Source organism: Scyliorhinus torazame, chromosome 18, assembly GCF_047496885.1.
Source record: "Scyliorhinus torazame isolate Kashiwa2021f chromosome 18, sScyTor2.1, whole genome shotgun sequence".
Classification (NCBI taxonomy): Eukaryota; Metazoa; Chordata; class Chondrichthyes; order Carcharhiniformes; family Scyliorhinidae; genus Scyliorhinus; species Scyliorhinus torazame.
The window spans coordinates 19,704,255-19,775,849 of record NC_092724.1 but is presented as its reverse complement, the minus strand read 5'-3'; the positions used below and the strand labels follow the sequence as shown (position 1 = coordinate 19,775,849).

Here is a 71,595-nt window from a genome sequence, read left to right as displayed (position 1 = left end):
AAACAATCATCTTGCCAGCATTGCTCACATCCCAGGAATATAGATATTAACCAAAATGAATTGGTAGTAATGCACGCTTTGGAGGGAAAGTTATAATTCTGGAGTTATATCCTGTTCTGCTTATTTGTGCGATTGAGGGCACAACCAGTGTTTGAAACAAAAATGGATAGTGAATATGTTGATACATGATCTCTAAAAGCCTTTAAAAGTTGGTCACATGAAGAATATTTAATTGAGCTCACAAACTGAGTGACTCCCAGCCAGAATGAGAGACACTAGGTTCTCTCCAATTCAGAAAGCATTTGCAGACATTGCTGGGTGAAGAGGATTTAAACTTAACAATCCGCTTTATTTGTGCACATTTCTTCAATCTAGTCGTGTTGGTCTGAAGCTGTCCCCTCTCCACTGTCCTCGATCAGGTATAGGGCGTCACTGACCGTAAAACAATCTGTTGAATGGATTTCTTTATGGGCCAGTGTACAGCATTGTCTTTCCTTTGAGTCAGAACGTTGTAGGTTCCAGCTACTCTAGAGAGGGGAGCGTGTAGTCCAGGCCGACACTTCAGTGCAGCACTGTTGGAGGTGCGGTGTTTTGGATAAGATGAGATTCTAGAGTATAGGAAGGAGGCCAGTCGGGGGATGGGGTGGGTGGGGGGGGGGGGGGGGGGAGGTGAGGTTGTGCAGAGATTCTAACACGAGGATTCAGAATTTTAAATTTGCAATATTGTAGAGTGAGGAGGTGCCAGTGCAGGTTAGTGAGGACAGGGGTGATGGGTGAGTGGGACTTCACAAGTTGCGATACGGGTAGAGTTTTGGATGAGCTGTAGGTTTACGGAGGTGAGACTCCAAGGAAGAGAGCCTGGAGGTGACCAAAAACAAATTAAAGTTAATGCAGTGAAGGGCATAGAGTTAAGGTAATTGCGGATCGCGATGAGGATTGTCAGACGATACAGCAGGATGTAGATCGTTTGGAGATTTGGGCAGAGAGATGGCAGGTGGAGTTTAATCCGGACAAATGTGAGGTAATGCATTTTGGAAGGTCTAATACGGGTAAGGAATATACAGTGAATGGTAGAACCCTCAAGAGTATTGACAGTCAGAGAGATCTAGATGTACAGGTCCACAGGCCACTGAAAGGGGCAACACAGGTGGAGAAGGTAGTCAAGAAGGCATATGGCATGCTTGCCTTCATCGGCCGGGGCATTCAGTATAAGAATTGGCAAGTCATGTTGCAGCTGTATAGAACCTTAGTTAGGCCACACTTGGAGTATAGTGTTCAATTCTGGTCACCACATTACCAGAAGGATGTGGAGGCTTTGGAGAGGCAGCAGAAGAGATTTACCAGGATGTTGCCTAGTATCGAGGGCATTAGCTATGAGGAGAGGTTGAATAAACTTGGTTTGTTCTCACTGGAACGACAGAGGTTGAGGGGCGACCTGATAGAGGTCTACAAAATTATGAGGGGCATAGACAGAGTGGATTGTCAGAGGCTTTTTCCCAGGGTAGAGGGGTCAATTACTAGGGGGCATAGGTTTAAGGTGCGAGGGGCAAGGTTTAGAGGAGATGTACGAGGCAAGTTTTTTTACATAGAGAGTAGTGGGTGCCTGGAACTCACTGCTGGAGGAGGTGGTGGAAGCAGGGACGATAGTGACGTTTAAGGGGCGTCTTGACAAATACATGAATAGAGGGATACGGAAATGTAGAAGATTTTAGTTTTGACGGGCAGCATGGTTGGCGCAGGCTTGGAGGGCCGAAGGGCCTGTTCCTGTGCTGAACTTTTCTTTGTTGACAAACGTGCCAAAGGTGAAATGAGAAATATTTTTCTGCAGCAGGTATTGTGATCTGGACTTTGCTCCCTGAAAGGGGTGTGGAGGCAGATTCAGTGGTAACTTTCAAAAAGAAAATTGGATTGATGCCTGAAGGGGAGAAAATTTCAGGGTTGTGGGGAAAGAGCAGGAGAGTGGGACTAATTGGATAAGTCGTTCAAAGACCCATCATGACAGACCAAATGACGTCTTCCTACGCTGTCAGATTCTGTGAGGTTGTCAGCAGCAGATGGGAAAACCAATGGGGAAAGAATATATTTGCCATAGAGGAAGTGCAATGAATGCGTGATGACCCGAGGCAATGGTACCCCCACTAAAAATCTTGAACACTCTGACCTTGCCCGCAATTCTCTTTATGTTGCTATGAGATCACATTCCCTGGGGTGGCATGGTGCCACGGTGGTTAGCACTGCTGCCTCATGGCGCTGAGGATCCGGGATCGATCTCGGCCTCGGGTCACTGTCTGTGTGGAGTTTGCACATTCTCCCAGACTCCTGCCCTGTCATTGCCGTGTAGAGGGCATCACGGGCTGGATAACACTGTTCTAAGCTCTAGAGAATGCAGACCCAGTTTGCTCACTCTCTCCTCATAGGACAACATTCATTGCACTTCCTCTATGGCAAATATATTCTTCTTTAGGTAAGGAGTCCAAAACTACACACAATTGTCAGGTGCAGTCTCACCAACGCTTGATACAACCGCAGCAATATGTCTTCAGTCCTGTAGGTTAGATCGTTCAGGAGTGATGCCAGGAAGGACTTCTTCAAATAAAGGCTAATGGAAATACTTGAAATGCTGCTGACGCTGGGGTCAATTGAAAATTTCAAAACTGGCAATTGGACCAGAGAGGTTGCAGGCTGAATCTGGGAACTTCCCAATGGAGACAGTTCAACTGGTGGCTGCCCTAAAGGAAATGTGGTCTCATTTTTAAAAAACAATTTACAGGTACAATTCTTTTTACAATTATGGGGCAGTTTAGCGTGCCCAATCCACCTAGCCTGCACATCTTTGGGTTGTGGGGGAGTGATTGGGTGTGGGGAGTGACTGACTGGATGTGGGGGGAGTGACTGACTGGGTGTGGGGGGAGTGACTGACTGGATGTGGGGGAAGTGTTTGACTGGGTGTGGGGGAGTGACTGACCGGGTGTGGGGCAGTGACTGAGCGGGTGTGGGGGCAGTGACTGACTGGGTGTGGGGGGAGTGACTGACTGGGTGTGGGGGGAGTGACTGACTGGGTGTGGGGGGAGTGACTGACTGGGTGTGGCGGAGTGACTGACTGGGTGTGGGGCAGTGACTGACTGGGTGTGGGAGGAGTGACTGACCGGGTGTGGGGGAGTGACTGACCGGGTGTGGGGGGAGTGACTGACTGGGTGTGGGAGGAGTGACTGACCGGGTGTGGGGGAGTGACTGACCGGGTGTGGGGGGAGTGACTGACTGGGTGTGGGGGGAGTGACTGACTGGGTGTGGGGGGAGTGACTGACTGGGTGTGGCGGAGTGACTGACCGGGTGTGGGGGGAGTGACTGACTGGGTGTGGGAGGAGTGACTGACTGGGTGTGGGAGGAGTGACTGACCGGGTGTGGGGGAGTGACTGACCGGGTGTGGGGGGAGTGACTGACTGGGTGTGGGAGGAGTGACTGACCGGGTGTGGGGGAGTGACTGACCGGGTGTGGGGGGAGTGACTGACCGGGTGTGGGGGAGTGACTGACCGGGTGTGGGGGAGTGACTGACCGGGTGTGGGGGAGTGACTGACCGGGTGTGGGGGAGTGACTGACCGGGTGTGGGGGGAGTGACTGACTGGGTGTGGGAGGAGTGACTGACTGGGTGTGGCGGAGTGACTGACCGGGTGTGGGGGGAGTGACTGACTGGGTGTGGGAGGAGTGACTGACTGGGTGTGGGAGGAGTGACTGACCGGGTGTGGGGGAGTGACTGACCGGGTGTGGGGGGAGTGACTGACTGGGTGTGGGAGGAGTGACTGACCGGGTGTGGGGGAGTGACTGACCGGGTGTGGGGGGAGTGACTGACCGGGTGTGGGGGAGTGACTGACCGGGTGTGGGGGAGTGACTGACCGGGTGTGGGGGAGTGACTGACCGGGTGTGGGGGAGTGACTGACCGGGTGTGGGGGAGTGACTGACCGGGTGTGGGGGAGTGACTGACCGGGTGTGGCGGAGTGACTGACCGGGTGTGGGGGAGTGACTGACCGGGTGTGGCGGAGTGACTGACTAGGTGTGGGGGGGTGACTGACTGGGTGTGGGGGGAGTGACTGACCGGGTGTGGGGGAGTGACTGACTGGGTGTGGCGGAGTGACTGACCGGGTGTGGCGGAGTGACTGACTGGGGGTGGGGGAGTGACTGACCGGGTGTGGCGGAGTGACTGACTGGGGGTGGGGGAGTGACTGACTGGGTGTGGCGGAGTGACTGACCGGGTGTGGCGGAGTGACTGACTGGGTGTGGGGGAGTGACTAACCGGGTGTGGGGGAGTGACTAACTGGGTGTGGCGGAGTGACTGACCGGGTGTGGCGGAGTGACTGACTGGGGGTGGGGGAGTGACTGACTGGGTGTGGGGGGAGTGACTGACTGGGTGTGGGGGGAGTGACTGACTGGGTGTGTGGGGAGTGACTGACTGGGTGTGTGGGGAGTGACTGACCGGGTGTGGCGGAGTGACTGACTGGGTGTGGGGGAGTGACTAACCGGGTGTGGGGGAGTGACTGACCGGGTGTGGGGGAGTGACTGACTGGGTGTGGGGGGAGTGACTGACTGGGTGTGGCGGAGTGACTGACTGGGGGTGGGGGAGTGACTGACTGGGTGTGGGGGGAGTGACTGACTGGGTGTGGGGGGAGTGACTGACTGGGTGTGGGGGGAGTGACTGACCGGGTGTGGGGGGAGTGACTGACTGGGTGTGGGGGGAGTGACTGACTGGGTGTGGGGGGAGTGACTGACTGGGGGTGGGGGAGTGACTGACTGGGTGTGGGGGGAGTGACTGACTGGGTGTGGGGGGAGTGACTGACTGGGTGTGGCGGAGTGACTGACTGGGTGTGGCGGAGTGACTGACCGGGTGTGGGGGAGTGACTGGGTGTGGGGGAGTGACTAACCGGGTGTGGGGGAGTGACTGACTGGGTGTGGGGGGAGTGACTGACCGGGTGTGGCGGAGTGACTGACCGGGTGTGGGGGAGTGACTAACCGGGTGTGGGGGAGTGACTGACTGGGTGTGGCGGAGTGACTGACCGGGTGTGGGGGAGTGACTGACTGGGGGTGGGGGAGTGACTGACTGGGTGTGGGGGAGTGACTAACCGGGGGTGGGGGAGTGACTGACTGGGTGTGGGGGAGTGACTGACTGGGTGTGGGGGAGTGACTAACCGGGTGTGGGGGAGTGACTGACTGGGGGTGGGGGAGTGACTAACCGGGTGTGGCGGAGTGACTGACCGGGTGTGGGGGAGTGACTGACCGGGTGTGGGGGAGTGACTAACCGGGTGTGGGGGAGTGACTGACCGGGTGTGGGGGAGTGACTAACCGGGTGTGGCGGAGTGACTGACCGGGTGTGGGGGAGTGACTGACCGGGTGTGGGGGGAGTGCTGACCGGGTGTGGGGGGGAGTGACTTACTGGGTGTGGGGGGGGGTGACTGACTGGGTGTGGTGGGAGTGACTGACCGGGTGTGGGGGAGTGACTGACCGGGTGTGGGGGGAGTGACTGACCGGGTGTGGGGGAGTGACTGACTGGGTGCGGGGGGGGAGTGACTGGGGGTGGGGGGAGTGACTGACTGGGTGCGGGGGGGGAGTGACTGGGGGTGGGGGGAGTGACTGACTGGGGGTGGAGGGGAGTGACTGACTGGGTGCGGGGGGGGGAGTGACTGACTGGGTGCGGGGGGGGAGTGACTGGGTGTGGGGGGAGTGACTGACTGGGTGCGGGGGGGGGTTGACTGGGTGTGGGGGGAGTGACTGACTGGCTGTGGGGGGAGTGACTGACTGGCTGTGGGGGGAGTGACTGTGTGTCAGGGAGTGACTGACCGTGTGTCAGGGAGTGACTGACCGTGTGACAGGGAGTGACTGACCGTGTGTGGCGGTGTGACTGACCGTGTGTGGCGGAGTGACTGACCGTGTGTGGCGGAGTGACTAACTGGGTGTGGGGGGAGTGACAGACCGTGTGTGGCGGAGTGACTGACCCTGTGTGGCGGAGTGACTGACATGGTGTGGGCGAAGTGACTGACAGGGTGTGGGGGGAGTGACTGACCGTGTGTGGCGGAGTGACTGACCGTGTGTGGCGGAGTGACTGACCGTGTGTGGCGGAGTGACTGACCCTGTGTGGCGGAGTGACTGACAGGGTGTGGGCGAAGTGACTGACAGGGTGTGGGCGGAGTGACTGACCCTGTGTGGCGGAGTGACTGACCGTGTGTGGCGGAGTGACTGACCGTGTGTGGCGGAGTGACTGACCCTGTGTGGCGGAGTGACTGACAGGGTGTGGGCGAAGTGACTGACAGGGTGTGGGCGAAGTGACTGACCGGGTGTGGCGGAGTGACTGACCGTGTGTGGCGGAGTGACTGACCGTGTGTGGCGGAGTGACTGACCGTGTGTGGCGGAGTGACTGACCGTGTGTGGCGGAGTGACTGACCGGGTGTGGCGGTGTGACTGACCGGGTGTGGCGGAGTGACTGACCGGGTGTGGCGGAGTGACTGACCGTGTGTGGCGGAGTGACTGACCGTGTGTGGCGGAGTGACTGACCGTGTGTGGCGGAGTGACTGACCGTGTGTGGCGGAGTGACTGACCGTGTGTGGCGGAGTGACTGACCGTGTGTGGCGGAGTGACTGACCGTGTGTGGCGGAGTGACTGACCGTGTGTGGCGGAGTGACTGACCGGGTGTGGCGGAGTGACTGACCGTGTGTGGCGGAGTGACTGACCGTGTGTGGCGGAGTGACTGACCGGGTGTGGTGGAGTGACTGACTGGATGTGGGGCAGTGACTGACCGGGTGTGGGGCAGTGACTGACCGGGTGTGGCGGAGTGACTGACGGGTGTGGCGGAGTGACTGACTGGGTGTGGGGGGAGTGACTGACTGGGTGTGGCGGAGTGACTGACTGGGTGTGGGGGGAGTGACTGACTGGGTGTGGGGGGGAGTGACTGACTGGGTGTGGCGGAGTGACTGACTTGGTGTGGGGGGGAGTGACTGACTGGGTGTGGCGGAGTGACTGACCGGGTGTGGCGGAGTGACTGACCGGGTGTGGCGGAGTGACTGACTGGGTGTGGGGGGAGTGACTGACTGGGTGTGGGGGGGAGTGACTGACTGGGTGTGGCGGAGTGACTGACTGGGTGTGGGGGGAGTGACTGACCGGGTGTGGCGGAGTGACTGACTGGGTGTGGCGGAGTGACTGACCGGGTGTGGCGGAGTGACTGACTGGGTGTGGCGGAGTGACTGACTGGGTGTGGGGGGAGTGACTGACCGGGTGTGGGCGGAGTGACTGACTTGGTGTGGGGGGGAGTGACTGACTGGGTGTGGGGGGAGTGACTGACCGGGTGTGGCGGAGTGACTGACTGGGTGTGGGGGGAGTGACTGACCGGGTGTGGCGGAGTGACTGACTGGGTGTTGCGGAGTGACTGACTGGGTGTGGGGGGAGTGACTGACTGGGTGTGGCGGAGTGACTGACTGGGTGTGGGGGGAGTGACTGACTTGGTGTGGGGGGAGTGACTGACCGGGTGTGGCGGAGTGACTGACTTGGTGTGGGGGGGAGTGACTGACTGGGTGTTGCGGAGTGACTGACTGGGTGTTGCGGAGTGACTGACTGGGTGTGGGGGGAGTGACTGACTTGGTGTGGGGGGAGTGACTGACCGGGTGTGGCGGAGTGACTGACTTGGTGTGGGGGGGAGTGACTGACTGGGTGTGGGGGGAGTGACTGACCGGGTGTGGCGGAGTGACTGACTGGGTGTGGCGGAGTGACTGACCGGGTGTGGCGGAGTGACTGACCGGGTGTGGCGGAGTGACTGACTGGGTGTGGCGGAGTGACTGACTGGGTGTGGCGGAGTGACTGACTGGGTGTGGGGGGAGTGACTGACCGGGTGTGGCGGAGTGACTGACCGGGTGTGGGGGGAGTGACTGACCGGGTGTGGCGGAGTGACTGACTGGCTGTGGGGGGAGTGACTGACTGGGTGTGGGGGGAGTGACTGACTGGGTGTGGCGGAGTGACTGACTGGGTGTGGCGGAGTGACTGACTGGGTGTGGGGGGAGTGACTGACCGGGTGTGGCGGAGTGACTGACCGGGTGTGGGGGGAGTGACTGACCGGGTGTGGCGGAGTGACTGACTGGCTGTGGGGGGAGTGACTGACTGGGTGTGGGGGGAGTGACTGACCGGGTGTGGCGGAGTGACTGACTGGGTGTGGCGGAGTGACTGACCGGGTGTGGCGGAGTGACTGACTGGGTGTGGCGGAGTGACTGACTGGGTGTGGGGGGGGTGACTGACCGGGTGTAGGGGAGTGACTGACCGGGTGTGGGGGGAGTGACTGACCGGGTGTGGCGGAGTGACTGACCGGGTGTGGCGGAGTGACTGACTGGGTGTGGCGGAGTGACTGACTGGGTGTGGGGGAGTGACTGACCGGGTGTGGGGGGAGTGACTGACCGGGTGTGGCGGAGTGACTGGGTGTGGGGCAGTGACTGACCGGGTGTGGCGGAGTGACTGACCGGGTGTGGCGGAGTGACTGGGTGTGGGGCAGTGACTGACCGGGTGTGGCGGAGTGACTGACCGGGTGTGGCGGAGTGACTGACTGGGTGTGGCGGAGTGACTGACTGGGTGTGGGGGAGTGACTGACTGGGTGTGGGCGGAGTGACTGACTGGGTGTGGCGGAGTGACTGACCGGGTGTAGCGGAGTGATTGACCGGGTGTGGCGGAGTGACAGGGGGTGGGGCAGTGACTGACCGGGTGTGGCGGAGTGACTGACCGGGTGTGGCGGAGTGACTGAACGGGTGTGGCGGAGTGGCTGACCGGGTGTAGCGGAGTGATTGACCGGGTGTGGCGGAGTGACGGGGTGGGGCAGTGACTGACCGGGTGTGGCGGAGTGACTGACCGGGTGTGGCGGAGTGACTGACCGGGTGTGGCGGAGTGACTGACCGGGTGTAGCGGAGTGATTGACCGGGTGTGGCGGAGTGACTGGGTGTGGGGCAGTGACTGACCGGGTGTGGCGGAGTGACTGACCGGGTGTGGCGGAGTGACTGACCGGGTGTGGCGGAGTGACTGACTGGATGTGGGGCAGTGACTGACCGGGTGTGGCGGAGTGACTGACCGGGTGTGGCGGAGTGACTGACTGGGTGCGGGGGGAGTGACTGAGCGGGTGTGGGGGGAGTGACTGACTGGGTGTGGGGGGAGTGACTGACTGGGTGTGGGGGAGTGACTGACTGGGTGTGGGGGGAGTGACTGACTGGGTGTGGGGGGAGTGACTGACTGGGTGTGGGGGGAGTGACTGACTGGGTGTGGGGGGAGTGACTGACTGGGTGTGGGCGGAGTGACTGACTGGGTGTGGGCGGAGTGACTGACTGGGTGTGGGCGGAGTGACTGACTGGGTGTGGGCGGAGTGACTGACTGGGTGTGGGCGGAGTGACTGACTGGGTGTGGGGGTGACTGGGTGTGGGCGGAGTGACTGACTGGGTGTGGGCGGAGTGACTGACTGGGTGTGGGCGGAGTGACTGACTGGGTGTGGGCGGAGTGACTGACTGGGTGTGGGCGGAGTGACTGACTGGGTGTGGGCGGAGTGACTGACTGGGTGTGGGGGGAGTGACTGACCGGGTGTGGGGGAGTGACTGACTGGGTGTGGGGGGAGTGACTGACTGGGTGTGGGGGAGTGACTGACTGGGTGTGGGCGGAGTGACTGACTGGGTGTGGGGGGAGTGACTGACCGGGTGTGGCGGAGTGACTGACTGGGTGTGGGCGGAGTGACTGACTGGGTGTGGGGGGAGTGACTGGCCGGGTGTGGGGGGAGTGACTGACTGGGTGTGGGGGTGACTGGGTGTGGGGGGAGTGACTGACCGGGTGTGGCGGAGTGACTGACTGGGTGTGGGCGGAGTGACTGACTGGGTGTGGCGGAGTGACTGACTGGGTGTGGCGGAGTGACTGACTGGGTGTGGCGGAGTGACTGACTGGGTGTGGCGGAGTGACTGACTGGGTGTGGGGGTGACTGGGTGTGGGCGGAGTGACTGACTGGGTGTGGGGGAGTGACTGACTGGGTGTGGGCGGAGTGACTGACCGGGTGTGGGGGGAGTGACTGACTGGGTGTGGGCGGAGTGACTGACCGGGTGTGGCGGAGTGACTGACTGGGTGTGGGCGGAGTGACTGACTGGGTGTGGGGGTGACTGGGTGTGGGCGGAGTGACTGGGTGTGGGCGGAGTGACTGACCGGGTGTGGCGGAGTGACTGACTGGGTGTGGGCGGAGTGACTGACTGGGTGTGGGCGGAGTGACTGACCGGGTGTGGCGGAGTGACTGACTGGGTGTGGGCGGAGTGACTGACCGGGTGTGGCGGAGTGACTGACTGGGTGTGGCGGAGTGACTGACCGGGTGTGGCGGAGTGACTGACTGGGTGTGGGAAGAGTGACTGACTGGGTGTGGGAAGAGTGACTGACTGGGTGTGGGCGGAGTGACTGACCGGGTGTGGGGGGAGTGACTGACTGGGGGTGGGGGAGTGACTGACCGGGTGTGGGGGGAGTGACTGACTGGGTGTGGGAAGAGTGACTGACTGGGTGTGGGCGGAGTGACTGACCGGGTGTGGGGGGAGTGACTGACTGGGTGTGGGAAGAGTGACTGACTGGGTGTGGGCGGAGTGACTGACCGGGTGTGGGCGGAGTGACTGACTGGGTGTGGCGGAGTGACTGACCGGGTGTGGCGGAGTGACTGACTGGGTGTGGCGGAGTGACTGACTGGGTGTGGGGAGTGACTGACTGGGTGTGGGGGGAGTGACTGACTGGGTGTGGCGGAGTGACTAACTGGGTGTGGGGGGAGTGACTGACTGGGTGTGGGCGGAGTGACTGACTGGGTGTGGGAGTGACTGACTGGGTGTGGGCGGAGTGACTGACTGGGTGTGGGCGGAGTGACTGACTGGGTGTGGGCGGAGTGACTGACTGGGTGTGGGCGGAGTGACTGACTGGGTGTGGGCGGAGTGACTGACTGGGTGTGGGGGTGACTGGGTGTGGGCGGAGTGACTGACTGGGTGTGGGCGGAGTGACTGACTGGGTGTGGGCGGAGTGACTGACTGGGTGTGGGCGGAGTGACTGACTGGGTGTGGGCGGAGTGACTGACAGGGTGTGGGCGGAGTGACTGACTGGGTGTGGGGGGAGTGACTGACCGGGTGTGGGGGAGTGACTGACTGGGTGTGGGGGGAGTGACTGACTGGGTGTGGGGGAGTGACTGACTGGGTGTGGGGGCGAGTGACTGACTGGGTGTGGGGGGAGTGACTGACCGGGTGTGGCGGAGTGACTGACTGGGTGTGGGCGGAGTGACTGACTGGGTGTGGGGGGAGTGACTGGCCGGTGTGGGGGGAGTGACTGACTGGGTGTGGGGGTGACTGGGTGTGGGGGGAGTGACTGACCGGTGTGGCGGAGTGACTGACTGGGTGTGGGGCGGAGTGACTGACTGGGTGTGGCGGAGTGACTGACTGGGTGTGGCGGAGTGACTGACTGGGTGTGGCGGAGTGACTGACTGGGGTGTGGCGGAGTGACTGACTGGGTGTGGGGGTGACTGGGTGTGGGCGGAGTGACTGACTGGGTGTGGGGGAGTGACTGACTGGGTGTGGGCGGAGTGACTGACCGGGTGTGGGGGGAGTGACTGACTGGGTGTGGGCGGAGTGACTGACCGGGTGTGCGGAGTGACTGACTGGGTGTGGGCGGAGTGACTGACTGGGTGTGGGGGTGACTGGGTGTGGGCGGAGTGACTGACTGGGTGTGGGGCGGAGTGACTGACCGGGTGTGGCGGAGTGACTGACTGGGTGTGGGCGGAGTGACTGACTGGGTGTGGGCGGAGTGACTGACCGGGTGTGGCGGAGTGACTGACTGGGTGTGGGCGGAGTGACTGACCCGGGTGTGGCGGAGTGACTGACTGGGTGTGGCGGAGTGACTTGACCGGGTTGTGGCGGAGTGACTGACTGGGTGTGGCGGAGTGACTGACTGGTGTGGGAAGAGTGACTGACTGGGTGTGGGCGGAGTGACTGACCGGGTGTGGGGGAGTGACTGACTGGGGGTGGGGGAGTGACTGACCGGGTGTGGGGGGAGTGACTGGACTGGTGGGAAGAGTGACTGACTGGGTGTGGGCGGAGTGACTGACCGGGTGTGGGGGGAGTGACTGACTGGGGGTGTGGAAGAGTGACTGACTGGGTGTGGGCGGAGTGACTGACCGGGTGTGGGGGGGAGTGACTGGGGGTGGGGGAGTGACTGACCGGGTGTGGCGAGTGACTGACTGGGTGTGGGAAGAGTGACTGACTGGGTGTGGGCGGAGTGACTGACCGGTGTGGGGGAGTGACTGACTGGGTGTGGGAAGAGTGACTGACTGGGTGTGGGCGGAGTGACTGACTGGGTGTGGCGGAGTGACTGACCGGGTGTGGCGGAGTGACTGACTGGGTGTGGCGGAGTGACTGACTGGGTGTGGGGAGTGACTGACTGGGTGTGGGGGGGAGTGACTGACTGGGTGTGGCGGAGTGACTAACTGGGTGTGGGGGGAGTGACTGACTGGGTGTGGGCGAGTGACTGACTGGGTGTGGGAGTGACTGACTGGGTGTGGGCGGAGTGACTGACTGGGTGTGGGCGGAGTGACTGACTGGGTGTGGGGGAGTGACTGACTGGGTGTGGGGGGAGTGACTGACTGGTGGGGGGGGTGACTGACTGGGTGTGGGCGGAGTGACTGACTGGGTGTGGGGGAGTGACTGACCGGGTGTGGGGGAGTGACTGACTGGGTGTGGGGGGAGTGACTGACTGGGTGTGGGCGGAGTGACTGACCGGGTGTGGCGGAGTGACTGACCGGGTGTGGCGGAGTGACTGACTGGGGTGTGGGCGGAGTGACTGACCGGGTGTTGGCGGAGTGACTGACTGGGGGTGGGGGAGTGACTGACTGGTGTGGGCGGAGTGACTGACCGGGGTGTGGGGGGAGTGACTGACTGGGTGTGGGAAGAGTGACTGACCGGGTGTGGGGGAGTGACTGACTCGGTGTGGGGGAGTGACTGACTGGGTGTGGGCGGAGTGACTGACTGGGTGTGGGCGGAGTGACTGACCGGGTGTGGCGAGTGACTGACGGGTGTGGCGGAGTGACTGACTGGGTGTGGGCGGAGTGACTGACCGGGTGTGGCGGAGTGACTGACCGGGTGTGGCGGAGTGACTGACTGGGTGTGGGCGGAGGTGACTGACCGGGTGTGGGGGAGTGACTGACTGGGTGTGGAAGAGTGACTGACTGGGTGTGGGGGAGTGACTGACTGGGTGTGGGGGGAGTGACTGACTGGGTGTGGGGGAGTGACTGACCGGGTGTGGCGGAGTGACTGACTGGGTGTGGGAAGAGTGACTGACTGGGTGTGGGGGAGTGACTGACTCGGTGTGGGGGAGTGACTGACTGGGTGTGGGGGAGTGACTGACCGGTGTGGCGGAGTGACTGACTGGGTGTGGGGGAGTGACTGACTGGGTGTGGGGGAGTGACTGACCGGGTGTGGGGGGAGTGACTGACTGGGTGTGGGAAGAGTGACTGACTGGGTGTGGGGGAGTGACTGACTCGGTGTGGGGGAGTGACTGACTCGGTGTGGGGGAGTGACTGACTGGGTGGGGGGGGACTGACTGGGTGTGGGGGAGCTGACTGGGTGGGAGTGACTGACTGGGTGTGGGGGAGTGACTGACTCGTGTGGGGGGAGTGACTGACTCGGTGTGGGGAAGAGTGACTGACTGGGTGTGGGGAGTGACTGACTGGGTGTGGGGGGAGTGACTGACTGGGTGTGGGGGGAGTGACTGACTGGGTGTGGGGGAGTGACTGACTGGGTGTGGGGGAGTGACTGACTGGGTGTGGGGGGAGTGACTGACTGGGGGTGGGGGAGTGACTGACTCGGTGTGGGGAGTGACTGACTGGGTGTGGGGGGAGTGACTGAACTGGGTGTGGGGGAGTGACTGACTCGGTGTGGGGGAGTGACTGACTGGGTGTGGGAAGAGTGACTGACTGGGTGTGGGGGAGTGACTGACTGGGTGTGGCGGACTGACTGACCGGGTGTGGGGGAGTGACTGACTGGGTGTGGGCGGAGTGACTGACTGGGTGTGGGAAGAGTGACTGACTGGGTGTGGGCGGAGTGACTGACTGGGTGTGGGCGAGTGACTGACTGGGTGTGGGAAGAGTGACTGAACTGGGTGTGGGGGGAGTGACTGACTGGGTGTGGGCGGAGTGACTGACTGGGTGTGGGAAGAGTGACTGACTGGGTGTGGCGGACTGACTGACCGGGTGTGGGGGAGTGACTGACTGGGTGTGGCGGACGGACTGACCGGGTGTGGGGAGTGACTGACCGGGTGTGGCGGAGTGACTGACTGGGTGCGGGGGCAGTGACTGACTGGATGTGGGGGGAGTGACTGACTGGGTGTGGGGGGGTGACTGACTGGATGTGGGGGGAGTGACTGACCGGGTGTGGGGGAGTGACTGACCGCGTGTGTGGGGGAGTGACTGACTGGGTGTGGGGGGAGTGACTGACTGGGTGTGGGGGGAGTGACTGACTGGGTGTGTGGCGGAGTGACTGACCGGGTGTGGGGGAGTGACTGACCGGGTGTGGGGGGAGTGACTGACCGGGTTGTGGGGGGAGTGACTGACTGGGTGTGGGGGAGTGACTGACTGGGTGTGGGGGAGTGACTGACTGGGTGTGGGGGAGTGACTGGGTGTGGGGGGAGTGACTGACTGGGTGTGGGGGAGTGACTGACCGGGTGTGGGGGAGTGACTGACTGGGTGTGGGGGAGTGACTGACTGGGTGCGGGGGGGAGTGACTGTCTGGGTGTGGCGGAGTGACTGACTGGGTGTGGGGGGGAGTGACTGACCAGGTGTGGGGGGGAGTGACTGACTGGGTGTGGCGGAGTGACTGACCGTGTGTGGCGGAGTGACTGACCGTGTGTGGCGGAGTGACTGACTGGGTGTGGGGGAGTGACTGACCGTGTGTGGCGGAGTGACTGACCGTGTGTGGCGGAGGTGGACTGACCGTGTGTGGCGGAGTGACTGACCGTGTGTGGCGGAGTGACTGACCGTGTGTGGCGGAGTGACTGACCGTGTGTGGCGGAGTGACTGACCGTGTGTGGCGGAGTGACTGACCGTGTGTGGCGGAGTGACTGACCGTGTGTGGCGGAGTGACTGACCGTGTGTGGCGGAGTGACTGACCGTGTGTGGCGGAGTGACTGACCGTGTGTGGCGGAGTGACTGACCGTGTGTGGCGGAGAGTGACTGGACCGTGTGTGGCGGAGTGACTGACCGGGTGTGGGCGGAGTGGACTGGCCGGGTGTGGGCGGAGTGACTGGCCGGGTGTGGCGGAGTGACTGGCCGGGTGTGGCGGAGTCACTGACTGGGTGTGGCGGAGTGACTGGCCGGGGTGTGGGCGGAGTGACTGGCCGGGTGTGGCGGGAGTGACTGACCGTGTGTGGCGGAGTGACTGACCGTGTGTGGCGGAGTGACTGACCGTGTGTGGCGGAGTGACTGACCGGTGTGTGGCGGAGTGACTGACCGTGTGTGGCGGAGTGACTGACCGTGTGTGGCGAGTGACTGACCGGGTGTGGGCGGAGTGACTGGCCGAGGTGTGGGCGGAGTGACTGGCCGGGTGTGGCGGAGTGACTGGCCGGGTGTGGCGGAGTCACTGACTGGGTGTGGGCGGAGTGACTGGCCGGGGTGTGGGCGGAGTGACTGGCCGGGTGTGGCGGAGTGACTGACCGGGTGTGGGCGGAGTGACTGGCCGGGTGTGGAGAGTGACTGACCGGGTGTGGCGGAGTCACTGACTTGGTGTGGCGAGTGACTGACCGGGTGGTGGGCGGAGTGACTGACCGGGTGTGGGCGAGGTGACTGACCGTGTGTGGCGGAGTGACTGGCCGGGTGTGGCGGAGTGACTGGCCGGGTGTGGGAGAGTCACTGACTAGGTGTGGGGGAGTGACTGGGTGTGGGGGGAGTGACTGAGTGGGTGTGGGGGGAGTGACTGAGTGGGTGTGGCGGAGTGACTGACTGGGTTTGGGGGGAGTGCTGACTGGGTGTGGGGGAGTGACTGAGTGAGTTGGGGGGGGAAGAATCTAATTTTTCTTGCCTCTCTCACCACCATACAGCAACACATACTCCCACCCACATACACTGACCCTCCAATATTCTGGTCATATTGATGGATTACTCTTTTAAAAAATATTTTTATTACAATTTTTTTGTTCCATTATTACAAAATAAATCCGCACTAAACAACAAATACATACAGGTACAATATATGACTAACGATCAAGAATTATCAAGCCCACTAATCCCAACCCTTCAAAGTATAACTAAAAAGAAAGACTAAAAACTGCCCCTAACAACTGATGGTGACTAACTCACTGAAAAAGGAAATGAACGGCTGCTATCTCGGTGCAGAACCCTGCTACCAACCCTCTAATGGTGTACTTCACCTTCTCTAGATATAGGAACTCTAAAGGTCACCCAAGCAGAGTAGGAGATCTCCACCCCGGCAGAACTCCCCCTCCAGGCTATCAACAAGGCAAAGGGGAGGACATCTGCCTTCGCTCCCATCTGCAGCAACGGCGCTTGCTGAAGAAGGAGACCCGGAAACGTCTAAGTTTAGGGCACTACCAGAACATGTGGGTGTGATTTGCCGGCCACCAGAGAACAGAGTTCGCATCTATCCTCCACCCGTGAGAAAAAAACTACTCATCCTCGTCTTGGTCAAATGCGCCCAGTGAACCACTGAGTCAAACGGAGCCTAGCACAGGAAGAGGATAAGTGACCCTGTGAAGAGCCTCACCCCCCCCCCCCCCCCCCCCCCTCCCAATCAAAAACCGGATCCAGCTCGCCCTCCCATTCCTCTTCACCTCATCCAATGGAGCCTGCTCGCCCGACAGGATCTGGCCATAAATGTCCGAAATCCTTCCCTCACCCACCTCGGCCAGAGATAAGATCCTATTCAGGGCGGACGGCGGAACGGCCAAGGGAAGCGAAGAGATCTCCTTGTACAAGAAATCACGCACAGGAAATACCTGAATAAATTAGACCTTGGGAGTTAGAATTTATCCAACAGTTCCTCAAATCTACCCTCCACAAACAGGTTCCCAAACCTCTCCAGACCCTCATTTCCCCATGACCCGAACTTCAAATCTAAACTGGCTGGAGCAAAGAGATGATTCCTACAAATAGGGGCTAACGACGGCATGGAGCCGAGCTTAAAATGTTGTCTAAACTGTCCCCAAATCCTCAGCGTGGAAACCACTATCATAGAATCGTAGACGTTACAGTGCAGAAGGAGGCCATTCGGCTCATCGAGTCTGCACCAGCTCTTGGAACGAGCACCCTACCTAAGCCAACACCTCCACCCTATTCCCATAACCCCACCCAACACTAAGGGCAATTTTGGACACTAAGGTCAATTTAGCATAGCCAATCCACCTAACCTGCACACCCACTCAAATTAAGAAAGCTATCATCTTGTTGATTCTAGCAAAGAACAATTTGGGGAGAAAAATGGGGAGGTACTGAAAAAAAATAAAAACCTCGGTAAGTCATTCCTTTTAATCATCTGAACCCTGCCTGCCAAGGACAGGGAAATATTATCCCTTGTCTGGGTATTGTCTGCATATCAGTCCTAACGCCATTCACCAGACTAGCATAATTTAATTTATGAAGCGAGGCCCAATCGTGGGCCACCTCGATTCCCAGATAACGAAAGCTAGATTTGACAGGGCTAAAAGGCAACAGCCCCGGACCGTCTCCCCTCTCCAGGGATTCACCGGAATGTATTCGCTGTTATCCAAATTCAATTTATACCCCAAGGAGGAGCCAAAACTCCTAAGTAGCTTCATTATCTCATCCATAGCAGAGACTGGGGGCGGGATTCTCTCAGCCCGGGGCTGGGCTGGAGAATCCCCGCGACCGGCGCGGATCGCGCCCCGACGCCAGCACGCGATTCTCCGCAGAGCGGGGCCCGCCGATTCTCGACCCGGGATGGGCCGAGCCGCCATCGTGAAAACGCGAGTCCCGCCGGCGCCATCCACACCTGCTCTCAGCCGGCGGGAACTCGGTGTGGAAGGGTCGGGGGGCGGCCTGTGGGGGGGGGGGGGGGGGGGGGGGGCTTCCAATCGGCAGGCCGGCCTCTCTGCCTTGGGGCCTCGTTTCTTCTGCGCCGGCCCCTGTAGCCCTGCGGCATGTTGTGTCGGGGCCAGCGCATTTAAGGAAGGCACTGCGCAAGCACGCATTGGCACCGGCGCCACTGCGCATGTGCGGATCTCGCGGCACCCAGTTTACGCCGGGATCAGCAGCTGGAGCGGCGTGAACCACTCCAGTGCCGTGCTGGCCCCCTGTAGGGGCCAGAATTAGTCATAGGGTCGGCCCGTTCATGCTGTCGTAAAACGCGACGGCGTTTACGACGGCGTGGACACTCTACCACGGGATTAGAGAATCCCGCGCTAGGTCCGTGATATAAAGAAGCAGATCATCTGCATACAAGGAAACACTATGCTCCCTCCCCGCTTTATCCCCTTTCACTTTGTGGAAAATCTTAACTCCAAAGCCAGAGGTTCTATTGCCAAAACAAACAGAAGCAGAACAGTGGACAACCAAAAGGAGCCTGAGCTCAAGTCGAACACTAGTAGTGGGATCCCTGTAACAACAAACAAATCCATGATATAAACTTTGGCCCAAAACCAAACCGCCCAAGAATCTCAAAAGTTATCCCGACTCGATCCTATCAAACGCCTTTTTGGCATCCATTGAAACAATCGCCCCGGTTCGGGCGTTGGAGAGGTGAAAGGGTGATATTTAATTACCGGCGTATATTGGTTGATAGGTGAAGACCCTTGACAAAACCCATTTGTTCTTCCGAAATCGCCTCTGGAAGGCAGGGCTCCAACCCCATTGACAACACTTTAGCCAACAATTTAGCATCAGCATTCAATAGCAATATAGACTTCACAGCGCCAGGGTCCCAGGTTCGATTTCCCCGCTGGGTCACTGTGCGGAGTCTGCACGTTCTCCCCGTATCTGCGTGGGTTTCCTCCGGGTGCTCCGGTTTCCTCCCACAGTCCAAAGTCGTGCAGGTTAGGTGGATTGGCCATGATAAATTGTCCTCAGTGTCCAAAAAGGTTCGGAGGGGTTATTGGGTTACGGGGAAAGGGTGGAAGTGAGGGCTTAAGTGGGTCGGTGCAGACTTGATGGGCCAAAAGGCCTCCTTCTGCACTGTATGTTCTATGTTCATAGGCTGATACAACCCACAGTCTGTATGGTCCTTATCCTTCTTCAAAATCAGGGAAATAGAGATCAGCTCCAATGTAACCGGCAGTATCCCTTCGGGCTTCGGGACAAGGAATCATTAAACATGTCCAAAAGCACTGGGATCAACTGTCCCGCAAATTTCTTATAAAACTCAATGAGAAATCCATCCGGGCCTGGAACTTTTCCCAACTGAATTTTACCCGACTGCATTAAACCAATACATTTAATAACCTCCTCAGGTCCTGAAGGGGATTCCAACTCCTCCCTTCTTTCCCTCTCCACCATCGGGAAGGACAACACTTCCAAGAACCTCAGCATGGGCGACCTCTCCTGCGGGGCTCTGACCTGTACAGACTTCGATAAAGGGCTTCAAACATGGCATTAACCATAGATGAGGCGGAAACCAACCTGCCACCGAAGTCCCTAACCTGCACAATCTCCTGGGAGACAGCCTGCTGCCTTAGTGTTCATAAAATGTCCCCCTCAAGCATCGCAGTTGGCTCACCGCCTTACCCATTGAGAGTAGCTCACATTGCATTTGCAACCTTTTCCGACTTGCCAGCATCTCCGGTGTAGGGGCAAGCGAATCCACCAGCCACTGCCACACCGCCCACCCAGTCTTTTCCTTGTGTGACTTATCTCGCCCCGAATGACCGCCTTAAGGGCCTCCCACATCATAGAAGGTGAGATAAACTCACTTGTTAAACGTAATGTGCTCCCCAGTGGCGGAGGATGTACGCTCACAAAATCCTTTGCCAATAACGCTGAGTGCAATTCCCACGGCGGGCGGTGAGAAGGAACCAGCTCTGACACCAAATCCACAAAATGCGGGGCATGATCTGAGATAGCAATTGTCGATGCCCTACCCTCTTCACCGCCGGAAGGAGAGACCTACCCACCACAAAAATGTCAATTGAGAGTAAACCTGATGGATATGGGAGAAAAAAAGAAAAGTCCTTATCACTCGGATGCAAAAAACACCACGTATTCCCTGCTCCATAAAAGCCAATAATGACAGAATCAGAGACTTGGGCCTAGATTGGTCTAATCGAGGGTCTAAAACACAATTTATGTTCCCCCCCAAAATTAGCTGCAGTTAATCCAAATCAATTCTGAATTCTCCTCAATATACCTGAACAGGCGCCAGAGTGTGGCGACTAGGGGATTTTCAGAGTAACTTCATTGCAGTGTTATTGTAGCCTACATGTGACAATAATAATACAGATTATAAAGACATGCCCTCCCATATAATACCAAGACCCCATACAAATTACAATTAACTCGCCTCCAGCCCGTGCTTCCTAACGAAAGCATCACCCTTCCCTGGCGCATCAAAATAATACTCTTTCGTATCATAAGTCACTCCAAGGCATGCATGGTATAACACCCCAAATCAAAATTTACTGTTTGGCCTTGGCCTTGTTAAATGCCGCCTGCCTTTTAACCAGCTCCACTCCCACATCTTGATAGAACCCCATGTCATGGCCGTCACATTTGTAGTCTCGGTGACCCTTCGCCCACCTCAGGACACGTTCCTTCTCCTGATAGCTATGGAACCTAACGATGGGAGGGGGTGGGGGGTGGGTGGCATAGTGGTTAGCACTGCTGCCTCACAACGCCAGGGACCCGAGTTCAATCCCAGCCTCGGGTGATTGGCTGTGTGGAGTTTGCACTTTCTCCCCGTGTCTGCGTGGGATTCCTCCGGGTGCTCCGGTTTCCTCCCGCAGTCCAAAGATATGCAGGTTAGGTAAATTGGCCAGGCTAAATTGCTCCTTAGTGTCCAAAGGTTTAGGTGGGGTTACGGGGATAGAGTGGCGGCGTGGGCTTAAGTAAGGTGTTTTTTCCAAGGGCCAGTGCAGACATGATGGGCTGATTGGCCTCCTTCTGCACTGTGAATTCTGTGACTGCCCGAGGTGGCTTGCCAGAACGGGTCTTCGGCCTAAGTGACCAGTGGGCTCGATCCAGCTCGGGACGGGATGTTGATCCACCCTCCCCTACCATTTTCCCAAATATCTTCGATATGTAGTCAGTCGGATTTAGGCCCTCCACACCCTCTGGCAGCCCCAGATTCTAAGGTTCTGTGTTCTGGAGCGATTCTCCAGATGATCCAGCTTGGCATGCAGTGCTTTATAATCACCGGCCAACATTGCCCCCTCAGCCTCCAAGGAGACAATCTGATCGCTCTGCTTCGAGAGAGCCGCCTCCACACCCCGTGCCAAAGGCCTTTGCCATCTCATCCATCTTCGCCAGCGCCGATTGAATGAGAGCCAGGGCCACCTCTATTGAATTGTGGAGGTCCTGCCGATATTTCCTAAATTCCGTCGCCAAGATGCCTGCAAGCCTCTCAGCCGCAAATGGAGTGACCTGAGCCACAGCAGTGGCCTCCGCCATTTCCTCAACAGAAGAGCCTCGAGAGGCTTCCGAATCTCTCGCTGACTCGTTACTGGTTTCTTTGACCTGGACCTTCTGGGCATTGCTCTTGTGTGGGAACCTTATCCTATCGAATGAGTTCAGATTAACCCAAAAGCTGGGTGAAAAGGGTTGGATATAAAGTATCCAGATGGGATCCACCTCGCGTGCGACTTCTCCCTACATGCTGCCACCGGAAGTCGGCTTACTCTTTTAAAAAATATATATATTTATTAAAGTTTTTTAACACAATTTTTCTCCCTTACAAACAATAATCCCCCCCCTCGTAACAAAAAAACGAGAAATCGCGCAGAGCAAGATATATACATGGCAAAATGATATATTTACACAGCTTTGTACACTGGCCCTCTCCCGTACGTGCCAGTTTACCCAACCCTTCATGTTATCTCTTGCTCATCCACCCTCCCAGTACTCTTTTTTTAACTCTACGATATTGCGTTACATTTGTTCAATTGTTTTTTTCCCCTTAAAACCTGAACCTTTTTGAAATTCAGTTTATTGTTGTGGCAAACCACATCTTTCTGAAATGTGTTCATCGGCCTCTTGAGTGAGAAAAATGTGAAACTGTGCACCGCCTCCCCCCCCACACACACACACACCCCACCTTGAGCGAAAAGGTTGGACAAGCCTGGTTTAGAGGAATGAGATCACCTCACTGAGGCATGCAAAATTCTTACAGGGCTCGACAAGGAAGGATGTTTCCTTTGGCTGGGGGGAGTCTAGAACCTGGGGACGGTCTCAGAATAAGAGGTAGGCTATTTAAGACTGAATTTCTACACTTACAGGGTGGTGAATTTTTAGAATTCATTACCTCAGAGGGCTATGGAGGCTAAGTCATTGCGCATGTTCAAGGCAGAGATCAATAGATTTCTAGTTATTAAAGATGTCAAGAAGGCGGCATGGTGGCACAGTGGTTAGCACTGCTGCCTCAAGGCGCCGAGCATCCGGGTTCGATTCTGGCTCTGGGTCACTGTCAGTGTGGCGTTTGCACATTCTCCCCGTGTCTGCGTGAGTCTCACCCCCACAACTCAAAGATGTGCAGGTTTGGTGGATTGGCCACGTAAATTGCCCCTTAATTGGAGACAAATTTGGGTACTCTAAATGTATTTTAAAAAAGGAAAAGAAAGGTGTCAAGGGATGCGGGGATAGTGTGGAAAAATGGCATTGTGTTCAAAAATCTGCAGTGATCCAATTGAATGACAGAGCAGGCTCAAGGGGCTGAATAGCCTACTCCTCCCATTAGCACTGTTGCTTCACAGCGCCAGGATCCTAGGTTCGATTCCCGCTTGGGTCACTGTCTGTGCGGAGTCTGCACGTTCTCCCTGTGTCTGCTTGGGTTTCCTCCGGGTGCTCCGGTTTCCTCCCACAAGTCCCAAAAGACGTGCTTGTTCGGTAATTTGGACATTCTGAATTCTCGGTCCGTGTCCCCGACTAGGCGCCAGAGTGTGGCGACTGGGGCGTTTTCACAGTAACCTCATTGCAGTGTTAATATAAGCCTACTTGTGACAATAATAAAAGATTATTATGATATTATTTCCTATGTTCCTAAAACAACACTCATAATGACCAGCTAATCTGTTCTAATGTGTTGGTTATGTGATAGAAATTGCCCACTTCTTCCTTGTTGTTCTTCAACATCTTGCCGTGTGATTTTTTTTTACCTGAGAGGGCAGTTGGGACCCAAGATAAATGTCTCATCTCAAAGAGGTTACGTCCAATTTAAACTGATTGGCAGAAGAACCAGAGGTGACATGAAAGCAAACTTTTTACACAGCGAGTGGTTAGCATTTGGAATGCACTGATAAATTAGAGTCATCGAGGTTTACAGCACGAAATTTGGCCCAATTTGTCCATGCTGCCCAGTTTTTACCACTAAGCTAGTCCCAATGACCCACATTTGGTCCATTACCCTCTATACCCAGCTTTCCCATATAACTGTTTAAATGATTTTTAAAAGACATAATTGTACCCGCCTCCACTACTGCCTCTGGCAGCTCGTTCCAGTCCCGTCCCCCCCCCCCCCCCTGTGTGAAATAGTGCCCCTCTGGACGCTTTTGTATCTCTCCCCACTTACATTAATCCTATGCCCTCTAGTTTTAGACTCCCCTATCTTTGGGAAAAGATGTTGACTATCTACCTTAAATTATGCCCCTCATTATTTTATAGACCCCATAAGGTCACCCCTAAGTCTCCTACGCTCCAGGGAAAAAAGTCCCAGTCTATCCAGCCTTTCCTTATAACTCAAACCATCAAGACCCGGTAGCATCCTCGTAAATCTTTTCTGCACTCTTGGATGAATACAGATTCAATCATGGCCTTCGAAAGGAAATTGGTTAAATACTTGGAGGAGAAATAATTGCAGGGATATAGGGAAAGAACAGGGAGTGGGAATAACTGGACTGTTCTTCGAATGGCCTCCTTCAGTGTTATATTTCTTTATAGTTTGAAGACTCTGAAGTGGAAGTTGAACATATAACGTTCTATTACAGGTGAGAGTGTAACCTACTGAGCCACATCTGATACAGTGGTCTAATTATTACTCCCCGGTAACCGATTAGCTAATTCAACACAGATGGAGATTGAGGTGAAATCTTGTCTCCTTCTCTCACTCATTCACTCGCTGAAGGAGCCACGGCAGACACATTGAATGGACGCTGTAAGATTTCCCCCCCAACACTTTATTTAAAGGTTTTCAAAGTGAACAGTGGTTCAGCAAATTACATGAGACTGAACAACTGGCTGAATGTAGCACAATATAAAAGTGACCGGTACATCAAGAAACGGGTCACAGGCAAACTACAATGGAACACACCGTGGCAATGTGCAAGAATTGCCCTCCACGCAAAATTGACTGGTCTTGAAAGGAGCCAATCTAGATTTCGAAGAGCGCACATAGGAGATTGGCAGAACATTCCGGAAATGAGAGACTTCAGATACTGGATTACAGAAACTGGGATCGTACTCCTTAAATCAGAGAAGGTTAAGGGGAGATTTAATAGAGGTGTTCAAAACTGTGAGGAGTTTTGCTAAAGTAAATGGGGATAAATTGTTTCCACTGCCAGGAGGGTTGGTGAACAGGGCACAGATTTAAGGTAATTAGCAAATAGGTCAGAGGGGGGCAGCACGGTGGTGCAGTGGTTAGCACTGGGACTACGGTGCTGAGGACCCGGGTTCAATCCCGGCCCTGGATCACTGTCTGTGTGCAGTTTGCACATTCTCCCTGTGTCTGCATGGGTTCCACCCCCACAACCCAAAGATGTGCTGGTTAGGTGGATTGGCCACGCTAAACTGCCCCTGAATTGGAATAAAAAAATAATTGAGTATTCTAAATTTATTTAAAAAAGGTCAGAGGGGAGATGAGGAGAAACGTTTCTATGCAGAGAGCTATGATCAGGAAGGTAGAGGAAGCAGATTCAATAGTAATTTTCCAAAGGGAATTGGATAAATACTTGCCAAGGAAATATTTGCAGGGATATGGAGAGAGAGCAGGAGAATACTGGGACTATTCAATAGTTATTTCCGGCATAGTCCCAACATACCTTCTCTGCTGTAAGGTGTTGTTAAACAGCAAACGTTCTAAGACTCTAGACATCTTATATGTAGCACTGGTGTAATTAAACATGTTGGTTGGAAGAGCACAGGAAATAGGAACAGGAATAGACTGTATAGCCCTTCAAATCCCCTGCATCATTCAATGTGATCATTCTGATATTCAGCCTACACTCCACTTTGCCCTAGGGAGATGCAAGTGCCTCAAGTCCAGCTCCTAACACATGCCAACCTGTGTTCCTTGGAGAGTGTCTTGAAGAGGACTCAAGATTGAAAAGGAAAGGAGCTGGTGTTCTCCAAGGATGCGTTGGTGTTTAACTCTCCACCCCTCCCCCAGTAATCTGACTGGAAATTCTACAGTACTTTAATTAGCACAAGTGCGCAACCATACCCTTGGATATAATATGTGCAGACATTTGTGTTTGTCTCTATGGCTGAATAAGTTAATGAGGATGAGAGAATGAAGCAAAACAGTAAATTATTCTCTACAGGATGAAGGACAGAACAACGGTATTACTGACTTCTGTATAACAACAATGCACAGTACAGTACATTTCTCTAAAGAATGACAAAAAGTAAACTAAAGGTACAAACATAAACATGCAGTAAATAAATTATACAATTATTTACATGTACTGAAGTGTTACTTTAAGTTTAAAATTCAGTTGGATGAGGCGACCAGATTGGGATTACCTCAAAGACTGCCAAAAGAAGTTAAATAAACAGTGTTTCCAGCTGGACAATTTGTTCCTTTTGATTCCTGCAACAGATCATGTTTGTATTTTTTGTTCTGGCACAGTACTATTGTTTCATCTCTGAGACCTGGATGAGATCCAATCTCCTTCTTCTGGCGGAAAAGTCTTGCTAGGACCTAGTTGAATCTAATCCAGACAGATCAGTGATCGCGTCTTACCTAATGCTGTAACCTCCTCCTACCCTCCAACCTTCCAAAATCTCTGCATTCCTCCACTTCTGGTCTCTTGCACAACCCAGATTACCATTGCCCCACTATACCTTCATTAAGACTATACTTTCCTCACTAAACCTCCTTTCAGATAGTTTTTGAAACCTGCCTATGTGTACAAGCTCCTAGTCAACTGCCCTAATATGACCAATTCCCGTACCAGCCTCCCCGAACAGGCGCCGGAATGTGACGACTAGGGGCTTTTCACAGTAACTTCATTGAAGCCTACTTGTGACAATAAGCGATTTTCATACACCCTGGGCGTCATTCTCCGACCCCCCGCCGGGTCGGAGAATGGCCGTTGGCCGCCGTGAATCCCGCCCCCGCCGAAGTCTCCGGTACCGGAGATTGGGCGGGGGCAGGAATCGGGCCGCGCCGGTTGGCGGGACCCCCCGTTCAATTCTCCGGCCCGAATGGGCCGAAGTCCTGCCCAGAAATTGCCTGTCCCGCCGGCGTAAATCAAACCTAGTATTTACCGGCGGGACCAGGCGGCGTGGGCGGGCTCCGGGGTCCTGGGGGGGGGCGCGGGGCGATCTGACCCCGGGGGGTGCCCCCACGGTGGCCTGGCCCGCGATCGGGGCCCACCGCGGGCGGGCCTGTGCCGTGGGGGCACTCTTTCCCTTCCGCCTCCGCTACGGCCTCCACCATGGCGGAGGCGGAAGAGATTCTCCCCACTGCGCATGCGCGGGAAACTTTCAGCTGACGCTCCCGCGCATGCGCCGGGAAACTGTCAGCGGCTGCTGACGCTCCCGCGCATGCGCCGCATTTCCGCGCCAGCTGGCAGGGCAACGAACGCCATTTCCGCCAGCTGGCAGGGCGGAAATCCCTCCGGCGTCTGCTTAGCCCCTCAATGTTGGGGCTAGGCCACCAAAGATGCGGAGCATTCCACACCTTTGGGCCGGCGCGATGCCCGTCTGATTGGCGCCGTCTTTGGCGCCAGTCGGCGGACATCGCGCCGTTGGGGGAGAATTTTGCCCCCTGTGTCTCGGTGTCAAATTTGGTTTGATAACTCTCTGTAAGGCCCCTTGGGATGTTTTACTATGTTAAAGGTGCTATATAAACACCATCATTTTGTCAGTAGGATCTAGTTAATGGCCATACAAGCCACAAATGGTGCAATCACACTCTGTATGTTTAACTTCTGGATGAAACCAAAATTGCTTCTCACCAATGCTAAACTTGGATTGCAAATTGAGTGTGACGCTCCAAAACTGACTCTAAAATTGGCCTCTATATCGACATATGAATGATTAGATCTCCCAGTGCAATTTGGCATTAGCAATGGTTTATTAAAGCTGTTTTGATACTGAAACACTTCAAGTTCTGAAAGTATAGCCAATGCTGAGGCTGGTTATTGGTTTATCAACATAATACTTTGGAAGATGCTGAAATATAGACGTAAGCAGTCAACTTTCATAGGACTACATTGGATATTTTTTTCTTTCTTGTTTCATGGGATGTGGACGTCGCAGGCAAGGCCAGCATTTGTTGCCCATCCCTAATTGCCCTCGATGAGTGGTATTTTTTAAGTCAACCACATTGTGGATCTGGAGTCACATGTAGGCCAGACCTGGTAAGGACAGAAGATTTCCTTCCCTAAAGGGCATTAGCAAACCCAATGGGTTTTTATGACATTTGACAATGGTTTCATGGTCATCATTAGACTTTTAATTCCAGATTATTTATTGAGTTCAAATTTCACCTTCTGCTATGGCGGATTTGAACCCGGGTTCCCAGAGCATTTTCCTGGGTGCCTGGATTACTAATCCTCATATACGGTACAGAAACAGGTCATTTGGCTCAGCCAACCCATATTTGTGTTTATGCTCCACTCAAGCTTCCTCATCTTTTCCCATTTAAATCTATCATCGTATCCCTGACCCTCCTCATATGCATGTCTAGCTTCTCAATATTTGCATTTACAGTACTTCAACCACTCCTTGGGATACCGCGTTCGAGATTCTTACCACTCATTGGGTAAAGAGGCTTATTTTGAATCCGCAATTTGATTTCTTGGTTACATTGAAGGCCTATGGTTATGCACTCGCACATAATTGTTTCAAGTTGAGGCTGATTAAATCTCAGGTCTAAAAAATGCCGCAGCAGAGTGAGGATATGAAACACTTCACAATGAAGACCTAGTGACCTGAATGTAGCGAGACCTTGTAGCAATGTGATGATAATTGTGCCATTCTGGTATTCGAGTTGCTGCTTACAAACATTCATAAATAAATGAAAGAAATTTCATTTATACAGTTTACATCACAATCTCGCGCTGTTCCAAAGCATTTCACAGCCAATTAAGTACTTTTTCCAAAGTGTAGTCACTGTCGTAATGTAGAAAACATGGCAGCCATTTCGTACACAGCAAGCTCCCATTAAAAAAACAATGCGCTAATGACCAGATCATTTGTTCTAGGTATTGGTTGAAGGATAAATATTGGCCAGGAGAACTCCCCAGTCTTTTCTCAAATAGTACTGTGGAAGTTCTTTTTCTACAGCCACCAAAGAGAACTGACAGGCTTCAGATTAACAACTCATCTGAATGATGGCACTTCTGATAGTGCGGCATTCTTTCTACTGCACTGGAGTCGCACCTGAATTATGTGCTAAATCTCTGGAGAGGGACTCGAACCCATGACTTTCTGACTCAGAAGTGGGAGTGAAATGATAATTGAATCATAGAATTTACAGTGCAGAAGGAGGCCATTCGGCCCATCGAGTCTGTACTGGCCCTCGGAAAGAACACCCTACTTAAGCCCACGGCTCCTACCCTATCCCCATAACCTGACCTAGCCTTTTGGACACTAAGGACAATTTAGCATGGCCAATCCACCTAACCTGTACATCTTCGGACTGTGGGAGGCAACTGGAGCACCCGGAACCCACGCAGTCACGGGGAGAAAGTGTAAACCCCTCACAGACAGTCACCCGAGGCCAGAATTGAACCCACGTCCCTGGAGCTGTGAGGAAGCAGTGCTAACCACTGTGCCACCGTGCTGTCCATGAGGTAGGGATTCATTTCAAAAGAGAGTGGTACAAGCACTTGAAGCGGAAAAATGTATCAAAAAAAATCAGCGTGGGGCCAGGAAATGGGATTAAAATAGATAGCTCCAGTCAAAGACTTAATAATAGTTGGCTTCGACAGTGAAAGGGAGGAAACAGGAACTTGCATTTACATAGACCATGTCCCAAAGCACTTCAGAACCAATGAAATGCTTCTGAATGTAATATGGAAAACACTAAATACTATGGCAAAATAGTAATCTCCATTGTAGAACCCCTTGGGAAAATTGGACATAAAACATGTCAAAATTTCATTTGATAATCTTAACCTCAGAGGTAATATTTCTCTTGTTCTTGGCAATTATGACATCCCTGGAATACAACATTAGCTTCCTTTCCTAAGATCTTTCAATTTTGTTGGCCCAACTTGCTGCAATTATCTGGTTGTAGTGTGGCTTACAATGCAGGGTGTTTTTTTTTCATTTAAATTTGCCTGGAAAAACTTAGGGGCAGGGCCAAGTCCCACAGCTGAAGAGCGTAGGAAGAGATATTGACACTAATCAGAGAGGATGAAAAAGTGTGAAGATATGGTGCCTTTCATGATCTCTGGATGTCCTCTCAAGTGCTTTATAGCCAATGAGGTACTTTGAAGATTTGTCACTGTTGTAATGTTGTAGAGAGATTGGATTTTATTTCTGCAAATTAAAAAGAAAGATTCCATATATTTGAACGGAAGAGCCAATTCCAATCTAGACTGCATTAACATTTTCAAGACTGAGCATTCTTTGAAGCCATTGTAGTTTAGTTTTTGTTCACTTTAGAGATATGGACCTCAGTGCTAGCTCTGTGTTATTTGCCCATCCCCAGGTGCCCAAGTCACCCCTACCCATCTCTGTAATTTCCTCCAGCCCTACAACCCTCCAAGATCTCTGCACTCCTCCAACTCTGGCCTCTTGTGCATCCTTGATTTCCATCCCTCCACCAATAGCGGCCATGACTTCAGCTGCCTTAAGCTCTAGAATTGTCTCCGTAAATTTCTTTGCCTCTCTACTCCTTTAAGATGGATGCTCCTGAAAACCTGCATACCTTTCTGGCCAAACTTTCGGTCAGCTGCCCTAATATCTCCTGAAGTGGCTCGCCAACAAATTTTGTTTGCTAGCACACCTGTGAAGCACCTGGGGACATTTTACGATGTTAACGGTGCTACATAAATGCAAGTTGCTATTATCAATTGATACAAAACTGACTAGGCTACTGCAGAAAACAGTTAAGAGTTAACAAAACTGGCATGGAGCTGGAAGCCAGAGAGGCAAGGATGTCAAGCTTCATTCCCTAAAGGGACATTAGTGAATTAGTGGGATTTTACAACAATCTGGCACCTTCATGGTCACTTTACTGATACCAGCATTTTATTCCAACAATTCCATTGTCAGGAGCTAGATTGGAACAGAGGAACTGCTGAACAATAAAAGACCGGGGTCCATCTAGTTCATCTTCTATGAAATGAAAATGAATGAAAATCGCTTATTGTCACAAGCATGCTTCAAATGAAGTTACTGTGAAAAGCCCCTAGTCGCCACATTCCAGCGCCTGTTCGGGGAGGCTGGTACGGGAATTGAATTGTGCTGCTGGCCTGCCTTGGTCTGCTTTCAAAGCCAGCGATTTAGCCCTCCAAATAAAGCACTTACTCCGCACTTCTACCACCCTGGTAGTTGTATGATATGAAGAAAATGGAGTTGTTGACCAATCATTCTCTATCAATGAGTTTACAACAGATCCAGACATGAGGTGAGGGTGGGTTTGGAAACCAAAGGTTCAAACTTTTTGAGGAGTCCCACTTCAATGTTTGAGGGTGCGGTTAAACTGTTAGTTTTGATTCATCGTAAAACAGTTTCCATTCCGCTGCAACAGGAGAGTAATGGTATAACTCAGACACCAGGGGCGGGATTCTCCGTGCCGAAATCGCTCTCGACGCGGTGGAGGGGAGGGGAATGGGGCATCAGACCCGTGATCGGGTCTGACGCCTTCCCGTGATTATCTGCGGACCAGAGAATCGCTTCTAGTCGTGCGCGCACGGTCAACGCGGCGCCAGTCGGGAGCCATTGAAAGAGGCCCCCACGGTGATCCGCCGCCAACAACTGGTTGAGTTTCCGCCAGTGTGGTTCACTCATGGTTCCACCTGGTGGGAGCTCGGAGTGGCGGCTGCGGACCCAGTCCGCGGCCGCACTGGTGGGGGGGGGGGGGGGGGATCCGTCACCGGGGGAGGCCTCCAGGACGACCAGGCTCGTGATCGGGGGCCACCGATTGGCGAGCCCGCGCGACCTGGGAAGGCCTATATTTACAGGGCCGGCCCGCTGTGTGGGTCCGCCATGTTGCACAGGGCCGCTACCACAGGCAGCCGCCACGCGCATGCACAGACCATGCAGCCGGAAGTGTAGAGCCCCGTATCAGCAGCCGGAGGTGCGAGGACTATTCTGGGGCCCTGCTAGCTCCTTTCAAAACGGCAAATCACTCTGGACTTTCTCCAAGAAAGTCCAGAGTGATTTGCGCCCGTTTTCTCATGGGCGTGGGGGCATAGCCCCATTATTGGAGAATCCCGCCCCAGGTTCCAATCCAACTGTTGCTCCTCATTTGAAGAACAAAGCGAGCAGCTACTTGCAATGCAGCTATTGCCCCAGATGTGTTCTGATTAACTGACTTAGCTTCACCCTATGTTACCAACACTTGTTAGATTGCTTAATGTGCTAACTGTGTCGTCAATCCTCCGAACAGCAAGTAGGAATTTCCAACACAAAGGACATGTCTTGTGCAGATTTTGTTTTATACCAGTCTCACTGCTCCCATAAAAAGGAGTTAAGCTAAATTGAATTATTTCCTAAACTGAACACCCCGCAGTTTAACAATTGCATCTTGTAAAGTACAGAAAGGTTACTTCGTTTCTCCAAAAATATTTGCTTCTCGCCCCTCTCCCACCCACGTCCGCTCATGCTTTGCTGTGGGACTGGAGTCTCATACAGGTCCAGGCCAGATAAGGAGAGCTGGCTTCCTTCCCCCAAAGGATTTTTGTGAACAGGTTGGATTTTTAAAACATTGTAACAGCTTGATGGTCAGTTTTTTCTTTCCAAGAGTTTTTTAAAAAACGGAATTCAAATTCTCAAACCACCATGGTCTTAACTCCTGTGCCCGAATCACTAGCCCAATAAAATAACTGCTACACTACCAGATCTTTCACTAATGCACCCTCTACTCTATCCAACTTGCTTCCATTTACCGCAACGTTGCATACTGGAATGTCCTTTGTCTTTGGCACTACCGTACCATAATATCACAGTAAATGGAAGCAAGTTACAACACATCGATGTATCAAACTATCTAGGAAGCATAGTAACATCTGATGTCCAAAGCAGTACTGAAATCCAAAAAAGGATCGGACAAGCCAAAAGTGTTCTGACAAAATTAAGCAACATTCTAAGAAACATCAGCTTGAGTCTGAAAAGGAGAATGTGTGTTCTAAAATGTTATGCCTGGTCAGTGATGGCGAAATCTTGGAGCATTGGGAAAGAGGAAGAAAATCAACGGTTTTGAAATGTGGTGTTTAAGAAGGACCCCATGAGTTGGGGTGGCAAGGTGGGACAGCGGTTAGCACTGCTGCTTCACGGCACGGAGGACCCGCGTTCGATCCCGACTCTGGGTCACTGTCCATGTGGAGTTTGCACATTCTCCCCGTGTCTGCGCGGGTCTCACCCCCACAACCCAAAGATGAGCAGGGTAGGTGGACTGGCCACGCTAAATTGCCCCTTAATTGGAAAAAGTGAATTGGGTACTCTAAATTTTTTTTAAAAGAAGGACCCCATGAGTAAGCTGGATGGAGAAAAGAATTAACAAAGTAATGAATGAGGCCGGAAGAAGAAGACAACTCTTAAATTATATGAAAAGAAGACAAATGGAGTTTATGTTATCCGTACAGAGGTGCTGGAGTGTCTATTCACTACCAGGAGGATTAAAAAGGAAGAGGCCAACAGTGAAGGAAACAATTAGACAACATTAAAGACAGGCTTCGCCAGAACTCCAATAACCAGGTCATCCATTGTTACTATGATGGAAAAGTTTGGAAGACTATGGTTTCCCACACCACTTGAAATGGCATTTTAGATGATGGCTCTACCCAACCAACACATCGCCATCACAGCATTAAACGGCCTGTTCCCCACATCGAACATCTTTTTGAATCCTCTGGGCGATGCTGTCAGCATGAGTGAAATCATGGATAGTTTCATGCTACAAGCCCAACCCCACAAGGAACTGCTTTGAGACACCCTCTGCCCATCTTTCCAGTGTTCATCTGTAACCAACAGGGAGCAGGGACTCCCATCCCATCATTTTGGTGGCAAATTTTGTTCCGAATCCCAAAGGTGAAAGGATGGTACACCAATGTGCCCTTACAGAACATGCAATATACATGGTTTGAGTATGGCCTTGATTGACTGTATACAATGATGAAGAATTTCTCACTTGTTGATCAACCAAGTGACCCTTAACAAACAAGAATATCACTGTGGAGTTCACTATGTACAGATTTTATAATATACCTATCATTTGAGGATCAGGAAAAGTTCATTGTAATCTACTGTCTGGGAAATCCACTCCTTCTTATGTTTCTGTTGACAATCCGAGCCCTACGACTCCTTTGACCGGAGGGATAGGCTACAATCCGAGATTGCGCAGGTCGGATTTGGGCCTGTCTCCTCATTTCTGCCCCAATCTCCATCAGTGCGTCAGCTGGAGAGTTCTGGATTCGCTGGAAGAGGCTCTGGCGGGTCACATGCTTTTCCTGACAGCTGAAGGTCAAAGCATTTCCCAGATCAACCTTCATTTCTCGGGAAAAGCCATCGGAGGTGCCGTCAAAGCAGCGGCCTATGGCAATTTCCTTGGCCAGCCTTGGATTTTGATCGGTAACGGTGTAGATTCCATAGTTGTGACCCAAGGGATCAACGGGGGCCAGCATACTGAAAGCAGCCGTGTCATTGTTGACAGCCAATGGAGGGTGTCTGAGCAAGTATTCTTGCAGCAGGTTATTAATCCCAGTTCGTCGGCAGTTGCCCTGAGGGACCACCATCACCAGGGTGCGGTCAACAGAGCTTTGGTCAAACAGCATGCCACCACATTTGAACTCGAGGCAAGCAGCTGAAATGTTGTGGTTGATCATATCCCGGACGCTACGCACATCACGGATGCCATACAGCTGCCCCATGGTCTCTGGGTGAGTGTTGCCGCTATTGCGTGATCTTACCATGACCTCCAGTGGCCCATTAACTTTGACCTTGATGTAGCAGGCCCTGAACTCCTGAGGATTAGGCCACCAGGAGAGATAGTCCCCAGTCCAACTGGTCAAGTCATTCTCCTCGAAAGGCACCACGTTGTACTCATATTTGTCCTTTTCTACTTTGTAAAATCGGAAATGGTTGGCTGAGACAGGGGCATCCTCACAGTCTCTTACATTCTGGTATGCGTATATCGGGCCGTTGGTCTCGTCAATATTATTTGCATTGGGCTTTGCGAGATTAATTTTGAAGGCTGTTTTCTTCAGCTGCTCATCGTCATGGTCTGTTCTCCTGTAGTCAAGTTTGCCTAGGAAGGGCTGAGAGACTCCAATGATGTTGGGGTTCATTTTAGGGCTTGAGGCAGCGGCTTCCAGCTCCTCTGGTCCAAGGGCAGCTGTAACGTAGGCTGTGTAGGCATCCGGCCTAGCAGCGTCGCAGAAGGCAGGAAGGCAGGCCCCATTAGGCCCTGTTATGACACTGTCAAAACGACCCCAAGCCCGAGGATTGGCTGTATAGCCTGGCAAAGGTTCCAGGTTAATCAACGTGACCACAATGCCCTCCAGTTGCTCACCAGGAAGGAACTTCTCACTCATGTAGGCCCTTACTTTCACGTAGCAGCGTCTGGCTTCTGGAACGTCCAGGTTGAAAAGACGGCGTTCCCGGATCTCCATGTTACCGATCAAAAATGTCCTCTCCTCGCGTTTGTTGCGCTTTCTCTTCTCGACGTGGAAGAGGCTCTCCTCCTCCCAGAAACCAGTGCTTGGATTCAAGGACCACAGCCTCATTTTCTCCACATGCTCTGGCATCTTGACACTGGCGGTGTCGAGGTATATAGTAACGCTGGAGGCTTCAAGGATCTCGTTTGATAATTCCTCCCGGAAGTCTGCCGAGAACATGCCGTAGGTCCTAAGTGGTAGGATGTCCCCCTCTTCATCCACAAAGTTCAGGTCGCTCGACGCAGTTGAGGCAAGGGTGATGTTTCTTGGGTCCAGAAAGGTCACACTGGCCTTGACTTTTCCACTGTAGCTTTCCCCGTTGCTTCTGTGGAATGAGTTAGGAGCAATTTCTAGCTTTCCAACAGTGTCTTCGCCTTCCATTTCTCCCAGTGGTATGGTGATGCCTTTGGTGGAGTCAACCTCTATTGGCTTCGATTTCCTCAATAGCTTAACCTCAAAGTACATGGCACCGCTTTTCCGGTCGAAAGGAAAGACCTTAACAGTGTCCACAAATTTATTCATCCTGTCAATAAACTGGACAACCAGCCTTTCTGTTTCGTGAGGGACCTGTATGGTGAAGGTCCCCTTATAACCGGTCAGGCCAACTCGCTCATTGCCAACAAAGATCTTGCCGAATCGAAGTGGCTCCCCATTATCAGCCGCCACTGCCCTCCCTCTGATCAATACTTTGGGCTCCAGGCACTTCTTGCAGCCACAGCTTGCCACCACCTTGACAGGGAGGGTGTAACCCTGACACATAATCTCCGCGAGCTTCATCTGCTTCACTGCACAGCAATAGCTTGTGCTGTCCTTGCAACGGAGGTCAAAATTCAGGTCCCCAGCACACTTGCTGTTGGGACACTTGCCGACGTTGTAGTAGAAGGAATTGGTTGCCTTCTGAAAGCAGTTCCCCGGCAGTTTGATCAAATGGTTCAGTGGTTCCGAGTTGCAATTTGATTGTCCTTTGGCTGGAGAAAGAAAGACAAGAAAGAAAAGGTTACAGAATTCTGAGAGACACATTCAAGTCCATGCAGTTGTGTGTGCCCTCACTTGAGGGTCTGGACCACCCCTCAATCTCTCACCCTATCAACACATCCTGCTATTCGTTTCTCCCTTGTGTGCTTAATCTAGCTTCCCCTTCACCTCATCTATGCTATTTGTCTCAAACATTCTCACCGCTCCCTGGGTAAAGAAGTCTCTCTTGAATTGCCTATTAGGTGGTTTAGTTAGTAGCATTCTTTCCTCTATCAAGGAACCACTGGAGAAGGATAGATAGCTCACACCACTTTCCCTCCTGGAAGGTGCAAGAACGATTGTGAGAGTCACACGCCATTAATACCCACAGGTGTTAATTCCTCATGAATACTTTAAATGTTTTTCTGTACACATCAGCTCAGTTACACAGCGGTATGTACCCAACTCCACCTGCACTTGGAGTGTTTTGAGGACTTTAACCTTTCAGGTGGTTTTGCTACAAGGACATTTTGTTCTGCTTTGGCAAGGAACTGTATATCTGTCAACACCCTGAAACCAGTTGCTTTTTCTCTCTCTTTTTTACGGCTTTTTGCTTCTGGCGGTTTTGCAGGGAAACTTTACGCACACATTAATGTGAAAGACTGCAGCTGCCTTTGAACCTCTTCCATGTTAAATCGAAATCCAGAGACATAACCTGTGGCACAACAACAAAATGGGCCAGAGGACAGTAACAGGCAGCTAAAACTGGTTGAACCGCTTCCAGACTCAACATTTATTTAAAAAAATATATTTTGTGGTGATCATTAGCCCAAGCGTTGTATCTTTCCCAAAAGCTGACTACTGCAAACGCTGAAATTCAGAAATAAAAACAGAACGCATGAATTAGGAACAGGAGCAGACTATTCTGCCCCTCGGGTCTGCTTCACCATTTGATAAGACCATGGCTTATTGGGCCGTAGTCTCAGCTCTACTTTCCAATAACCCCCATAACCTATGGCACTCTTGTCAATCTATACTAAGATGCTGGGAAAATGCAGCAGGTCAGGTGGTAACGGAAGACACAAGCAGAAATATGGCCTGCATTTATATAGCACCTTTCACGACCACCTGACATCTCAAGGTGCTTTGCAGCCAACGAAGTTTGTTTGAAGGGTCGCCACTGTTGTAATGTAGGAAATGTGTGAAGAAGCAGAGTTAACGTTTGACCAGCAAATCGGTGTCTCTCCCCATAGATGCTGCCAGACCTGCAGAGTGTTTTACGCAGTTTGTGTTATAGTTTATATTCTTGCCTCTTTGAGGAGGGGGGCCACTGAATTCAGTCCATGGCTTCAGGTGTCAATAGAGGTCGAGGGTCAGCGGTCACGTGTGTTTAAGCAACCCGCGCCTGTTTCTGTAACAGAGCCCTTGCTGAATTCAGAGTCAACAGCATTGGAAACATGAAGGTGAAAGTGATACAGGAAGGCTGGAGGCTCAAGGTGGAAAGGAAGATACACACATACGAATATGCTCAAGGGTACCAGCAGGAGCCGGTTATTTGGCTCCTCGAGCCTGTTCTGCATTCAATAAGATCATGGCTGATCTGGGTAGAGTGCAAATGGAGGGATAATAGTAATAGGATAGAGGAGGGAGGAAGGGTAGAGGAAACATATTGGGTAGAGGAGGTAGGGAGGGTGAATTGATGAGGTGAAGTGTGGAGTAGGGTACGGTAGTCCAGTTTTTGTGTTATTGGCTTGATTATTGGCAATTTGGAATTTGAGATCAATTTTTAAAAATAAATCTGGAAATAACATATGACCGTGAAACTGTCAGGTTTTAAAAATATAGCTGGTTCATTAATGTCACTTAGGGAAGATAACCAGCCAATCTCACTCCGATCACATGTACACTTCATCGCTCAGACTGCCTATTTTCACCTCTGTCACATCTCCCAACTTCAACTCTTGTCTGAGCTGCTGAAATCTTCAGCCATGTCTTTGTTACTTCTAGACTTAGACCATAAGCCATAGGAGCAGAATTAGGCCACTCGGCCCATCGAGTCTGCTCCGCCATTCAAACATGGCTGATATTTTCTCATCCCCATTCTCCTGCCTTCTCATAACCTCTGATTCCCTTATTAATCAAGAACATATCTATCTCTGTCTTAAAGACACTCAGTGATTTGGCCTCTACAGCATTCTGCGGCAAAGAGTTCCCCAGGTTTACCACCCTTTGGCTGAAGAAATTCCTGCTCAACTCTCACTGTTCCAACGCTCTTTTGGCCGCCCTTGATTATTCTACCCTCTGTAAAGGCTAGCTCAAGGTGGATAGGAGGATACATACATACGATCAAAACTCTGCTGCCCCGTATTCCTCACTTGCACCAAATCTCTTTCACATGGACTCAGTGACCGACATTGGATATCAGTCCAGCAAAAACCTTGGGCGGGATTCTCCGTCCCGCCGGACCTGTTTTCTGGTGCCGGCCAATGGGGTTCCCCTGCACATCTTTTGAGTTGTGGGGGTGAGACCCATGCAGACATGGGGAGAATGTGCAAAGTCCACACAGACAGTGACCCGGGGCCGGAATCGAACCCGGGTTCTCAGCGCCACAGGCAGCAGTGTTAACCACTGCGCCACCGTCCCGGCCTAAGATTTTACATAGATGCGAATTATTATTGTATGTGATTCCAGTCCCGCATGAATGTTTTTGGCTCTTAACGGCCCTCTGAAGTGACCTTGGAAGCCGAAGAGTTCTGTCACATCACTATCAGAGCTCAAGAAGGTTCATTATCAACTTCTCAGTTACCATTGGTGTAATTTAGCTCTCAATTAAAAGTCCTTGTTTTTGTACCTCCGTTAAGTGCTTATATTCACTATTTAATGATATTATCCAGAAAGTAAAGCACAGAAACAGTTATAATGGAAATTATACAATAGAGCATAACCTGAAAATTGCAGAAAAGAGAGTGATGGAATTTTTTTGGGGCCTGGGTATTAAATATTACCGAACCAAATAGAGTAATTGGAGCCATGATAGAGATCAGTTATGAGTTAACGGAGTGGCAGGAGGTGGCTGACTGGCCTTCTCCTGTACCTATATTATCCATGTAAACATGTCACTCTGTAATGACACTTCCCTGCCTGTCATGGTGCTGCAGGGATGTTTCTCTTAATGCGGACATAGGAATCTATGACAGAAATTGCAAACAGGTGTGAGAATTTCAGATTCGGCAGATTTAGTTTTCTGGTCAGTGTTCATCCACAAATCCAGCTCAGAGCTTCTTGCTGGCACAATTGGCGATGGATTTCTTTTAGGTTGACTTTGAGATGCACTTCTCAGGGTTTACAGACATCTACATTCAAAAATGTGCTGCAATACACATTAGGCGGAGAAGATTTATACATTTCCACTTGGAATCAGAAGTCTCTCAAAATGGGACAGCACGCTGGTGCAGTGGTTAGCCCTGCTGCCTCACGGCGCTGAGGTCCCAGGTTCCATCCCGGCTATGGGTCACTGTCCGTGTGGAGCTTGCACATTCTCCTCGTGTTTGCGTGGGTTTCGCCCCCACAGCGCAAAGATGTGCAGGGTAGGTGGATCGGCCATGCTAAATTGCCCCTTAATTGGAAAAAATGAATTGGGTACACTAAATTTATGGGGGGGAAAAAGAAGTCTCTCAAAATGCATCACAACGATGATTTTTTCTATAAAGTGGGTTTATTGTTCTTACAGGGGCAGCTGTTTTTCACATAGCAAGATCCCACAGCAACAAAGAGATGTTCAGTGAAGTAAGTTGCTTTTTGTGATGTTGGTTGAGGGAGGAAATTCCTAGGACATTCCCTTCTGTTTTCCAATTAGCGTCATGTGACCTGGCGTGGACCTCGGCACCACCCGTGTTTTGAGTACCGTGGACATTGCCTCAGCGAAACCCTGCCAGAACCCTCTAAGCTTCGGGCATGCCCAGAACATGTGGACATGGTTTCCTGGGCTTCCCGCGCACCTCGCACACCTGTCCTCTATCCCGAAAAACGTGCTCATCCGGGCCACAGTCATGTGTGCCCGGTGGACTACCTTGAATTGTATCAGGCTAAGCCTGGCACATGATGAGGATGTATTAACCCTGCTTAGGGCATCTGCCCATAGACCCGCCACTATCTCTCCTCCTAACTCGTCCTCCCACTTGCCCTTAAGCTCCTCCACCGGGGTTTCCGCCGCATCCCAAAGCTCTTGGTGAATATCTGATACCTTCCCCTCTCCCACCCAGGTACTGGAGACAACTCTGTCCTGTATCCCCCGTGGCTGCAGCAGCGGGAAGGCCGCAACCTGCTTTCTCAAGAAGTCTCGCACCTGCAAATACCTATACCCGTTCCCTGCTGGCAATTCAAATTTATCCTCCAAGGCTTTCAAGCTGGGGAAGCTCCCATCTATAAATAGATCCCCCATCCTTCTAATTCCTGCCCTCTGCCATCTCCAGAACCCACCATCCAGCCTACCCGGTACAAACTGATTATTATTATAAATCGGGGTCCAAAGCAACGTATCCTCCACTCTCTGAAATCTCCTCCACTGCCCCCAGATTCTCAGAGCCGCCACCACCACCGGACTCGTGGAGTATCGGGCCGGCAAGAACGGAAGAAGTGCCGTTATCAGTGCTCCCAAACTTTTGTCTTTGCATGATGCCGCCTCCATCCGCTCCCATACTGACCCCCTCCCCCACTACCCACTTCCTAATCATGACTATATTAGCCGCCCAGTAGTAATTGCAGAAGTTCGGCAGCGCCAACCACCCCTCTCCCCGACTGCGCTCCAGCAACACTCGCGGGGTTTTACCCGCCCACACAAAGCCCAAAATAACCTTATTCACCCTCTTGAAAAAGGTCCTTGGGATGAAGGTGGGGAGGAACTGAAAGACAAACCGAAATCTGGGGAGGACTGTCATTTTCACAGTCTGTAACCTCCCCGCCAGTGATAGCGGGAGCATGTCCCATCTCTTAAAGTCCCCTTTCATTTGTTCTACCAGCCAGGATAGGTTTAACTTGTGCAGTGCCTCCCATTCCCGGGCCACCTGGATTCCCAGATACCGAAAGCTCTTCCCTACCATTCTAAGCGGCAGCTGTCCCAGTCTCTTCTCCTGTCCTCTTGCCTGGATCGCGAACATCTCGCTTTTCCCCATGTTCAATTTATACCCCGAAAAATTGCCAAATTCCCCCAGGATTCACGCTACATCCCCCATCCCAACGGGTTCTCCAACAGGTCTGAAATTTACAAGAGCAGGTCATCTGCGCAAAGTAAGACCCGTTGCTCCACCGCCCCACCCCTAACCATCCCTTTCCAGTTCCTAGAGGGTCTTAACGCCATGGCCAATGGCTCTATGGCCGGAGCAAACAGTAACAGGGAGAGGGGGCACCCTTGACTCGCCCCTCGGTGTAATTTAAGATGCTCCAACCTCAGCTGGTTCGTACGCACACTCGCTACTGGTGCCTGATCGAGCAACTGCAACCAATCAATGAAGGCCTCACCAAACCCAAACTTTCCCAGTGCCTCCCACAGGTAATTCCACTCCATCCGATCAAAAGCCATCTCCGCACCCATCGCTACCACCACCTCCTCCTCCTCTCCTTCTGAGGGCAACATAATAACATTTAAAAGCCTTCGAACATTGGCCTTGAGTTACCTGCCCTTTACAAATCCTGTCTGGTCTTCCCCTATCACCCCCGGGACACAGTCCTCTATCCTTGTGGCCAGTATCTTAGCCAGCAGTTTGGCGTCCACATTCAGTAGCGAAATTGGCCTGTCTGACCTGCATTGCTCCGGATCCTTCTCCCGTTTCAGGATCAATGAAATCGAGGCCTGCGACATTGTTGAGGGGAGGACTCCCTTCTCTCTTGCTTCATTAAATGTCCTCACCCGCAGTGGGCTCAATATCTCTGAAAACCTCTTATGGAATTCCACCGGGTAGCCGTCGGGCCCAGGGGCCTTGCCTGACTGCATACCCTCGATTATTTCTTCAATCTCAATTGGGGCTCTAAGCCCTTCCACCAAATCCTCATCTACCCTCAGAAACCTCAACTGATCCAAAAACTGCCTCATCCCCTCCACCCCAGCCGGGGGTTCCGACTCGTATAATTTAATGTAAAAGTCCTTAAACACCTCATTCACCCCCACTGGGTCCAGGACCATATTCCCACCTCTACTCTTTACTCTCCCTATCTCCCTGGCCGCCTCCCTTTTTCTGAGCTGGTGCGCTATCATTCTGCTTGCCTTTTCCCCGTACTCATAAATCGCCCCCCTTGCCTTCCTCAACTGTTCCACCGCTTTCCCTGCAGTCAACAGCCCAAACTCCGCCTGTAACCTCTGCCGCTCCCTCAGTAGCCCGCGTCCGGGGCCACCGAGTATCTCCTGTCCACCTGGAATATCTCCTCCACTAACCTATCCCTCTCAGCCCGTACCGCCTTTTCTCTGTGGGCCCGTATCGAGATTAATTCCCCTCTGACCACTGCCTTCAAAGCTTCCCAAACCGTCGCTGCAGAGACCTCCCCCCTATCCTAAAGGCTCCCTATTCTAAGATTCTATGATTTCTAACTGAAATAAGGAAAAACTTGCATTTACTAAACATCTTTCACAACCTTAGGACTGAAAACTAGGGGGCATCAATATAAATCCAGTAGGGAATTCAGGAGAATCCTTTTTTGCCCTGAGAATGGTGGAACCTGCCACCACAGGGCTCGACTTGGATGAATGGCATAGATACATCTGAGGCCAAGCAGATGAAGAGAAGGGAATTAGATGGTTATGCTGACCAGTGAGGAAGGATGGAAGGAGGCGCAAGTGGAGAATATACATCACCCTGGACTGGTTTGGCCGAGTGGTCTGTTTCTGTGCAGTTAGTTCTATGTAAGGACGTTCTCGGGCACTTCACAGACAATTAAAATTATTTTCTGTAGGGTGGTCGCTGCTGTACTGTAAGAAATGCGGCAACCCACACGCAACAACAGTACAATAACCAGTTCATTTGTTTAAATGGTGGAAGAGAGGCAGGGTGGAGAAAGCCATACCCCAGTGGGAGCCAAGAGGAGACAAGAGGAGTAACTTGGGAAGAGAGAAAAACGTTGAAGCTGGGAGATTCACATGTATAACTGTGGCAACCCGAATCCTGTTGGAGCATCTGGCACAACACAATTAAAAAATGAGGCAAATGATTCCATGTGCACATGTTCCATAAGTCCAGGAATGCATCTCCCTGTGCCACAGCATTCCCGATAAATCACTGGAATATATCATAATTGCTCCAACATGGAACCAAACCTAAGCCGAGACTGGTAGGTGATTGTGGTAGGCTGTTCAGAGTTCCCCACTTCATTAGCGTATTACACCTGCTGGGTCAGTAATGCTTCTGTCTGCCAGGAACAGGCGGCCCATGTTTGAAATGCTTCAGTCTCGTTTCCCCTTAATTTAAGTGGGATAGCAATGGGGTGCGGCTGAATACAACCACAACAAGGGCCGGGGTCTCGTAAATTCAGTCTGGATAATGTTGGAAAATTCCTGAGATTTGTATTGCCGCCAGTGAATCGCTTGTTCAGTTGGTGGGCGGTCATTGAAACTCATCCTAACGTCCCAACTTTCTTTAGCCTCTTAAATGAAGAAAGGCTACTTGGGAAGGTGCTGAAAGGCAAAATGGAGCCCCTACCTGGAGTTGAGGTGGGGGGAAGAAAAGTGCAATATTGAAATGGTCTGAATAAAACAGCACTTTCTTTTTTAGTCAATGAATTTTCTGGCTGACTTCCTCCAGTCTCACAACCTTACAACATCTCTGCTCATTCTAACCATCACTGATTTGAATCGCTTCACCTTTGGTTGGCACAGTGGTTAGTATTGCTGCCTCACAGCGCCAGGGACCTGGGTTCAAATCCAGCCTTGGGTGACTGTCTATTCAGAGCTTGCACGTTCTCCCCGTGTGTGCGTGGGTTTCCTCCGGGTGCTCTGGTTTCCTCCCACAGTCCAAAAATGTGCAGGTTAGGTAGGTTGGCCATGATAAAATTGACCCTTAATGTCCAAAAAGGTCAGGTGGGGTTATGGGGATGGGAGTGGGTGTGTGGGCCTAGGAAGGGTACCGAATGGCCTCCTTCTGCAGTGTAGGGAATCTACGAATTTGCGGTCAAGCCTTCAGCTGCCGAAGCCCCAAGCTCCAAAATGTTCCCCCTAAACCTCTCCGTCCATTTATCTCACCTCTTTGACCAAGCTTTTGGTCACTTGTCCTGGACTCAAGCCAAATTATGTCTGACAATGCTCCTTGGTGAGGTGCCTTGGGATGTTTTGCTACATTAAAAGGCGCAATATGAATGCAGGTTATTGTTGTTTGAGTAACAGTCAAAAAAGTATGAAGGGGAGAATGGCCTGCATTGTGCTGCATCAGTCAATGATTTTCTGCTTCATCTCAATAGAATGGAGCTGAGCTTTGTAAATTACCAAGCCTGGGAACAATTCCAGGCACATGTTATTTTTCAGAAGTTACATTAACAAAACATTAATGTAATAAGACCGTGTCTGAGCTAATCTCTGCAGCGATTTATAAATTAATCACACAGCTGTCTGAACAGTGGAGAAAAATCCTTCCAGTAATAGAATGTGAAGTCAATTGCGTGAAGAATGTGTTTAGTGCCCCTTATTGCATTACCCAATTTAGTGCTTCAATCTTAGGATGTTATTTACAGTAACAGCAGGACCAGGACAGAACCAGTGCAGAACCAAAGCTACACAAACTAGCAATACCTGATGTTCGCTCGCCTCCCTCTGTGCTGGTCTCGTGTAGTGAGCCTGGCTTTCTGCTCCTCAACGCTATCTAGTGATGCTTGCTAGCAAATACATATGTGTGTCGACATTGTGGGGATTGATTTTAATTCCTTTCCCACCCACTCCAGCTAGACAGGAAGGGTTAAAATCTGCCTAGTCCACTTGGAGGCCTGGGTTTGCACTGTTCCCACCCAGTGGCATTTTAGATTAATTAAAATTGATGTAAACTTATGCTCCTGTTCACTGAGGGCAAACAGCAGCCTAATTAGACATTAGAGCTCATGGCCCGATATTGTGATTTTTAAAGATGGTTCATGAGTGAGGCTCTCCTTGTGTCAAATATGGAGTTACATGAAGTCTACCAGCACAGAAAAAAGCTATTCATCCCAACTGGTTCACCCCAATGTTTATGTTTCCTCCCACCTCTCTTCATCTCAACCAATCAGTATTTGTTTTTATTCTTTCATGGACTGTGGGCATCGCTGACTAGACCAGCATTTATTACCCATCCCTAATCGTCCTGGAGAAGGTGATGCTGAACTGCCTTCTTGAACCACTGCAGCCCTTGTGGTGCAGGTACACCTGTTAGGAAGAGTGCTTCAGGAATTTCACACAGTGACAGTGAAGGAACTGTCAAATACTTCCAAATTAGATTGCCGTGTTCTAATCATCCCACACACCCCGAGCCAGTCTTCACTTCACTCTTGCCAGCCCTCGATGGGGAATCTACTTTCAAATATTTAAATGAGTTCTGACCATTGTAATTGGAATGGTCTCATTGGCATAAGAACTATTGGACATTCTGTTTGCTTTGGGCTTCCCATAGATTGATTCACATACCCATTTAAAACTGCCCACACCACAATACTTATGTGTGCACCCCGCCCCCCTGCCCTCACCCGCTCCTTACTATAGTTAAATAGCCCAATGACACTCACTACCTAAGCCCGGACAGGTCAAATGGCCACTCGTACAAGGAACTCCAAGGCTGTTAGTGGTTGCGGAACCAGCAGGAGTCAACACATTCATGCAAGGAGGAGAGAAAAGAGGCAAGAGGAATTATGTAACTACTATCCATACTGTGCCAGAGCATGCATGTATATAACAGGAGTGATTGTGTGTAACAGGAATTAATATTCAGTTAGTTAGACACTTGATCACTTACCTAGAACTGTGAGTGTTGCAGGAACCGATTTGATGGAGCCAAAGCCATTGGTAACTTTGCACTGGTATTCTCCTCCCTGCCAATACTTCAACTCCTTTAGCAGTAGTGTTTCTTCATTCTTTGCGTCCAACAGTGTCCCATTGTGATACCTGGACAAAAATCAAAGACCAATGGTAGACATTGGGGTAAGGAAAACCTGGCAATGTTAGAATACGAACAATGATCAAATCCACTGTGCTCTATAACGCAAAAGAGACCCAACCATTTGGATAAGAGACTGTGAGGATTATGCCTATTGGATTGAGGGATTCGTGTTGCTAACTCCAGCTGCAGATATTTCCGGACACTTCCTTTTATGAACTCCCATCTCCTACTGCCCCACCTACTCGCACTCCTGCCATTGCTCAGCTAACATGTCCATCTTTGCAGAGCCCCAACGTTCCCACAACCAGTCGAAAGCAAAGAGGTTCTTCCTTGTTAGGTGATCAACGCAACAAAAGTATTCAAAGAAAGTTTAAAAATAATTGTATTTACTGCAACTCTGATTCTTACCCTGGATTGCTTGCAACCCTGCAGGTTTGCCAACCCTATGATGTGGAAATCACTGGCATGGCTAGCATTTGTTGCCCATCCTAATTGCCCCTTGAGAAGGTGGTGGGGAGCTGCCTATTTGAAAGTCAATGTGATGAAGGTACTCGCACGGTGCTGTTCAGGAGAGAGTTCCAGGATTTTGACCCAGCAACAGTGAAGGAATGAAGACATAGTTCCAAATCAAGATGGTGTGTAAGTTGGAGGGGAACTTGCAGGTGATGATTATTCCATGCATCCCTTACCCTTTTCGCCAAGATGGCAGGTTTGGAAGCTGCTGTCAAAGGAGCCTTGGCGAGTCGCTGCAGTGTATCTTGTAGATGGTACACACTGCTGCCACTGTGCATCAATAGTGAAGCGAGTGAATGTTTAAGATGGTGGAGGGGTTACTGATCAAACAGACTTTGTCATAGATAATAATTTATTAGTGTCACAAGTAGGCTTACATTAACATTGTAAATGAAGTTACTGTGAAAATCCCCTCGTCGCCACACTCCGGCACCTGTTCGGGTACACAGAGGGAGAATTCAGAATGTTCAATTCACCTAACAGCACGTCTTTCTTGTGGGAGGAAACGGGAGCAGCTGGAGGAAACGCACGCAGACCACGGGGAGAACGTGCAGACTCCGCACAGACAGTGACCCAAGCCGGGAATCGAACCTGGGACCCTGGCGCTGTGAAGCATCAGTGCTACCCACCGTGCTACTGCGCCGCCCATGTGTTGAGCATCAGGTACCCAAAATCAATACCAGTTCTATCCAAATCTCGCAGCTGCAGAAGGAAGTGAATTAGTTTTAGGACAGCCCCAAAAAAATGAAAAGAAATCATACCAGGTACACTTGAGCTGTTACTCTGTAAAAACTGGAAAATACCAATCAAAATATATTTTTAAAAAAGAATCCACCTCACCAGAAATATTTTAGCGGAAGTGGGGATCCAGTGGCCTTACAGCAAAAGGATACGCGCTGACCTGCAAACCGTACCTTTGTCTCGGGATGTTTCACTATGTAGGGATTTACTGTTGAAGAGAGAGAAGATGGTGAGGGCAGACGAGAACGGAATTGTGAAAGATAAAGAAAAATGATATCCATTATACCCTCCTGTCTTTGCTGCTGAATTCCCCTCCCCCATCCCCCCTCTCCTGAGACCTCCACCCCGCAACACCCTTCCCATCACTTAACTGTGACCTGGGTCACCCCTCGACTGGGTGTCATACCTGCAATAGCCACCATCTGTCTGGTGGCGATGCTGAGCAGTGAACAACTAGATCCCAGTCGTCTACATTTGTTATGGCCCAAGATCAAACCCTCAAGTTTTTGATGAGACCCAAAACCTTTTTGATTGAAGTAGACAGTATTTGAGATTCAAGAGACTTACCAAGTGAGTAAAGCCACAAGAGTCTATGGGTTTTGAATAAACAAAAATAAAAACTTACCATACAAGGTCAGAAAGACAAAGCAATTTTAAAAATCTAACTTGCATTCTAGCATGAGTAAATGGGAGGTACATGTGAACTAACTGTGGTTGAACACACCTCTCTGCACAATAAATGCCGATGAGACCAAGATAGAATCGACAGATTCCTCAACAAACCACCCAGGCGTCTAACACTGACCAACCAATCCCACTGAAACTCTCTCACAGGGGGTTCCAATATTCACCTTGGAAGATTTAACCTGGAAATTCTCTCTAAGGTCGCTCCAACTCAGGCAGCTTCAACAACAGCCCACCTCACAGGGTTCCAACCTCATCCCTCCAGATTCCGTTCCCCTGGATCCCACAATCTGCACTCCAGCACCAACTCACAAGCACAACCTTAGCTTTTTGCTTGTGCTGAGCAGAACATGACTGCTCCAAATGGGTACCATCTCCCTAGTGGTCTGCAACGCTGAATGACTAACTTCAGCAGACCTCTTCACTTATTTATTTTTTTAATTTAGAGTACGCAATTATTCTTTTTTCCAATTAAGGGGCAATTTAGCGTGGCCAATCCACCTACCCTGCACATCTTTGGGTTGTGGGGGTGAAACCCACGCAGACACGGGGATAATGTGCAAACTCCACACGGACAGTGACCCAGGGCTGGGATTCGAACCCGGGTCCTCAACGCGCAGTCCCAGTGCTAACCACTGCTCCACATGCCGCCCCGACCTCTTCACTTATAATGTCTCCTTCCCGCAGCCCTTTTCCTGTTGCAGCCTGGTTCTCTGCTCCTCTCTTTTTTTAACTGTACAGGGATCTTTTCCTACCCCTCAATCCTCTTTAGGACTCTCACTTTGGGGCCTCTCTCTGTCCCCTCTATCCCTTCCCTGCCTGAGGCAATTCCCTACTATGGTGCTCCGTTTCTGATCACCTGACCCAGGTTTCCACACCGTTCTTCTGGCACTGGCGATTTGAGCCTGTTCAAAAGCTTTGAGGCCCATCGGGATTGAAGTTCCTATCCTCTGCTCTCAACTTGAAGGTAAGTTTGACTTTAAATACCGCCCAATAGAGAGGGTTCCCACATATTGAAGACATGAGCATCACTGAATTGGCTTTGGGATCAAGGCCCAATATGAATGTAGGTTTTCTCATTGGTTAACTGGATAACAACAAAACAACTTGCATTTATATAGAGCTTTTCAAGTAATAAAAAGTCACAAGGTTCTTCACAGAAGTCATTATAAAGCAAAATGCAAGACTGAGCCATGTCGGGAGAAAGTAGATCAGATGGCCAAAAGGTTGGTTAAAGAGGTGGGTTTTAAGAAGCTTCTCAGAAAAGAGGAAAGAACGTCAGAGAGGTTTAGGGAGGGAATTCCAAGGCTTCGAGCCCAGGCAACTAAAGGCATGGTCACCAATGGCAGAGTGATCAAAAACTGGGGATACTCAAGAGACCAGAATTAGATGAGCAAATACCTGAAATGGTTGAGAAATTTCCAGAGATTGGGAGGGGCATGGATTGATTTGAAAACAAGGACATGAATTTTAAAATCGAGCTACTGCTTGATCGGGAGCTAATACAGGTCAACAAGCACATGGGTGATGGATGAACGAGACTTGATGAAGATAAGGCAGAGTTTTGAATGACTTCAATATACGAAGGCAGAATGCGAGATTCCAGACAAGAATGGTCAAATTTAGAGATAACATAGGCATCAATGAGCGTGTCAGCAGCTGTTGAGTTGATAGGGATGGGCGATAAGCAGAATCATGGAATGATAAAGGAGACCATTCGGTACATCATGCCTATACTGGCACTTAAAGAGCTACCTAATTATGCCAATTGCCCTTCTCTTTCCCGTTAGCATTGTTAAATTTTCCTTTGCATGTATTAATCTCGATCCGTTTTGAGTATTGTCATTGATTCGGCTTTCACCACCCACAACTCATGACATGGAAAATAATTGTCTCATTTCCCCTTTGGTTCTTTTTCCAAAACACACTCGCCATCCACTGTTTAAAGCTCAACTCTGCGGAATGTTTTACAGTGTGGCATAATAAGATATCCATCATCAGGATTATACAGGGAGCTGCTGTAATCTGGAAATTTCTCTTCCACAAAAAAACATATGTTGGGGGTCAATTGACGGAGGTCGATTGATTGTAAGGGCATCGAGGAATGTGGAGAAAAGGTGGGTGAATACAGTTGAGGTACAGATCAGACATGACGTAATTGAATGGTGGAGCAATCTCAAGGGGCTGAGCGTGCAATGATGCACGCTGCTATGTGTCTCATGGCTCATTGCTTCGCCTTTTCCTTTCAAGTTCTATGAGCAGTGTTATCGAAACGGTTGATAGCCCGAATTTGAGATGAAGCTTTTGAGATAGTTACTGACCAGCTCTCTCGAGAACCGCCTTAACCACTGACGACTCGGTGCCGTTTTGAACTGCTCGGAATAGAGAGGGGACGAATTTTGCACCTTCGATCAAAACACGGGCATTGCTGTTGGCGCAGACACCAGGGATCTTGAAAGCGCCGCTTTCATCACTCATTGTTAATATCATGTGCGGCTGATCCTCTGTCGCTATCCTACTGCGGCTTATGGGCACTCCATCTGCAGAATGGACTGTGCCCAGTAAAACATGTTGGTCACAGATGCAACCGTTGCATTCTTCATTCACATGACCCACTGCACACACATGCTGGCAAACTGCAAGAAAAAATTTCCATTGCGTTTTATTAACATTGCTGTCCTCACCATCCCCACCCCCACCAGCCTCAAACTCCCCACTTTGTTCCCGAACAATCGGGTTTGAGTAAGTTGCTCCGTAACAATCACTGTTTAGGAAACAGGCATTTAAAAACTCATAACAAAAATAGAAAATACTTGACAATCTCAGCTGGTCTGACAGCATTTGTAGAGTGAGAAGGGAGCTAATGTTTTGAGTCTGGATGACTCTTTGTCGAAGCTGGAGAGAACTGGAAAGGGGGTCAGATCTATACTGTAGTTGGGGGGGGTGGGGGGGTGGGGGGGGGGGGGTAGTGGTGGGTCTGGATAGAGGGCCAGAGGGCGATTGACAAAGGGAATGTAAATGGTAGTGATCAAGGCTAAGAAGCTATGATGTGGAGATGCCGGTGTTGGACTGGGGTGGGCACAGTGAGAAGTCTGATAACACCAGGTTAAGGGTAAGGGGGAGAGCAGAGGTGTGGGAGATGGGTCGGGCATGGTTGAGAGCCCCGTTGACCACAGTGGCCCAGTGTCTGCGAGGGTTTCCTCCAGGTGCTCCGGTTTCCTCCCACAGTCCAAAACTGTGCAGGTTAGGTGGATTGGTTATGATAAATTGCCCCTTAGTGTCCGAAAAGGTTAGGTGGGGTTACTGGGTTATGTGGATAGGGTGGGGATGTGGGCCTAGGTAGGTATGGCAACTGCTCGGCCCAGGACCGCAAGAAACTTTAGAGAATCGTGACACCGCCCAGTCCATCACACGAACCTGCCTCCCATCCATTGACTCCATCTACACCTCCCGCTGCCTGGGGAAAGCGGGCAGCATAATCAAAGACCCCTCCCACCCGGCTTACTCACTCTTCCAACTTCTTCCATCGGGCAGGAGATACAGAAGTCTGAGAACACGCACGAACAGACTTAAAAACAGCTTCTTCCCCACTGTCACCAGACTCCTAAATCACCCTCTTATGGACTGACCTCATTAACACTACACCCTGTATGCTTCATCCGATGCCGGTGCTTATGTAGTTACATTGTATACCTTGCGTTGCCCTATTATGTATTTTCTTTTATTCCCTTTTCTTCCCATGTACTTAATGATCTGTTGAGCTGCTCGCAGAAAAATACTTTTCACTGTACCTTGGTACATGTGACAATAAACAAATCCAATCCAATCCAAGTACGTTTTGAAGCGTAGTCACCATTGTAAGAAATGGGGCAGCCAATTTGCACAGCAAGATCCCACAAACAGAAATGGGGGACCGACCAGATAATCTGTTCTTTCGTGAGGTTGGTTAATATTGAGAAGCCACGATGCCGCGGTTGGACGGGGCTGGGCACAGTAAGATGTCTTACAACACCAGGTTAAAGTCCAACAGGTTTGTTTGGAGTAACTAGCTTTTGGAGCACTGCTCCTTCCTCAGATGAATATTAAGAAGGGCACTAGACACTCCCATTCTTTTATGAAATAACAACCAGGGGGTCTTTTATTTATTTTTAAATTTAGAGTACCCAATTCTTTTTTTCCCAATTAAGGGGCAATTTAGCGTGACCAATACACCTAATCTGCACATCTGGATTGTGGGGTGAGAGCCACGCAGACACGGGAAGAATGTGCAAACTCCACACGGACAGTGACCCGGGGTCGGGATCGAACCCGGGTCGTTGGCTCCGTGAGGCAGCAGTGCTAACCACTGCGTCACCTCTAGGTGTGCTTTTATAACCACCGGGGAGGCAGAAGGGTTTAACTTTGGATCTGAAAGACCTCTAACAGTGCAGCACTCTTTTGATAATGGCACTGTGAGTGCTAGCCTGGATTAAAGGGCTCAAATCTCTGGAGAGGGGCTCAAACTCAATGACCTCTCTGGGTCAGAGGTGAGAGAGTGTACTAACAGCAGAGCCAAGGTTGATAGAAGAGGTTTGCCAAACGGTATTTGTGTGACAACCCTCCCCTTTTAATTAAGACAGCTGCCTGTTAAATCAAATAAGAAGGTGTTACCACTTTCAGGGAGTGTGAAAGTGCCCAGCTTTGTTTAAAATTAAATTACACCTCAGACGGAGGAGTAGATTGCAGACTCTAATTGCAGAGTAATTCAACTCCACAATAAACATGGTGTTCATTCCTGACAGTGATCTGGTTGGAAATGCATCTAATCCTGACAGCACTGAGAAGACTTCCGGCCTCCCCCTTTGTTTTAGTATCAAACAACCTGTGGGGGAAAAATGAATTCATATGTATTTCTAAGTTTCCATTGCTAATGATTACAAAGAAAAACTCAACAAAATGTACAGAAATCAGTGGAAAAACTTCAGGGCAAAACTCATTTTTAATTCTCTCTTGTCTTAGACTTTCTACTGCAGTCACAATCGCCTCCAACTCCTCCCAGTGCCGAACATGCTTTGCATCTCCCTCATCACCTCCATCAGGAGGAATTCACTGACCTTGGGGAGGGCGGTGAGGGAGCAGAGTGGTTTATAACCAAGAGGCCTCAGCTTGGAATTCTTTGGCAGGTGTTGCCAAATTCTTGGGGTGACGCACATCCCGCTTTTGAGGGTTCTGCACAATCCCAGCTGACAGGGGCAGGGGTTGCAGTACTTTGCATTTAGAGAATGGAATATTTCCAGGATGCAGATTGAAAATTCGGGTGGTAGCTTCCTCTCGCCTCAGAGTGAGAACATGGTGTGTTAAAGCCCCCAATCTAGAGATTTGAGCACAAAATCTGGTCCGATACTGTAGTGGAGTAATGCGGGAGAATGCTACACTCTCATTCAAATTTGATGTTAAATCAAGGCCTCATCCATTCTTTCAGATGCACATAAAAGATCCCATCCAGTGTTATTATTTAACCCTCATTGCAACAGCAACACACAGATTAAGTCAGCTGATTGACGATCTGCATTGGTTGGAATTATCTGCTCATTATCTCATTGCTGATTGTGGGATCTTGCAGTGCACAGATTTGCTGCCACATTTCCTACATGATGACAGTGACTATACTTCAAAAGGCACTTCAAATTGGCTGGAAAGAGCTTCGGGGCATCCTGAAGGATTGGAAAGACACTTTCTGGTCAGACCTCAGGAGACCCTATGCTGTACCTCATTCTGTATAAAGTTCTTTACCTGTACAAGGTGCCCTGCCACACTTTTGTACTTCAACCGTCCGTCCGACACAGGTCCGCCTTTCCGGGGTTCGGATGCAGCTTCGGCGGCGCAGAATGTGACCGTTCCCACACGTGACAGAACACTCGCTCCAGCGTCCCCAATCTGTCCAGTTAGCCTCTGGAAAATTAGATGGGGGATGGGACGAGGGGGGGGGGGGGGGGGGGAGTTAGCAGAATGAGTAAACTATTTTAAAACTGCAGGCTGCACAACAAAGTACATCAGGGAGTAAAGGGGGATGTGGCAGCAACATCAACTTGCATTTATATAGCATCTTCAATGTAGGAAAATATCTCAAGGTGCTTCACAGGAGGAATTATCAAACAGAATCTGACACATGAGCGACGTAAGGTGACCAAATGTTTGGTCAACTAGGTCATTTTTAAGGAGACTCTAAAGGAAGAGAGAAAGATCAGAATGTCATCAAGTCATTACAGCCCAGAGAGAGGCTATTCAGCCTATAGAGTCCATGCCAACTTTCTGTTGAACAGTCAAGTCAGTCCCATTCTTCTGCTCTGTCCCCGTAGCCCCGAAAGTTTATTTCCCTCAAGTTGCCATCAAATTTCCTTTTGCATTAATTGATTCTCTCCACTTACACCTGCAAACTCTAGGGTTGATGTCAGAAAGCACTTCTTCACACAGAGTATAGTGGACATGTACAGAAATCAGGAGAAAATCTTCAGGGTAAAGCTAATTTTTAATTCTCCCTCTGTTGCAGTCACAATTGCCCAGTGTGAAGGTTAGTCGTGTAGTTTCTCCACCTGCCTCGCCCCTCCCCTCCCTATCAAAAAAAGGCATTGAGGCTGGGAGTCAATTGGAAATTTTTTAAACTTTGATTTTTTAAATTAAAGGTATTCAAGAACATGGAACCAAAGCAGATAGATGGAGTTAAAATATAGAACAGCCATGACAGAACAGGTGTGAGGGACTGAATGGCGTCCTTGTTTCTAAGAGTCTCACGGGGCTGTTAGTCAGAGGACTGCGTTTTTTGCTTTCCCTCCTGCACCGATACAATGCTCCAAACAGATGGTGTGTTTAGCTCTTACCCAGGCATGGAGGAGTGCTACACCCACGTCGCTCGAGGGCTTTCCCCTTGCATCTCGGAAGCATGACAAAACGGAAACGCAAGTTGTTTGTGCAGGTGCGTTGTCGAGCTTGGATACCTGCTCCACCGCAAGCGGTTACTGAACACGAGCTCCATTCTGACCAGTCTGACCAATAGGCTTGAACTGAGAATGGAATTCACAAAGAGACAACGAGATAAACGCTTGCATATCCATACAAGGAGCCACGTATCATGGCGAGTTTCCCCATTGTAGTGTTCAATGTCTCTTGCGTTTGATAACGTGAGTCTGTACACCATCTACGCTCATTGCACTTGATTGGTGGTGACTGGGTATGGACTTAAAAATAAGGAAACAGTACAAAGGGCTAGAAGCCAGAGCAGAGCATGGAATATACACTTTAAAGCACTCTCAATCAAACTGGTTACACACAGAAACTTGTGACATCTTTGCATTGCTCTGACATACATAAAAATACAACATCCATCATGGCACATAGCTATAAAGGACCCTCCCCCCCCAAGCACAAAGTGTCATCTATGCATAGCACAGCTTTTACAAATCATGAATTAAAAAGTAGCATTTTTTTTTCCAGAGAGAACAAATATCTCCAAGGGAAGGAGCTGGGATTTTACAATCAACAGCCAGGCAAATAAAGAGAAGTGGAAGAAAGAAATTATGGAGCGAGGGATGTTGGTGAGAGCACCCAGATCAGGAGAGGTCCTACATACCTATAGGGCATTGGAATCGGATATGGTAATTGGAACAAATCCTGCCCTCTGGCTGCTCCTTGTTGATACACCAGAAGCCCTTGTTTGGACTGTAATGGACAACCTCTCCAGTTTCGTCGGCTTTCACCCATTCCGTCGTACGCGCTTCAATGGATGCTGGCCGTGCACAGACTCGCTCCCGGTAGTAGAAGCGGATAGCTTCCAACCGCTCAAAGTCACCATTCCCGCCAGGGTGGTCAATGTTGAACCAGGAGGTCCATTCTGTCACCTCTGTGCCCAAATAAAAGATGCCGATCATTAGAATCAGAAAAGACCTGCATTTATGCAGCACTTTCGCCACCACCAGATGCCTTAAAGTGCTTTACAGCCAATTAATTACTTTTGGAGTGTGGACACTTGTAAGAAATATGACAGCAATTTGCACAGGGCAATCTCCCACAATTAGCAGTGCGATAATGACCAGACAATCTGTTTCTATGATGTTGGTTGGGGGATAAATGTTGGCCAGGACACCCGAGAGAACTCGGCTTCGACATAGATCCATAGGATCTTTGACACCCACCTGATCGTGGGCTGAATTCTCTGTTTCCCCAGCCGCGTAGATCTCGATAGTGCATCATTCGATGGTGGCGAATTCTCTCTTCATGCTGCTTGTCAATGGGATTTCCCATTGAAGCCACCTTACGCCGGTGGGAAACCTGCGGGCGTGGTGCGCTACCAGCGGGAAAAGGGAATTCCCAACGGCGGGAGATTTCTGGCCAGGGTATACAAGGCCTCAATTTTAACATCTCATCAAGAACATGGCGCCTCCAGCAGTACTGCACGGGATTTTTATCCTCCCGTTACTGGAGTGGGACCCGGACCCAAGATTTTCTGACGTAGATGGAAGAATGCTACCAATGGAGCAACAGCTGACACAATATCAAACAACTGGCTAAATGTTGTCTAAATGCACGTCAGATTATGTTAGCGATTATCACCCCAGCCACAGAGTCAGACGTCTGTGGGCCCACGTCTCATTCCATAGCCCCTTAAACCAGGACAATGATCCGAGCTGGAGGTACTGCCTTTTGGATGAGAAATTAAACCAAGGCTCCCTCTGGTGTTCTAAGTCAATATAACACCATAAGATGAAGAACGGGGGACTTCTCCCTAGTGTTCTGGCCATGATTGTCCCCATCAAACACTCCCAGAGCAGGTACAGCATGGGGTTAGATACAGAGTAAAGCAACCTCTACACTGTCCCCATTAAACATTCCCAGGACAGGTACAGCACAGGGTTAGATACAGAGTAAAGCTCCCTCTGCACATCCCCATCAAACACTCCCAGGACAGGTACAGCACGGGGTTAGATACAGAGTAACGCTCCCTCTACACTGTCCGCATCAAACACTCCCAGGACAGGTACAGCACACGGTTAGATACAGAGTAAAGCTCCCTCTATACTGTCCCCATCAAACACTCCCAGGACAGGTACAGCACGGGGTTAGATACAGAGTAAAGCTCCCTCTACACTGTCCCCATCAAACACCCCCAGGACAGGTACAGCACGGGGTTAGATACAGAGTAAAGCTCCCTCTACACTGTCCCCATCAAACACCCCCAGGACAGGTACAGCACGGGGTTAGATACAGAGTAAAGCTCCCTCTATACTGTCCGCATCAAACACCCCCAGGACAGGTACAGCACGGGGTTAGATACAGAGTAAAGCAACCTCTACACTGTCCCCATTAAACATTCCCAGGACAGGTACAGCACAGGGTTAGATACAGAGTAAAGCTCCCTCTGCACATCCCCATCAAACACTCCCAGGACAGGTACAGCACGGGGTTAGATACAGAGTAACGCTCCCTCTACACTGTCCGCATCAAACACTCCCAGGACAGGTACAGCACACGGTTAGATACAGAGTAAAGCTCCCTCTATACTGTCCCCATCAAACACTCCCAGGACAGGTACAGCACGGGGTTAGATACAGAGTAAAGCTCCCTCTACACTGTCCCCATCAAACACCCCCAGGACAGGTACAGCACGGGGTTAGATACAGAGTAAAGCTCCCTCTACACTGTCCCCATCAAACACCCCCAGGACAGGTACAGCACGGGGTTAGATACAGAGTAAAGCTCCCTCTATACTGTCCGCATCAAACACCCCCAGGACAGGTACAGCACGGGGTTAGATACAGAGTAAAGCTCCCTCTATACTGTCCCCATCAAACACTCCCAGGACAGGTGCAGCATGGGGTTAGATGCAGAGTAAAGCTCCCTCTATACTGTCCCCATCAAACACCCCCAGGACAGGTACAGCACGGGGTTAGATACAGAGTAAAGCTCCCTCTATACTGTCCCCATCAAACACTCCCAGGACAGGTACAGCACGGGGTTAGATACAGAGTAAAGCTCCCTCTGCACATCCCCATCAAACACTCCCAGGACAGGTACAGCACGGGGTTAGATACAGAGTAACGCTCCCTCTACACTGTCCGCATCAAACACTCCCAGGACAGGTACAGCACACGGTTAGATACAGAGTAAAGCTCCCTCCACACTGTCCCCATCAAACACTCCCAGGACAGATGCAGCATGGGGTTAGATACAGAGTAAAGCTCCCTCTGCACATCCCCATCAGACACTCCCAGGGAAGGCCCAGAGCAGGTTAAATGTAACTATGTGTCAGGAATCATTTGGACATTTGAAGCGATTTTAGGATTTTCCTCCGCTGTCCCCACCCCCTCCATTTCCTACCAGACTTGTTTTTCTGGCATTGTAATGTCAGGTGTAGATTGTCTGAGATTCCCCAGTCAAATGGCTGGTCAATAATCACTGTGTTTAATACAAGTGCCCCGGCTGGGAGTCTATGGCTTCAGCAGAGCAAAATGAAAAGCAGAAGAAATAACAGGAAATGGAGGTCACTGAATGAGAACACTGCTCGGGTGATCACTGATTCCCTTTGGCGCTTTTTACCTTTAAAAGCAAGGGGCACGAGTGGAGGCTCAATGACCTATTTCTGCTGACGGGTGAGTGAACAGCTGGCATTATAGGAGCTGTCAATCAGTGGCATCTCCCAGGTTTATAGAGTGACTGCCTGCTGAACTCTCTCGCTCAAACTCCCAACATTCATGATTCAAAGCTTTACATTCCCCACTGACTACCTGCCCCCACTCCCTACCCACCCACCCAGCAACTCCCCAAATATTTTGATCAGAACGTAGCTGAGCAAAGAAGCTCAAAGTAAATCATGCCTATTGTCATGATACTTTTATCTGGATCCCTCAGGATATAATCCTGGGAGCTGGAAGCAGGGGCCGAATTTTAAATCTACTTCACACTGAGCAGTTAATGAGGGCAGCTCTTCAGCATTCTGACACTCACACCTTCTCTCGGCACGTCTTTGGTTTCTTTACTTGTCTCATTATCACTCCCTTTTGGTGTGGCACCATGAACCCTTTTGCTAGTTAACCTCTGCCACCCTCCACGCTATTGCAGATCTTCCCTTTTGTTCTTTGTCCCAGCTTTCCCATTCGCCTAGTGAAATCCTGACATTTCTCAGTTCTGATAACAAGTCCGGGGGCCTGGAAGTCGGATTCTCTCTCCACAGATGAGTATTTCCAGAGATTTCAGTTTTAATTTCAGATTTCTAGCATCCGCAGTATTTTGATTTACGTTTGTTTAAGTTAAAGCCAATGGTTAACTCCCCACTCCACTCCTGCCCAGCTTTCTTGTTTTATCTGTTGGTTTTGGCAGGTGAGGAGGAGGCCCACAGGCAGGATCTCAATCATAGAATCACAGAATTTACAGTGTACAAGGAGGCCATTCAACCCATTGAGTCTGCACCGACCCTTGGAAAGAGCACCCCACTTAAGCCTCTACCCTATCCCCGTAACCCTGTATCCCCACCTAACCTTTTTGGACACTAAGGGCAACTTAGCATGGGCAATCCACCTAACCTGCACATCTTTGGACTGTGGGAGGAAACCGGATCACTCGGAGGAAACCCACGCACATACGGGAAGAACGTGCCGACTCCGCACAGACAGAGACCCAAGCTGGGAATTGAACCTGGGACCCTGGAGCTGTGAAGCAACTGTGCTAACCACTATGCTACCGCGCTGCCCAATAGAATGTCAAGACGGGCCCCAACTGTGTGTTCCCTTTACCTGTGTTCAGTAGCTGTATCTCATTGTAAACTGGTTTCCGATTCCTCCGAACTTGTTTCCATTTCTGGATTCCGGACTCATTCTTTTCAGCGGCTGTGGACGCTGTGAATGGAAATAGATGATTTCAAAGGGAAGTGATTAAAAGAAAATACCAATGACACAAAGGGACCACCCAATCAACTGCCTTCTTCAAAATCCAAAGAAATGCTTGTCATGCAGTCAGTGTTTGTGACCGTAACATATTCTGAGCTCTGTTAAAGTAGGAAGGGGAATCTTTTAAATTCTGATACAATGTGGAGTGAGATTTATTGTGTATATAACCCCGTTTTGTACCTGTCCTGGGAGTGTTTGATGGGGGATAGTGTAAAGGGAGCTTTACGCTGTATCTAACCCCGTGCTGTACCTGTCCTGGGAGTGTTTGATGGGGTCAATGTAGAGGGAGCTTGACTGTGTACCTAACCCCATGCTGTACCTGTCCTGGGAGTGTTTGATGGGGACAGTGTAGAGAGAGCTTTACTCTGTATCTAACCCTGTGCTGTATCTGCCCTGGGAGTGTTTGATGGGGACAGTGTAGAGGGAGCTTTACTCTGTATCTAACCCCATGTTGTACCTGTCCAGGGAATGTTTGATGGGGATGGTGTAGAGCAGTGATAGGCAACCTAGGCTGGTGAGTGCCCCTCCTTCATCTCAGTGGGCCACAAGATTGAAATCGAGCAAGTTCACTAACCATGACCCCATGAAAATGGTCGCATACATTTAATACACACGCCAAATAGTTCTTAATGAGTTATAGAAAATACTTAATCATTTATATATAGAACTGTCAACTTCAAACGGTAGAAACAAAATAAATATTAACGCTATGATTGGACACAGAGGTAGCACATTGCTCTCACAATGTTGTGAGCAATCAGCACACACCTCACTTCCCTTGACCTTGCTTTACGTTCAAATCACTTTAATCATACTGTTAGGAAAAAAACTCTGCGGACGGAAACCGACGGAATGTGACAACTCTGTGCGTGGGGAACAGTCAACAAAATGTCTCGTGGCCGCACTCAGAAACCTGATGGGCTGTATGTGGTCCCTGGGCCGCAGGTTGCCCACCATTGGTGTAGCACAAGCTTTACTCTGTATCTAATCCCGTGCTGCGCCTGTCACACTTTTAATAGCACCTGTTGTCACATGGGCACTGTGCAGCTGCAAGACCAGAAAGAACAGGAGCAGTTCCAGCCCTTCTGGAATTGCGATGAAGCACATTGGAAGATCGTCAGCTATCGAGTGGAGAAATATTTAAAGACCTGGACTATTTAAAACCAGTGAGTTAAGGATTCAGTTACAAGTCAGAATGAGTGGAATAATGGAATCTTAAGAGCGTGGTATTCATTGTGTGCATGCCAGCTCTTTGAAAGAGAGATCCAATTAGTTCTATTTTTCCTGCTCTTTGCCCTGCAAAATTTCCACTTCAAATATTTACCCAGCTCCTTTTCGAAAGTTACAATTTGGTCTGCTTCCACCAACTTTCGGACAGCGCCTTCCAGATCACTGCGTAAAAAATAAAATTCTCTTCATGTTCCCTCTGGTTCTATTGTCAATCATCTTAAATCTTGTGTCCTCTGGATAAGACCTTCCTGATTTTGAACACCTCTATTAAATCTTCCTTTAACCTGTCTACTCTAAGGAGAACAATCCCAGATTCTCCTATTTCTCTGCTGAATGTTGAGTAGCCGCTGACTGCCAGGAACACTGTCCGCTTCTCTTAAACCAAAGTTATTTGTTTGTGATGATCTGACGATCTGATGATCGAGTGGCACGGTAGCACAGTAGTTAGCACTGTTGCTTCACAGCTCCAGGATCCCAGGCTTGATTCCCGGCTTGGGTCACTGTCTGTGTGGAGTCTGCACGTGCTCCCCGTGTCTGCGTGGGTTTCCTCCAGGTGCTCCGGTTTCTTCCCACAGTCCAAAGATGTGCAGGTTAGGTGGATTGCCCATGCTAAGTTGCCCTTAGAGTCCAAAAAGGTTAGGTGGGGATACAGGTTTACGGGAATAGGGTAGAGGTGCGGGCTTAAGTGGGGTCCTCTTTCCAAGGGCCGAATGGCCTCCTGCACTGTAAATTCTAGGATTCTGAACACAATGTTCGCATTTTGTTGCATTACTTTTTAAAAATAAATTTAGAGTACCCAATTCATTTTTTCCAATTAAGGGACAATTTAGCGTGGCCAATCCACCTACCCTGCACATCTTTGGGTTGTGGGGGTGAAACCCACGCAAACACGAGGCGAATGTGCAAACTCCACACGGACAGTGACCCAGAGCCGGGATCGAACCTGGGACCTCGGCGCCATGAGGCAGCAATTCTAACCGCTGCAACACCGCGCTGCCCTATTTTGGTGCATTACTTAACCTGAATTGGATGATTAGATATTTTTACCATGAGAAATGGTTTTGAATGAATAGGAAGAGACTATGAATGAACACCAGATCATCTCGAAAATGAATCTGTGGCCTGAGCCATATTTTGATGAAGTAACTCTCGGAATGTGGGAGGTCGCAGCAAGGCCAAAATTTCATAGCATCTTAGGATAGTACAGCACAGAGAGAGTCCATTAGGCCGATCAAGTTTGTGTCGGCTTTTAAAGGCCATTTGTATCCCTTCCTTGCTCTTCCCCTTCACCCCCTTAATTTGTTTCTCCTTTTAACGGTTATCCAATTCCCTTCATTGAAGGTTATCATTGCATCTGTATCCACCCCCCCCCCCTCTTTGTATCCAGCACCGCCCCCCCCCCCCCCCCCCCCCGCCCCCCGCAATCAGCCGGTGCATTCCAATTCCATACAGAGGGACTTGAGACTGGAAATCGCAGAGGCACTTGCCATAAATTTTCAGGATGCCTTAGGCTCAGGGGTGGTGCCAGGGGAAGCGTTGCCCACTTGTTCGAAAAAAGGGTACAACGATAAGTCCAGCAACTGCAGGCCAGTCACTTACACTTCAGTGGTGGGGACACGTCTTGGAACAATAATTCGGGACAAAATTAATAGACACATCGATAAATGAGGGTTAAACAAGGAAAGCCAGCATGGATTTCTTAAGGTTGAATCTGGTTTAACTAGCTTGCTGGAGTTTGTTTGAAGAGGTGACAGGGAGGGTTGACGAGGGCAATGCAGTCGATGTGGTGTACATGGATGTTCAAGACGCATTCGATACAGTGCCGCACAACAGACTTGTGAACAGAATTATAGCTCACGGAATAAAAGGGACAGTACCAACTTGACAAAATTGACTGAGTGACAGGAAACAGAGAGTAGTGGTTAATTGATATTTTTCAGGCTGGTTTATAACTGGGGGTTCCCCAGGGGACGGTGTTCTGACCCTTATTTTTTGTGATATATATTAATGATTGCGACCTTGGTGTACTGTGCACAATTTTAAATGATATGAAACTTGGGAAGTAGTATGAACTGTGAGGAAGATATTGCAGAACTTCAAAAGGACAATAGTTGAATAGGCAGACAGGTGCAATTGTGCCTGTTCCAGGGATCAGACCTGGAGGTGCCTGCCCATGTGAGGTGGGATGGGGTGCGGGGGTGTTCTCTGATGAGACCCTGGATTGCAACAAAGTCCCGTTCGATAGCATGGTCTTTCTCGGTGCTGTGAGCACCGGGAAACCCCCGACTAAACACACTTGACACGGGACTCTGTTGCAATTCGGTTAGATCGCGCCCTACGGGCTGACTGACCTCCCTCTGTGCGATAACAACTCTGTGATTCAATTGTTACATTTAATTTTTTTTCCCCTCATGTCGCCAATTCTTTTCCAATTAAGGGGAAATTTAGCGTGGCCAATCCACCTACCATTCACATCTTTGGGGAGAATGTGCAAACTCCACGCGGACAGTGACCCAGGGCCGGGATCGACCCCGGGTCCGCTTTTGCCAATCGCCTTCAATCTGTGCCCTCTGGTTATCAGCCCTTCAGCCATTTTCTGAGAAGGTGGAGTTCGGCCTCCTTGAACTTCTACAATTCATAGAATCACAGAATTTACAGTGCAGAAGGAGGCCATTCAGCCCATCGAGTCTGCACTGGCTCTTGGAAAGAGCACCCTACCCAAGTCCACACGTCCACCCTTTCCCCGTAACCCAGTAACCCCATTTAACCTTTTTGGACACTAAGGGCAATTTAGCATGTCCAATCCACCTAACCTGCACGTCTTTGGACTGTGGGAGGAAACCGGAGCACCCGGAGGAAACCCACACCGACATGGGAAGAACGTGCAGACTCCGCACAGACAGTGACCGAAGCCGGGAATCGAACCTGGGACCCTGGAGCTGTGCTACCCACCGTGCTACCGTGCCGCCCAATTCTCTGTCGTGAATTGTGTGCTTGCACGGCCTCCCTAGTCAACCACGTGAGTCTGGGACTGAAGTCACTTATAGGATCTTCCTGGATAAGGGCAGCAGGTTTCTTCTCTGAAAGAGGGTATTTGTGAACCAGTTGGAGTATGTATGAGAATCACAGTCACTTTTACTGATTCCAGCTTTTTATTTTCTCTTCTCCTGTGATCCCATCCCAAAGGAGGTTTGTCATCTCTTTAAATGGGTGAGGGCTGGCGGGGAGGCCAACTCACCATCTAAAGATTTCTGGCCTGTCCAAGCAGGTAGTCAGACCCCAGGATTGAAGGAACACCCACCGTCCCATCTCCATTGCCATGTGACATCTGCCTGTCCTCTCTTCTGCCTTTATAAGGAATGGCTTTAGCTTCCCAGTAACTTCACCAGAACACAAAACTATTTTTTTTTGCAAAAGGCACACAGTTCCCCACCCCTGCCACTTAAGAGTGAATTGTGCTCGTGTGAGGGTGATTAACCTGTAGTGTTAATGTAAGCCTACCTGTGACAATAATAAAGATTATATTATATACACTGATATGACATGGTCACACCATGAGAGTACACCACCGTATAATGAGGATGTTCCTTCTGAGTAAATGACCTTCGCCAATTTGGTACCAGCTTCGCTCTGACTTGTAGCTGTTTTTAAATAGTAGCCAGTGCTCAGTATAAACAACCTCCACAGTACTCAGAGCGGATTAAGGGTTTCAACGCATGAAAAAAAGGTATAAGAGAAAGACTTGCACTGATATTGCATCTTTGATGACCTCAGGATGCACCGAAGGATTTTTCAGCTAATTTAAGATTTGAAGTGTAGTCACTGGTGTAACTAGATGAGGTTCTTACTTTCGGTTTAGCTCAATCGGCTGTGAATTAATGATTAAACATGGCCCTTTCTGCCAAAATAAACAAAGTTTAACTTCAAATTTGAAATGAACATCAATAAAAATGGCTAATAGTTGTCACCTTTTGATTGATATGACCGACTGCCTATTTTAAACACTGGCAGATTAAGACTGGCGTTACCACACAAGAAGGTTAACCTTAAAAGAGATGTCAAAACTGGCTGAGAACTACTGTGCAAAATCCCCCTTCCTGAACGTAAATGTTCTGAGTGCTCAGGGACCCTTGACAGTAGCATACAGATCGAGTCGAACGATGAATAATCTATATTCAAGACTGAGGCTCTGAGGACCCAGGTTCGAATCCCGGCTCTGGGTCACTGGCTGTGTGGAGTTTGCACATTCTTCCCGTGTCTGCGTGGGTTTCACCCTCCACAACGCAAAAGATGTGTAGAGTAGGTGGATTGGCCACGCTAAATTGCCCCTTAATTGGAATAAAAAATAATTGGGTACTCTAAATTTATCTTAAAAATAATCCGTATTCATTGTCTCATTGCTGTTTGTGTGATCTTGCTGTGTGAAAATTTGCCACTGCGTTTCCTGCTTTGCAACAGTGACTGAATCTGAAAAATTACTTCATTGGCTGTAAAATGCTGTGAGGGATCCGGAGGTAGTGAGAGATGCTGTGGAATTGCAAATTTCTATGCATTCTTTACAAGAAATCAGGGAAAACTGGAAACACACTGTAGGCTGAGAGAGACAGTGGGTGAAATTCTCCACTCCCCATCACTGAGATCTGGGGCTGGATTCTCCGATTCTGGGGCTATGTCCCCACGCCGGTGGCGTTTTACGGCAGCAAAAATGGCCGATTATCCGTTATGAAGGACGGCAGAGTAGAGCACCCAGCTGCCGATACACCCTGGAGAGTTGCCGGATCCGTGGCCGCGCATGCGCAGGGCGGCGGCTGCACCGTGCTATATGGTGTACGCAGCCCGCGAAATAGTCCCCCCCCCTTTGGCCGGCTCGCGCACCCCAGACCATCCCACCACAGTGCCCCCAGCCCTGAAAAATGTTCCCCATGCCCGTTGATCGGCCCTCCCCCGACCGTGTCGGTGCTGGACTGAGTCCGCAGCTGCCACGCCGAGTTCCCGATGGATGAGACCATGAGAGACCCATGCCATCAGAAACTCGGCCGGTCGGGTGCGGAGCATCGGGGGGCGGGCCTCAGACAATGTCCTGAGGCTGTCGATATGGCGAGCGGCATACTCTCCGAGTACACTGCTTTGGAGGGGGCAGAGCATTGGAAAAGTGTCGCTGCCCCCAATTCTGTCATAAACTTGGATTCTCCGACAGATCGCCAAACGTGATTTCGGCGTCGGTGAACGGAGGATCCAGCCCCTGGAATCCCGCTCGGGTGGTGAATCCCACGTTGGCACAAAGACGGGATTGGCACTGGGCAGCAGACCCGTCCCCGTCCCGCCGACCATAACGGGCTTCCTCCGTCCGTTCACACCAGCTGAATTTTCTGGTCCCGCTTCAGTGAATGGAGTTTTGGCTGAGCGCCAAATTCTCTGTTCTCGCAGGCAGCGGTGGCGGGGTGAACACAGATCGGAGAATCCCGGTCCAAATTAGTCTCTGAACCAGCGGGTCCCGCCCAGTGACTTTTCGTGAAACATGAAGAGGCCTCCGGATCCCCCAGAAAATGACTCGGCCTCGCCGGGCCTGACTAGGGGTGCCACGAGGCTGGTAAACTTCCTGAGAGGCCTCTCGTGAGATTTACCGGCCTCATCACGCCTTGTGACATCTGACGAGACCTTGCGAGGCGTGGCGATCTGGATCCTGTCCATTGAGGTCGGGGCCTGGATTTGCATATTCCACTGAGCAGTTAGTCTCTCTCGAATATGTCTAAGCAGGACCTTCCCAGCGCCCGGGACATAACGGCTTTGCCTCGGAGACCCCGAGAGGGCGCCGTTTAGCACTGGTTTCCACAAAAGTGGATCAGGCACACCTGGCACCCTGGCAGTGCCACCAGGACAGACTGGCAGTGTTACCTGGCACCCTGGCAGTTCCCCTGCCAGCCTGGCAGTGCCAAGGTGCCCAGATGGAATCATGCCCATGTCGGTGATCGGGGTACCCTGCCTTTATGAGGTGGAGGCCGGGGGACTTGACCCCCTTATTGGTGAGTTAGGATGTTGGGGGGGGGGAGGGGATCCGGAGGCCACAGTGGGGTGTCTGGTGGCGCTCCAACCTCTTCCTGCACTGGTGACCGGAGCTCGTTAGTGCAGGAAACAGGAGTAAGTGGATCCTCGGCGGAGGCGTTCCTCGTCAAGGCCCAGAAATGAAGCAGAGTCCCGTTTCGCAACGGCACTGGAAACATTCGACTAAATACATTCGACACGGGTCTCTGTTTCATTTCCATTAAATCGCGCCCCAACTGTAATTTCGGACGGGAAAACCGGTGAGAATCCCACCAGTTGTTCCGGCGTGATTCCCATCGCAATCCACCCACAATCCGTCGCCTGCTGCCGGTAGCGGGTTTCCCGATCTGGCAGAGAATTGAGCATCAGCTCAAAAACGAGGGCGTGAACCAGATTGCATCGGATGCCACGGACATACATCATCGCGCTCTGTTCGACGCCTGGCACGTAGGGGCTCTCCTGCTATTCTTCGGGAACAGCGGGAGGCGCGCTGGGTGCAACAGGGTATTAGAATCACGCCTGAACTGTTTTCCTGTTTTCATTTCACAAAATGTGAACCAGTAACTTGCTGCGAAAATGTTCAGAGACTGACTCCGTCCCATGGAAAATAGAACCTCAAACATTTGCATATCTCTTTCCCTTTAGTAGTCAGCTGTGGCTCAATGAGCAAGACCTTTGCCTTGGAATCAAAGAGATTGTGGGGTTCAAGCCCCACTCCGCACACTTTGAGCACAGGATTCACATTGACACTCCCAGTGCTGCACTGTAGGGGGTGCTGTCTTTTAGACGAGATGTTAACCCCGATGCCCTGCCTGCCCTCTCAGGTGGATCCCGCTGCACTATTTGAAAAAAGCAGGGGGAGTTCTCCCCGGTGTACTGGCTAATACGTATTCCTAAACCACAATAGATTAAAATAGATGATTTGGTCACTATTATGTTTGTTTGCTGTGCGCAGATTGGCAGTAGATTTATACAAGTGACTACACTTAAAAAGTACGTCAATGGCTGCACAACCCAAATTGTACCTGCTCCCAACCTTCATGCATAATTTCTCATTCGTACTTTGCCCTTTTAAATTCATCTAATTGTGATCAACTCAAAGAATTACCCTTATTATTTCCTCAATCAATAGAGTCCATTTTTTGATGGTGCCACTGTCAGATGTCAGTCCAGCTCTGTTTGTTATCTCTCATTTAGCCCTTGGCCATACTTCTACAAAGTAGCATAAGGCATGAAAGCATAGTGGTTAGCACTGTGGCTTCACAGCGCCAAGGACCCCGGTTCGATTCCTGGCTTGGGTCACTGTGTGGAGTCTGCACGTTCCCCCCGTGTCTGCGTGGGTTTCTTCCAGGTGCTCGGTTTCCTCCCACAAGTCCCGAAAGACGTGCTTGTTAGGTCAATTGGACATTCTGAATTCTCCCTCTGTGTACCCGAACAGGCGCCGGAGTGTGGCGACTAGGAGATTTTCACAGTTACTTCATTGCAGTGTTAATGTAAGCCTACTTGTGACACTAATAAAGATGATTATTATTATAAGGTGCACACAAGGACTTGTTACTTTAGACCCAATCCTGCTGAGAGTTCCACTGGTATCATCAGCCACCTTACGCCCAGCTATTTGACTCTGTGTGTGTGTGGGGGGGGGGGGGGGGGAGATATTTTCAGCACTGACTACCTCACCTAGCCCAGGGTCACTGTTGCAGCGCACCCCCTTCACAAAGCTAACTCAGGGGCAGCCTGGAGAATGGATGAGAAACCTCCTAGATATGTTTACCTCCTCCCAGGATATCTACCTCCTCAGCAACAGGACCAACCCCAATTCAAACATCCGCTGTCCTTATCGAAGGACAGTAAGAAGTCTTAGAACACCAGGTTAAAGTCCAACAGGTTTGTTTCAAATCACTAGCTTTTGGAGCACTGCTCCTTCCTCAGGTGAGGTGCTCACACCTGAGTAAGGAGCAGTGCTCCGAAAGCTAGTGATTCGAAACAAACCTGTTGGACTTCAGCCTGGTGTTGTAAGACTTCTTGCTGTGCTCACATCAAGGCTCACCCAAGGAGACGAAGGACTGCTGGACTTTCAGAATCAGGCTTGGCTATCAGGGTTGGAGGGGAAAATGATGTGACCCCCACCAGGACAGGGAACTGGGCCAAGGAATGACAGAGGAAGAGATCAGCATCGAAAACATTATTGATTAAACATAGGAAACTGGAGCACCAGAACAAATCTCGCCTGTGAGGATAAAACAATAATAATATGCCCCCCCCCCCCCCCCCTCTTGACTTTGCAGTCGGTCCACTATCGAGGATGCCTCCTTGAAGGGCCAATCGGTGGGGAGCAACCGGGAAACTTAATCACTTGACATGTTGTGTTTTAAAGTTTCCTACCTTGAGCTGAAGCACACTGCTGCTCCAAGGCAAGGAGGGCGAGCAGGAAGGAAACTCTCCCCAGTTGCATCCTCGCCTGTCCAAATCCCTCACACGCTGCTGTCCTGGGTTTTGGATGTTGATTTTCCGATCAAAGAAACAAAAGCAGAGAACTTTTCAAAGTGAGGTGCAGATTGATGGTGCCAGTGTCGTAGCCGAGGCTGCTGAAGCTCAATATGCAGAGCAGATCTGCACAGCTCACTCGCCTTTATTTATATCCCTGTGTCTAGTTCACTTGATTGGTCCGGGTTTTCAATCCACATTCCTGACCCTGGGCATGTGGAGGAGGATGTGGGGAGGTGCGAAGTTGCTTTGATTCTGTCTTGCAATCTGACGAGAAACCCAAGGGGCGGGGGGGGGGGGGGGGGGTCCCCTCTTTTCTGGATTAAATAAATATTAGAGAAAAAAACTAAGTTCCCCTTTAACACCTGATATGTGAGCCAACCCTTTGCAAATACAACACTCGGAGACAAGTTCGACAGACTTCTTGCAAACTGGCTTAACTCCAACTTTGCCCCCAAAGATGCTGTGTGCCTGCCAATGGCACAAGTTGGTTTATGGTCGCCGTAAAGTTATTTGATTGGGAAACTAGACAGAATTCCAAAGGGGTGCTGGATCTGGGGTAGATGTTTACCCCCCTCCCCCACCCACCTGTCCCTCAAAGACTGCCAGGTGAACCAGATGTGAACTTGAGGTATGCATCCATTCCCTGGACACTTAATAATAATAATCTTTATTAGTGTCACAAGTAGGCTTACATTAACACTGCAATGGAGTTCCTGTGTAAATCCCCTAGCCGCCACACTCCGGTGCCTGTTTGGGTACGCGGAGGGAGAATTCAGAGTGTCCAATTCACATAACAAGCACGTCCTTCGGGACTCTGGGAGGAAATCGGAGCACCCGGAGGAAACCCACGCAGACACGGGGAGAACGTGCAGACTTCGCACAGACAGTGACCCAAGCCGGGAATTGAACCAAAGTCTCTGGCGCTGTGAAGCAACAGTGCTAACCACTGTGCTATCGTGCCACCCAAGTGTTAACTGTTGGCATGTTATTCGGCCATGAAGGCCTAAGCTTTGGTAACCCCTGAGTTAGATTTTTTTCCCCCCGCAGGTCAAGCCCCACTCCGGGGCACCTAAGGCGTGCTAACAGTCCCAGTACAAGACTGACGGGGTGCTGCGTCGTCAGAGGTGCCACCCTGAGGGTGCGACATTAAACAGGGAAGACCTCATCCACCCTCTCAGCTGGACATGAAAGATGTCACAGCACTAACCTGGAGAAGAAGAGAAAGGCAGTTCCCTCCAATGCGCTGGCCTCAATCAATGTCACTAAAAAGAGATTATCATAATTGATTGTATTGTTGTACGTGGGAGCTTGCTGTACACTAATTGGCTGCTGCATTTACTATACAAAACAATGATTACTCTTCAAAAGATACTTCATTAGTTACATATCTCACATTTGAATCTAGCCTCCTCTGCGTTTTCCTTCTTTTTCACTTCATTTATCGTTACAAAGCGATTCAAACTGGAATGATGATGGACTCAGTATTAGCGCTGTAGACACACTGAAGGCCTGTAAGGCATTATACAAATACAGGCATTTCTTTAATTTTTAAAATTTAATTTCTGTTTTTTAAATAAATTTGGAGTACCCAATTCATTTTTTCCAATTAAGGGGCAATTTAGCGTGGCCAATCCACCTACCCTGCACATCTTTGGGTTGTGGGGTTGAAACCTACGCAAACATGGGGAGAATGTGCAAACTCCACACGGACAGTG

The 71,595-nt window shown here is 50.8% G+C and overlaps 1 protein-coding gene and 1 long non-coding RNA gene across 3 annotated transcripts; one reads left to right on the top strand and one right to left on the bottom strand.

Annotated features, from left to right (window-relative positions):
• Nucleotides 1–20,818: 20,818 nt before the first annotated feature.
• On the top strand, nucleotides 20,819–56,120 carry LOC140395010 (uncharacterized). Of its 2 annotated transcripts, none has more exons than XR_011936092.1 (3): nucleotides 20,819–22,408; nucleotides 46,698–46,927; nucleotides 55,674–56,120. It is a non-coding gene; the product is annotated as an uncharacterized lncRNA (long non-coding RNA). The 2 variants fall into 2 exon arrangements; XR_011936093.1 differs by lacking the exon at nucleotides 20,819–22,408 and adding an exon at nucleotides 39,897–39,954.
• On the bottom strand, nucleotides 24,321–70,044 carry cilp2 (cartilage intermediate layer protein 2). The gene is made up of 9 exons (XM_072482317.1): nucleotides 69,776–70,044; nucleotides 59,966–60,067; nucleotides 55,810–56,079; nucleotides 55,061–55,243; nucleotides 53,976–54,134; nucleotides 50,525–50,839; nucleotides 47,619–47,727; nucleotides 46,122–46,270; nucleotides 24,321–36,182 (listed from the first exon to the last, which is right to left on the bottom strand). The coding sequence occupies exons 1-9, from the start codon at nucleotides 69,843–69,845 to the stop codon at nucleotides 33,802–33,804; spliced, it is 3,738 nt and encodes a 1,245-aa protein (XP_072338418.1). The 5' UTR covers nucleotides 69,846–70,044; the 3' UTR covers nucleotides 24,321–33,801.
• Nucleotides 70,045–71,595: the final 1,551 nt, after the last annotated feature.

Excerpts from the sequence above, each read along its gene's own strand:
- cilp2 (XM_072482317.1), bottom strand. The coding sequence starts at position 69,845 with ATGCAACTGGGGAGAGTTTCCTTCCTGCTCGCCCTCCTTGCCTTGGAG. Across the intron at positions 50,840-53,975 it reads TGGCAGGGCACCTTGTACAG|TTTGCCAGCATGTGTGTGCA; the intron begins GTAAAGAACTTT and ends TTTTTCTTGCAG. Across the intron at positions 47,728-50,524 it reads GGCGGTTCTCGAGAGAGCTG|TAAATCCCTACATAGTGAAA; the intron begins GTCAGTAACTAT and ends TCTCTTCAACAG.